The sequence below is a fragment of the Schistocerca americana genome, chromosome X, assembly GCF_021461395.2.
Source record: "Schistocerca americana isolate TAMUIC-IGC-003095 chromosome X, iqSchAmer2.1, whole genome shotgun sequence".
NCBI classification, from domain to species: domain Eukaryota; kingdom Metazoa; phylum Arthropoda; class Insecta; order Orthoptera; family Acrididae; genus Schistocerca; species Schistocerca americana.
This window is the reverse complement of record NC_060130.1, coordinates 890,563,375-890,635,463: the sequence shown is the minus strand read 5'-3', so window position 1 is coordinate 890,635,463 and position 72,089 is coordinate 890,563,375. Positions and strand designations below refer to the sequence as shown.

The window sequence follows — 72,089 nt, the reverse complement described above, 5'->3', positions numbered from 1 at the left end:
GACAGAGATATGTCGAAATTCGAGTACTGAATTCATTTTCTGGAAACTGCTCTACAGAGGAAAATCGTACTACGGTTGCTTTTTCCATCGTCGCGCGAACACCAAAACGACAAACACTGAAGTAAGTTGCCGCTGAACAGAAAATCAATGAAATATCTCAACAGAGGAAACGAGACTGAAACTGATATCTGTACGAGTCTGCATGTGACAGAATTTCCTGCTCCTCTAGCAGCAGTCTGCTGTGGGTCAATGGGGAAACGAGGCAGTCATAGAGATTGGAGAAGTGCGCAGGTCATTCCTGAATTCGGGAAGGGTCGTCGAAAAGGTGCACTCAACTACAGCACTAAATCGCTAAAATCAGTCTGCTGTAGAGTTGTGTAACTAGTTTTACGCTCGCACATTATGACCTATATGGAGGCCGAAAATATTCTCTTCAGTAAAGAACATTGATTCCGCAAACAACAACCGTGGGAAACAAAGCCCGCTCGGTCCACGAGACCCATAAGGCAGTAGTTACCAGCGCCCCGGTTGGTACCGTGTTATTTGAGTTCCGAGATATGTCCGATGCATTTCTATAGTGTCGGATAATGAACAAAATATGGTTGTCCGGAATAGCAACTTTGTAAATGGATCAAATCGTTCGTATAAAATCGAAAGCAGGATTTGTTGTAGGATTATAGCCGTTCACTGTATACGGGGTGATTCACCCAAAACTTGCACCGCAAGTATTGCGGAAATGGAAAGTGCTATTGATGTGTGGTTTCTACCGAGTGGATTGACAGTCAAGAGCTCATACTGTTAGCCAATAAACAGACTGTAATAATACTTAGTAAGAGTACTTTTTGTTCAAAAATACTTTTTTAAATGGAACAAAGCCTGTAGATATTCACAAATTAAAAGTGGGGTAAAGCAGAATGTCAGTGATGTTTGTTGTTGGATTTTAGTGAGAGTCGTTTAGACACGTGTGTGTGCCATTCAAACCTGTGTAGTTTCTAGGTACGATGTTGTTATGTTTGCTTACATGTGCTTGTGTGATCCTTGTGTGCATTGCGAATTGCTCGCCACTTAGTGTGTGACAGTCCGAGCAGTCGGTCGCGGTGATCGATTGAATTTACCTACGCAGAAAAAGCCGACATACAATATGAGCATGTTGTATGGTGAGTGTAGGAAGAATTCAGTTCGTTCTTGTACACTGTATGCGTCAAGATATCCCAGTAGACGTCTACTGTCTCGGCAATTATTTATCAACCTCTTCAACCAGTTACGTGAAAGTGGTAGTGTAACACCTAGGCAACGTATCAGAAGGAAACAAGTACGACATAAGAGGAGGAAATTAATGTTCTTCCTGTTGTTGCAGCTGATGCGCACGTTAGCTCTCGAATAATCGCACGAGGAAGTGACACGAATCAGACAAGTGTCCAATGTGTTCTCCATCGGCATCAGCAAGAGCTGCATCGTAACGATTTTGAGAATCGTGTTAAGTTCTGTACATGGGCATTATGACAGGATACTCCAGATGTATCATGTACCTTACTTAGTGATGGAACCACGTTTACCAAACATGGGCAGCTAAGCCGCCGAAACATGCACTATTGGCCTGTTGACAATCCCCATTGATTTCGTTAGGTGGAACGTCAGCGTCCATGGAGTGTAAACGTGTTGTGTGGGATAGAGAACCGTAAGCTCATGGGCCCGTTTTTCTTAGGCGAAACACTGAACGCGCACAAGTTTCGCAGCATCCTAACAGGCCATCTTCCACGCATGCTAGAAGACTACAGACTTGGAGGAACCTGTGGTATCAACATGATGGCTGTCTAACCCATGGTGTACGAAGTACTACAGCATGTCTTCCCGAATTGTTTCCAAATCGTGGGATTCGACCTTGGCTGGCCCGTTCATCGGATCTGCGAGGGGGGGGGGGGGGGGGCACTGAAAGAGGCTGTCTACAAAGACTTACCACTTACCAACTACACCCGATGATATGCAGCAACGTATTACTGCAGCCTAGTCGGACATCTTTGCTGAAATGCTAGCACGTGTGCAGCAGTCGTTCCATAACAGACTGGAAGAGTGTAATGCAGCTTCAGGTGGTCATGTTGAACACAACCTGTCATATTCATCTGTCTCGTTACTGATTAGAATCCACGTAACTGGTGTATGCGTATGTGTTGCTCTTTAGCATATGCTAATACATATATTGTACAGGTGTCAGTGTGAGAACTTTTCAAAATACGGTATGTCGTAAACGACTCGCACTAGAATCCTGCAACAAACACTACTGACATTCTAATTTAACCTACTTTTAGCTTGTTAAAGTGAATAGGCATTGTTCAATTTTAAAAAGCGTATGTTTGCACGAAAAGTACACTTTATAAGTATTATTACAATCTGTTGATTGGCTAACAATACGATCCCCTGACTACCAATCCAGTCTGTGGAACCCGCACATCAATAGCACTTTCCATTTACACAATATCTGCAGTGCATTGTTAGGTGATTCACGCCGTATATATACCGTTTGTCAAAGAAAGTGAAGCATACAGACGTTCATGGCTCAAATTTGCGGCGAACTTGGCAGTGCGAACCCACTTATCACCTACGAAATTACACCTGATGTGGCCTACAAGCATGCACTGACGTGGTGTCATAAAGCCATTGTATCGTCTCCTGAGGCAAGATGGCTCACAACTGTTGTAACTGTTATTTGATGTCCTGCATACTGCCACTCGGAGGGAGTTGACGTCGGAGCAGGTCCCACACAAGTTCTATCAGGAACAGATATAGGGCCTCGCTGGCCACGGGAGTACCTCACATCGCGAAGACAGTCCATAGAGACACGTATAACGTATATGAGCTTTGTCCTGTTGAAATATAGCATAACGTTACTGTCACGTAAGAGTAAACACACGAGGACGAAGGAGGGCCGGGGCGTGACGTCGTGCCGTCAATCACTACCAGCCACGACCTGAAGTCATACCCAAATGGTTTGGTTTGATGGTTGATTTGATTTGGGGGAGGAGACCAAACTGCGAGGTCATCGGCCTCATCGGATTAGGGAAGGATGGAGAAGGAAGTCGGCCGTGCCCTTTCAAAGTAACCACCCCGGCATTTGCCTGAAGCCAGTTAGGGAAATCACGGAAACCTAAATCAGGATGGCCGGACGCGGGATTGAACCTCGTCCAACCAAATGCGAGTCCAGTGTGCTACATACCCAAATGGCTCTGCAACGTTACACCCAGATATTCAAACAACTTCATTTTGTAAAGCAGGACACTGATTATACTGTATCCCAACATTACAGGTTTGTTCTTCCTACCCATCCGCATTAACTTACATTTTTTTCCACATTTAGAGCTAGCTACCATTCATTACGCCAACTAGTAATTCTGTCTAAGCCGTCTTGTATCTTCCTACAGGCACTCAACTTCGACACCTTACCGTATACCACAGCATCGTCAGCAAGCAACCGCAGATTGCTGCCCACACCGTTCGCCAAATCAGTTATGTATATAGACAACAATAGCTGTCCTATTACATTTCAGTGGGACATTCCTGACGATATACTTGTCTCTGATGAGCGTTCGCCATCGAGGACAATACATGAGTATTACTTGTCAGTCTGAGACCATTACCAGGTAGAACTGATGCATTACATAGAGAACGCCTGCACTACTTACATACTCAGCGAGCTACCGTATCGTGCACGGCGGAAGGTACCTTGAGACACTACTACGCTTCTCCTTTCATGATCCACTATCAAACAGAGCAAGAGAAAAACGACTGTCTGGATGACTCCAAACAAGCCCAGATGTCTTTCATCTTGTCTTCGTGGTCCTTCTGTGAAATAAACGTAGGTGGCAGCGCAATCGTTCTGCAGTCAGCTGCAAAGTCCGATTATACAAAATTTCTCAATAGTGTTTCGCCTCCCCTTCAGGGATAATTCGCATCTGAGTTCATGAAGCACCTCCGTAATACTCGCGAGTTAATGGAACCTGTCGGTAACAAATATACACTACTGGCCATTAAAATTGCTACACCACGAAGATGACGTGCTATGGACGCGAAATTTAACCGAGAGGAATAAGATGCTGTGAGATGCAAATGATTAGCTTTTCAAAGCATTCACATAAGGTTGGCGCCAGTGGCGACACCTACAACGTGCTGACATGAGGAAGGTTTCCAACCGATTTCTCATACACAAACAACAGTTGACCGGCGTTGCCTGGTGAAACGTTGTTGTGATGCCTCGTGTAAGGAGGAGAAATGCGTACCACCACGTTCCCGACTTTGATAAAGGTCGGATTGCAGCCTATCGCGATTGCGGTTTATCGTATCGCGACATTGCTGCTCGCGTTGATCGAGATCCAATGACTGTTAGCAGAATATGGAATCGGTGGGCTCAGGAAGGTAATACGGAACGCCGTGCTGGATCCCAACGGCCTCGTATCACGAAATGACAGGCATCTTATCCGCATGGCTGTAAAGGATCGTGCAGCCACGTCTCGATCGCTGAGTCAACAGACGGGGACGTCTGCAAGGCAACTACCATCTGCACGAACAGTCCGACGACGTTTGCAGCAGCATGGACTATCATCTCGGGGACCATGGCTGCGGTTACCCTTGACGCTGCATCACAGACAGGAGCGCCTGATATGGTGTACTCAACGACGAATCTGGGTGGACGAATGGCAAAACGTCATTTTTTCAGATGAATCCAGGTTCTGTTTACAGCATCATGATGGTCGCACCCGTGTTTGGCGACATCGTGGTAAACGCACATTGGAAGCGTATATTCGTCATCGCCATACTGGCGTATCACCCGGCGTGATGGTATGAGGTGCCACTGGTTACACGTCTCGGTCACCTCTTATTCGCATTGACGGCACTTTGAACAGTGGACGTTACATTTCAGATGTGTTACGACCCAGCCGACCGTGGTGGCCGAGCGGTTCTAGGCGCTCAGTCCGGAATCGCGAGACTGCTACGGTCGCAGGTTCGAATCCTGCCTCGGGCATGGATGTGTGTGATGTCCTTAGGTTAGCTGGGTTTAAGTAGTTCTAAGTTCTAGGGGACTGATGACCACAGATGTTAAGTCCCATAGTGCTCAGAGCCATTTGAACCATTTTTTGTTACGACCCATGGCTCTACCCTTCATTCGATCCCTGCGAAACCCTACATTTCAGCAGGATAATGCACGACCGCATGTTGCAGGTCCTGTAGGGGCCTTTCTGCATACAGAAAATGTTCGACTGCTGCCCTGGCCAGCACATTCTCCAGATCTCTCATCAACTGAAAACGTCTGGTCAATGGCGGCCGAGCAACTGGCTCGTCACAATACGCCAGTCACTACTCTTGATTAACTGTGGTATCGTGTTGAAGCATGGACAGCTGTAACTACACGCCATCCAAGCTCTGTTTGACGCAATGCCCAGGCGTATCAAGGCCGTTATTACGGCCAGAGGTGGTTGTTCTGGGTACTGGTTTCGGAGGATCTATGCACCCAAGCTGCGTGAAAAAGTAATCACATGTTAGTTCTAGTATAATACATTTGTCCAATGAATACCCGTTTATCATCCGCATTTCTTCTTGGTGTAGCAATTTTAGTGGCCAGTAGTGTAGTAGCACATGTCTGAATTACTTTAATGGCTTCCTCCAATCCGCATGGTATGGATCCCAAACGCTCGAGCAGTACTCAACAGTAGGTCGCACTAGGGTCCCATACGCGGTCTCCTTCCTAGATGAGCAACACTTTCCTAAAATTTGCCCAATAAACCGAAATCGACCATTCGTCTACCCTACTACCGTCCTTACGAGGTGGTACCCGAGAAAAACCGGAATAACATTGTCGTGTGGGGAGCTTGTGTAGTTCGCATTTCTGCAGCTAGGTGTGTATAGCGCAACTCATTGCCAATTCAGTGCCGCCTGTGTTGTCGACCTGTCTTGTTCTGTTCATCTGCAGTGATTGTTTTTGCTAGCGCCGTTTTGTTCAAAAAATGTTCAAATGTGTGTGAAATTGTATGGAACTTAACTGCTAACGTTATCAGTCCTAAGGACAAACACACACACCCATTCCCGAGGGAGGTCCCGAACCTCCGCCGGGAGCTGTTTTGTTCTTATTTCGTTTTTTATGATGTCAAGTTTAAGTGAACAACGTGCAGCTGTGAAATTTTGTTTTCTTCTTGGTAAAAATGCTGCTGAAATTGTTTTAACGTTGAAAACAGCTTACCAAGATGACGCTACGGAAAAAAACTCAAGTGTACGACTGGCTTGCTCGATTTAAAAATGGCGACATGTCAATTAATGACAAACTTCGTTCTGGACGTCTATTAACTGCCTGAATTGACGAAAATATTGAAAAAATTCGAGAGCTTATGCTCCAGACTGTTGACCGAAAATTGATCAACTACCAGAGAGTAGTGGGTTATCTTGGAGCTCGGTTCAGACCCTGGCAGACACGAGACTGTTTCTTCCAGCACAACAACGCACCTGCACACACAGCCATCTCTGCTAGATAGTTTCCGGCTAAAATTGGCACAGTTTCGCCGCCCCACGCACCTTATTCGCCTGATCTGGTTCCGTGCGACTTTTTCTTATTTTCACGCTTGAAAAGGGACATGAAAGGGCACCGATCTGACAACACTGAAGTAGCTGTAAGCATCATAATTTAATAGTGGTTGACTACAAATGACAAATGAATCATACAATAATGCCTAAGGTGTACGTTTGACGTTAAACGAACTTTACTATTCAGTGTGCATGAGTGTACAGGTGTGATACGGTTAGTTACGTAAGCCCATCCTCCACGCCAGGGTCATATCACATCGGATGGAAAAAATTGGTTTTCAATTGTCCTGAGGCCAAAAACCACGTACAAGGCATCACTCACATTGGTTTTCATTTGTCCTGAAGCCAAAAGCCGGCCGGAGTGGCCGTGCGGTTCTAGGCGCTGCAGTCTGGAACCGAGTGACCGCTAAGGTCTCAGATTCGAATCCTGCCTCGGGCATGGATGTGTGTGATGTCCTTAGGTTAGTTGGGTTTAATTAGTTCTAAGTTCTAGGCGACTGATGACCTCTGAAGTGAAGTCGCATAGTGCTCAGAGCCATTTGAACCATTTTTTTTGAAGCCAAAAACCGCATAAAAATATCAATCAAAATCAAATCGGATTATTAATTCACATGTGACTGGCGCAAAACATGTTCCATATGCTGTCCACCGTTTTCTGCAACAAGCTGAACTCGAGAAGTAGCGTGTTCCACTACTGATCGAAGTGTTTCCGGACTCACGTTCAGAACGTGTTGCGCAATGCGTGCCTCAGCGCAGCTAAGTTTGCAGTCGGAACACTGAACACAACATCTTTCAGGTATCCCCACAGTTAGAAGTCACACGGATTAAGATGAGGTGATCGGGACGGCCAGGCTGTAGGGAAAAGGATGCTGATAATTCTAGCATTTCCGGAACGGCGCTTCAGCAGCTGCTTAAGTGGATTTGTAATGTGCGGAGGTGCGCGATCTTGCATAAAAATGATCCCATCCACACATCCACGCTGTTGCAGAGTTGGAATGACGTGGTTGCGCAAAAGACTCTCATAGCGCTTACCAGTGACGGTACAGGTAACAGGACCGGAAGCACCTGTCTCTTCGAAAGAATATGACACTATGATAAATGATGCCATAAACCCGCGCCACACAGTGGCCTTATCAGGGTGAAATTGTACTGGTTGATTTGCGTGTGGATTTTCCGTTATCCATATTCGACAATTCTATGTATTGACATATCCTGTCAGCCGGCCGCTGTGGCCGAGCGGTTCTAGGCGCTTCAGTCTGGAACCGCGCTGCTGCTACGGTCACAGGTTCGAATCCTGCCTCGGGCATGGATGTGTGCGATGTCCTTAGGTTAGTTAGGTTTAAGTAGTTCTAAGTCTAGGGGACTGATGACAGATGTTTAAGTCCCATAGTGCTTAGAGACATTTGATCCATTTTTTTGACATATTCTCTCAGATGGACGTGGGCTATGTGTGTCCACAAAATCTTTCACTGCCAATCGTTGTCCACTTCCATGCGAGCAAGATATTCTAAAGCAAAGGTCTCTCTTGCTGGCAGGTCAACAGGAAGCAGCTCGTGCACATGGGTAATTTTGAAAGGATGGCAAAGAAGGATGTTTCGTAGGAAAAAATGGTTCAAATGGCTCTGAGCACTATGCGACTTAACTTCGGAGGTCATCAGTCGCCTAGAACTTAGAACTAATTAAACCTAACTAACCTAAGGACATCACACACATCCATGCCCGAGGCAGGATTCGAACCTGCGACCGTAGCGGTCGCTCGGCTGCAGACTGTAGCGCCTAGAACCGCACGGCCACTCCGGCCGGCGTTTCGCAGGATTTTACGCACCGTGCTCACGAATATGTCTAGTGTTTGGGCATTTCTTCGTACAGTACACGTTTGCACACCACCATTCGTCTCCTCCTGCATTGCTGTTGCCACTGCTTCCACCGAAATCGATTCACTTCGTTTCTTCCCTGTACCAGGTTACACACCAAAATAACCCGTGTTTTGAATTTCCGAATCATTTTCTCCAGACCTACGCCATTCCTCGGACCAATGCCATTTTTCAAACCCTTCAGTGTCCGGAACTTCTGCAGAGCGACGTCTGCACAGTCATCATTCTTGTAGTACAGCTTTACCAGCAGAGCGCGATCCTGCATTGAGACAATCATGGCGAACGTTAAAAACGTGAAAGCAGGAAAAGCCGTGTAGCCGGCGTGTTTATACCAACTTCAATTGGTCGTGCGACTGACAGGTGTTTTCATTTACGTACTCTGACACATACAGCGCCATCTATTGGTCAATTTTCACACTATTTTTTTTTTCTTCTGCCATATGTTTCCCGCCTTCTCCGATAATATTCCATTGCAATTTGACGTCATTCTGACCAGTGGATTTATTATTGTAGCATTTTGAAAGTTTAATGATTATCACCTTGATATAGAGAACAATAGCGGATCTATCACATTTACAGGGTCACTCCTGACGATACGTGTCTCTGATGAACACACGCTGTCGAAAACAAAGTATTGGTTTCTATTATTTAAAAAGTCTTTCAGCTACTAATATATCTCTGAACCTATTCCGTATGCTTCGACCGTCATTGACAGTCTGAAGTGGGGCGCCGTGTCAGACGTTTTTCGGAAATCTAGAAATATGGAGTCTGCCTGTTGACCTTTATCCATGATTTGCAGGATATCTTGTGAGAAAACGGAGAGCTGTGTTTCGCCGGAGTGATGCTGCCTAAATCAGCGCTGATTTATGGGCAGAGGTGTTGGTGCCTCAAAGAAATTTTTTATATTCGAACTTAGAATATGTTTCACAAATTCTGCAGTAAACCGATGTTAAGGATATTCGCCTGTAACTTCTTGGATCCGATCTTTTACACTTATAATACCAGCACATTCCAGTCGCTTGGTACTTTGCGCTGGGCGAGATATTCCTGATTATTGCAAGCTAAGTAAGCGATCAACGTTGTAGATTACCGAATTGGGGTTCCATCCGGACCAGGCAGCGTATTTGTTTTCAACTCTTTCAGGTGCTTCTCTACACTAGGAATGCCTATTACTATTTCCTTCATATGGGAGTCTGTGTGACAATCAAACAAATCTATGTTCGTACAATCGGCTTGCGTGAATGATACCTTAAACTGGAAAATTTAGGACTTCTGGTTTCCTTTTGCTGGCTCCTATTGCGACAACGAATAGTCGACGAGGGACTGGATAGAAGCCTTCGATCCACTTAATTATTTTACGTAGGATCAAATTTTTTTCGCATTCTCAGCAAGACTTTCGTACGACGGTGGATATTATTGTATGCTTCGCGCGTCAGTATTTTTATAGACGCACGAATTTCTACTTACTTTTGCCTGTCGACATTTCCAATCCCTTATTGAACCGACAGTGGATTCATCTCCGCTTCACTGAAATTTTCCTAACTTTGTTATTATACCCCGGTTTATCTTTTCCGTCCTTAATCCACTTACTCATCACAAGAGCCAAGCAATAACAACGCTACAAGAGAAGCGTCCCTGTCTGGTTTATTGCCAAAACTCCGAGAAAGTATTTTCCTCGAAGGGTCAATATAGCTTCTTCTTGCGTCAGTCGTGCGAAAGGACCGTGAAGGTAAAATCAGAGAGGTTTGAGCTCACACGGAGGCTTAGCAACAATCGATCATCCCGCGCATTTTTCCTGACTGGAACAGGAAAGGGGGATGCATAAAATATTCCCCGCCACACCAGGTAGCTTGTGGAGTATGGACGTAGATGCAGATGTATTGTCTCACTTCTAGAAGTCAAATATCGCTCACAGCTCTTCTCTTATAGTGCTTGCCTTAATAAAACGTGAATCACTGAATCTCAGTAGTACTATTGTATAAAGAAGCGGTAGTCATATCTTCTCTACTAGACTAATACCACAGATGCACTTATTAAGTACCAGGAGGTCACAGCACTAAGTTAGTTTTGATTTTAGACAAATTCCAATTTTATGACAATTTCGTGTCTTAAGTGTAGAAGAAACTTGGTTGCAAAAGAGTTTACACATTTTTGGAAATGATTCAGAGAGATTTTTGTAAGAAATATCTTTATTTTGTGCATTACAGAATACATTCGCACCCTGTGGGCCTATCGTCAAGAGTAAAAACAAGATTAGGTTCAAATGGCTCTGAGCACTATGGGACTTAACATCTGTGGTCATCAGTCCCCTAGAACTTAGAACTGCCGGCCGCGGTGGTCTAGCGGTTCTAGGCGCTCAGTCCGGAGCCGCGCGACTGCTACGGTCGCAGGTTAGAATCCTGCCTCGGGCATGGATGTGTGTGATGTCCTTAGGTTAGTTAGGTTTAACTAGTTCTAAGTTCTAGGGGACTAATGACCTCAGCAGTTGAGTCCCGTAGTGCTCAGAGCCATTTGAACCATTTTGAACTTAGAACTACTTAAACCTAACTAACCTAAGGACATCACACACATCCATGCCCGAGGCAGGATTCGAACCTGCGACCGTAGCAGTCGCGCGGTTCCGGACTGAGCGCCTAGAACCGCTAGACCACCGCGGCCGACAAGATTAGGAGGTAACGTGCTGTCAACGAAAAGTTCAGCAGAGAAAGTTCGTAAGCTTAAGTATGACAAGGACTGGTTGCTTTCATAGAAAATTTTCAGTATTTGCCTCATTCCGGTTAGAGGATGAACAGGAAACATAAATCGCGATAGCCAGGTGGGGATTTGAAGTTGGCGTCTCTCGAATGTAAGCCCACTGGTTTACCCACTGCGGCACCTCATTCTATTATTCGGTTTTCGGATGAAACTTCTCGCAATTCCCTTTACCATTGAGCCAGCGCGCTGATGCTACGGTCGCAGGTTCGAATCCTGCCTCGGGCATGGATGTGTGTGATGTTCTTAGGTTAGTTAGGTTTGAGTAGTTCTAAGTCTAGGGGACTTATGACCTCGTATGTTAAGTTCCATAGTGCTTAGAGCCATTTTCCTTGAACCAGTCTTATTTGTGGAAAAGTGTATTCACTTAATGACGATGTTACAAGGGCCTGCTGAAAAGTAATGCCTCTCTAGTTTTTAGTGAAAACTCGTAAAGCCTTTTAAATAAAACAAACGTTGTTAACATTCGACATCTTCATTCTTCATGTCTATGTTTTGCAGCCCTCTGCCACTGGAGGGCTCCGCATTGTAGCGTATCACATGGTGGTGTGTGAAGTAATATGTCGGTGCATTACTAACAGCGTGTTGTAATTGAGTTTCAAATTCTAAGAGTTATTCCACATGTGGTGCATCACTTCCTTCTGCATGAAAATGCCAGACCACATGCGAGCGTTGCGACATCTACAACAATCCGCCGCCTGGGGTTCGCTGTCATCGATCATTCTCCGTACAGTCCCGGCTTGGCCCCATACGATTTTCATCTGTTTCCAGAACTTAAACAACACTTTCGGAGACTGCAATTTCATACTGATGAAGCGGTGCGAACAGAGATGAGGTCGTGGCTCTGTCGACCAAATTTTCTGCAGTGGCAGCACTCACAAATTGGTCTCTCGTTGGGAGAAATGTGCTCGTCCTTAGGATGACTTTGTTGAGGGATAGATATGTAGACACAAAGAGTAAAGATGCAGAATGTTAATAACGCTTGTTTAAATTAAAAATGTTTTAAGAGGTTTCACATAAAAAATTCGCTTTCATTACTTTGAGCATGCGGCCGTATATCTTAAAGGTTTGAAAATCGGTTATTCGTGTTTTGCAACATGTAGCACATGTCCTCGTAATAGGCATATTTTTTCACAAATTCGACTATTTCTAGGGACGATTAAAGTGCATTAAAGAAAAAGTGACACCAAAAAATAGAGACATAAGACTAGAAATGCATTGAGAACTGTGTAATTGCTTTTTACTCGCTGTACCTATATTCGGTTATTATGGATAAAATTAAATTTAGTCATTTTGTAGTGCTTATTTCAGTCAGGCGAAACGACGTGCGATGATTTTCTTTGCCTGAAAATAGCAGTTCCATAGCTAGCCTTTATTATTATTGTTTGTTTACATTTCATTCTATGCCACTAGTTTCGGGGTAGCAGTGCTCATACCTGTAATCGCTCAAGCTGTCAAGACTGAACCTAGCTTCAACATTGGTCATGGACAGACTAACTGTGATCAGTGATGATGTAAGATTCCGTCGTGACAGCTTGGCCGATTACAAGAGTGAGCGCTTGAGAATCGGACTGTGACAAAGAAAAAGTAAATAAATGCATGACATAAAACAATGAAATGTAGCAATGGAACTGCTAGTTCAAGAAAAAAATGCTTTACTAGCTACGGACCCACAAATAACATTATCCTTCTAAAATAATCGTCATGCAGCTGGCACAAGGATCGCTTTGGGCGCAGTACAGTCAATTTTCAGATTGGTCGAATATTCGGGGGCAGCGGGGTTGAATTTCACATCCGCCTGCATCACATTGCTTAATTTCCTTAAGGCTCTTGACGTGACGACTAACTGGGGTAGTGATCCATATCTCACGACCTAGAACTCTAACCTTCCCCCACTTTTGACTACACGTCTGAAACTCTGTGGAAGGAGATGGTGTAACGGCAGCGGTAATTAAGACTCGCAACCGCTGACGGACGGAAAGTTCCTGCACCACTGTTCAAAAAATTCGGAAAAGAACGAGAGGTTTCTGCGTTGTCTCATTGAGGGGCAGCACTCCGCCTTTTATTACGGAGTGGCACACGTTCCAAAAAGAGCAACATTGAGAGAAAATAAACATAGCCGATTTTCACACTACTGTCGTACTGGGGAGCAGCGGTATTCAGACTTTCACCTTGCCAGGCTAATTTTGTTTCCCTGCGTCATTTGAGGTTACGACAGGTTTCCTACCCCAGCCCTATCCTACGAGGGGCATTCAATAAGTATTGCAACACACGTTTTTTCTCGGCCAATTTCGGCTAAAAATGCAAAATCTGCTGTGGGACATGGAGGAATATTCACTCTATAGTTTCAAGAAATTTCGATAGGTGGCAGCACTATACGTAGCCTTCAAAATTGCGTTTGTAACGGAGGTGCTTCCCAAGCGGAGAGCTGTCGTTGAGATTATTTTGGATGAAAACCAAAGCAGGGCAGATATTCGTAGGTGCTTGCAGAATGTCTACGGAGACCTGGCAGTGAACAAAAGCTCTGTGAGTCGTTTGGACGAAGCGTCTGCCATCATCGCAAGAAGGCCGCGCAAACAAGTGCGCTCTCCCGCATATCAGCAGGCGCCACGATACTGTGACTCCTGCAATGTAGGAACGTGCGGATACTCTCATTCGAGGTGATCGAATGAACAACACAAGTCCTCACACAACTCTATACGCCCATGAGGACTTCACAAAGCTTCACTGGACTTCTCCTTCATCCACCCTGCAATTCGGATCTCGAACCTTCCGATTTCCAACTGTTGGTCCCAATGAAGGATGCACTTTGCGGGAAGCAGTGCGTGGATGGTTGGGAGGTTATTAATGCAGCAAGACGTTGACGGCGACGTCGACCAGTAGAGTGGGACGTACAGGCCTTCCAGTTAGGTGACACAAGTCCGTCACATTGAACGAAGGGTTTTATAGCCACGGGTAATAATATGGAAGAGTAATAATTGAATCTGAATGTTGTTGTTGTGGTCTTCAGTCCTGAGACTGGTTTGATGCACCTCTCCATGCTACTATATCCTGTGCAAGCTTCTTCATCTCCCAGTACCTACTGCAGCCTACATCCTTCTGAATCTGCTTAGTGTATTCATCTCTTGGTCTCCCTGTACGATTTTTATCCTCCACGCTGCCCTCTAATGCTAAATTTGTGATCCCTTGATGCCTCAGAACAAGTCCTACCAACAGGGCCCTTCTTCTTGTCAAGTTGTGCCACAAACTCCTCTTCTCCCCAATTCTATTCAATACCTCCTCATTAGTTATGTGATCTACCCATCTAATCTTCAGCATTCTTCTGTAGCACCACATTTCGAAAGCTTCTATTCTCTTCTTGTCCAAACTATTTATCGTCCATGTTTCACGGCAGGATTCGAACCTGTGACCGCATCGGTCGCGCGGTTCCAGACTGAAGAGCCTAGAACCTCTCGGTCACTAAACGCCGGCAACTGGTCTTCCTTTGCTGTCTCTGACAGAATTACAATGTCATCGGCGAACCTCAAAGTTTTTATTTCTTCTCGATGGATTTTAATTCCTACTCCGAATATTTCTTTTGTTTCCTTTACTGCCTGCTCAATATACAGATTGAATAACATCGCCGTGCGGTTCTAGGCGCTGCAGTCTGAAGCCGAGCGACCACTACGGTCGCAGGTTCGAATCCTGCCTCGGGCATGGATGTGTGTGCTGTCCTTAGGTCAGTTAGGTTTAATTGGTTCTAAGTTCTAGGCGACTGATGACCTCAGAAGTTAAGTTGTATAGTGCTCAGAGCCATTTGAACCATTTTGAATAACATCGGGGAGAGGCTACAATCCTGTCTCACTCCCTTCCCAACCACTGGTTCCCTTTCACGCCCCTCGACTCTTATAACTGCCATCTGGTTTCTGTACAAATTGTAAATCGCCTTTCGCTCCCTGTATTTTACCCCTGCCTCCTTTAGAATTTGAAAGAGTGTAGTCCAGTCGACATTGCCAAAAGCTTTCTCTAAGTCTACAAAGGCTAGAAACGTAGGTTTGCCTTCCCTTATCTATCTTTTAAGATAAGTCGTAAGGTCAGTATTGCCTCACGTGTTCCAACATTTCTACAGAATCCAAACTGATCTTCCCCGAGGTCGGCTTCTACCAAAAAAAAAAAGGTTTGCATTACTTATTGAACGCCCCTCGTATACTAATGGTGGTTGTAATGGTACTTGAATTACGTAACCATTACGGTACCTCAACCTCTCGATACCAGCGATATTCTACTGTGTTACTGTTAACTACTTAACATATTTCTGAGACAACATTCAGATTTGATTTCATTTGTGATACATCGATATGTTTATGTTGAAATGATATTATTATTATGTGTATTCTTTCTTTTGTTACTATGATCTTTGACGTACTTGTAACTCTGATTTTTGGCGGCGTAAGCGATTATTAGTTAGTTTGTTGTTAGAGAGTCGGACCTTGAAAAAGTCAAGTCTTGGACCTCATGTTGGAAAGACGCATATTGTAGTCAGCTTATAAAACGTGAACTTTAACAGTGACTGTGAGGAAGATGTTTTCAAGTATGTTTTGTATTGTGAAGTGATGTTGTGTGTGTTACCTGATATCGCAACAAAAGCAATAAAAAAGAAGTGTAACTTAACTTCGGAGTGCTGATTATTTTTTTACATCACCATTGCGCTAACTTTGAAAGGTTTAATCTTCAAGAATGGTTTGTGCAGCGCATCTACAATACTTTTGAATATAGCAGAATAAAACCTAGGCCTCTTTGCATCCGAGCTTGGAATCATCACCACCTAGATTTTCGACGATTGAGCCATGCTTTTACAACGAGACCAGCGTGGGAAACTCGAAAATATGAGTGCCTAGTGTAATGGTACTTGAATTACGTAATCATTACGGCACCTCACCTGAACCTCTCGATACCAGTAATATTCTACTGTGTTTCTGTTAACTACTTAACATACTTCTGAGACAACATTCAGATTTGATTTCATTTGTGATACATCGATATGTTTATATTGCAATGATATTATTCTTATGTGCATTCTTATGTGTAACTCTGATTTTTGGGCGCGTAAGCGATAGTTAGTTAGTTGTTGAGTTGTTGGAGAGTCGTACCTGGAGAAAGTCAAGTCTTGGACGTCATGTTAGAAAGATGCATTTTGTAGTTGGCTTATAAAATGTGAGGAAGATGTTTTCAAGTATGTTTTGTATTGTGAAGTGATGTTTAGTGTGTCGCGTGATATTGCAATAAAAGCAATAAAAAAGAAGTGTAACTTAAATTCGGAGTGCTGATTATTTTTTTACATCACCATTGTCCAGCAGAAGTGCAATCTCCAAGAATGGTTTGAGAAGCGCATCTACAAAACTTTTGAATATAGCAGAATAAAACCTAGGCCTCTTTGCATCCGAGCTTGGAATCATAACCACCTAGATTTTCAACGATTGAGCCATGATACTACGAGACCAGCGTGGGAAACACAAAAAGATGAGTGCCTAGTTTTTTTATTATTACATGAAATGACTTTATTAACTGTGCTCTAATGACACCTGCCACATAATATGACTGTTGTTGCCCGAAAATGCAGTATTTAGCAGCGTGAGCAACACCACAATCATTATTAAATTTGGCCTTTGATGTGGTAGGGTTGTTAGATGGTCCATCTCTGACGGAAAAAAATGGCTCTGAGCACCATGGGACTTAACAGCTATGGTCATCAGTCCCCTAGAACTTAGAACTACTTAAACCTAACTAACCTAAGGACATCACACAACACCCAGCCATCACGAGGCAGAGAAAATCCGTCTCTGACGAACTCGGAACTCTGACTTTCATTGAGTTTTCATTACAGAGTCAGCTCTCAATGGAAGCTGATGAAGGGAGACAGTGTGGCAGTAGCGGTAATTAAGACTGGCACCTGCGGACTAGCGGAGAATAAGAGCGCAGCTACTGTTTTAAACGTACGAAATTATTCAAAAAAATCGAAGCAGGACGGGAAGTTTCTGCGCGAGGGGAAGGCCGCCTTCGACGAAGTAGAGGCGGGCGCTCCGGGTAAGCGAGAATGAAAGAAAAGAAATATAATCCGCGGGCGAGTAGCGACGTGCGGCAGCGTCACTCGTTATTAATTCGCGAATTGGGCGCGTCTCCGTGCATCCGTCTCGGACCCCGCCACGAGGGTCGAGTTAATAGCTGTTTTATTGATTTGTGCCGGCTAAGTTGCGAACACGCAGTATCGGGGCTAACGAAAGGCGAGCCGAGGCGCGCCGGCGGCCGTCCGCGCGCGGCGCGCAGTGCCGCTCTGCCGGCGGCGGCCCTCGCGCAGGCGGCAGCGCGCACGCGCACGCGCCGCCCCCGCTCCGCCCCCACCGCGCCGCCGCCGCGCCCCCGCCCCCACGGCTCGCCCCTCAGTCCGGCGCAGCGCTCCGCAGCTGTCACTCGGCTGCCCGCCTCGGCTCGAGCACACGGCAAGCCGACTGCGGCCTTTCTCCGCCTCTCCGTTTTTCTCTCTCCCCTTTTCTTCCCGTTGCGGCAGTCCCTCGCGCGTGACCAGTGAAGACAAAAAGCATGCCCTGGTTCGTTCTGTTCCTGCTGTTACTCGCTGTGATGGAGGCGTTCCCGAGGGAGGCGACGTGCATGCGGCTGCCAGATATTTACTGGAACTCGACGAACCCAATGTAAGTACGCGCGCGGAAGCGGCGCGCCACGTGAGGACTAGGTCAGCGCGCCGCGGCAACATGGCCCCCTCACACTTGTTTTTTTATTCTTCCCCGTTGCCGTTCCGCCCGCGCCGCGCTCGCTAGTTACGCAACGCCGCTACCTGCCTCTGTCAATATAAACACACCGCTCTTCGGACTCATCTCGGCCGCTTTGTGCGCTGCGTGTGTGTCTGTTGTGCAGCGGGCATTCCTCACAGCTGCGGATTATCGATACCTACGTTCCTGCCCGCCTGCCAAATCTTAGCCCTGTCCTCTATCAAAACCGACCGCGCTGCAACTTCTCTGCCTCGTTTCCACCAAAAGTCTCCTCTCTGTGCATGCGTGTTATGTGTATTTTCCTATGTGACGAAAAATTAGAAGTTGTACGCTGTTTCGTGCGGAAGTAAACAAAGGTATTGCCACTGGCGGAAGGTATAAAGTTTCAGCCGTTCGTTCCACAGTGGATTTCCTTCTGCATTTCAAACTTACTGAACTGTGCTTTTCTCGATAGGTAAAAAGTGGTCATTTACAACGTGTATATACATCCTCCAACGCTTTGTAAAACACCAGCAGTGACAGCACCTGGAAATCCTTTCTATGTCAGAAAATTCTGCAGTGCAGCCAGATTACTGAACTTGAAGCTAGACTCGGTACGCTTCTTACTAGTGATTAAAGATGCTGTGTGGTTTACGCACTACATCACGCGTCCACTTAAGCTACAGTGCGACGCTCATTCCCCTATCAGAAACCAGCTACCTGCGGAATCTGTTGTAAACATTCTAGCCAGCGGAGGAATAACGTCTTTCCATATATTCTCGCCAGGGAGCTACCACTAGCAGTTCATTTTAGAACACCGACCTGAAGCTGGAGTTCGAACCGACTCATTACGACGGCGTGCCAGCAGACAGCTTGAGCTATCTACAACGGTTATGACCTGTTTATGGCTCGTAATATTGCGCGCCGTTTACAGCTGTTGTGTAGCGTGTGTTCCTTGCATGGAGTGTCACGTACAGCAGGCGCAGGGAGGGTCGCAGTTCTGCTGTGCTTCAGTTCCGGACACGCGAAATCATTAGCCCCACTGAGTTCCGATGACGCGGGAACTGCTGTAGCGACGCTTCTACATCAGCTGTGTGGCCACCGTGTTTATGTTCTATTTGATTGTTCTGCGGCATCGACTCACAGATCTTTAGCGCGATATGTTAAACAAAAATCAGCAACAAGCTAAAATCTTATCGTGGTGTCTAGTATTATATCGACTATATTGGTAGAGTTCTAACGATTCAGATTATCACACAATTAGAAACTTCCTTACCATCTTGGAAGATAAGAAATTTAATAAAATTTTCCATTTTTTGTTTTCGTTTTAGGGCAATTAAATGCTAGATAATTGTAAGCGTATATCTAGATATATTCAGAAACTTTGATCTAAATTTTGTGTTTCGTTAAGTAGACAAAAAATACGTTCTCTTGCAAAACGTGATTAATTTAGTTAGTATCTGTTTCCATCTTTCTTTATAAATGTGCATCGTTTCGAGACGCCAATTGTTTCATGTATTTTTACACTAAATTTGTATTCAGTAACATAATAAAAAAGGGTAGAAGAGTGAAAAATTTATATGTAATTACCATATATTGTGTTCGTAACGTATTCTTTACTAATTTTACAATTAGACGGTCAAGTCTTTCTTTCTTGGACTTTTATCTTCCAAAATGTTTTCTTGTTGTTGTAGTCTAGTATGTAATTACTCTAAATGACGGAAAGGAATGCAGCTATTGGAAATACAAGTTTGGACCAGTAGTTGTAGCTCCCCTCCCCGTTGCTGCGTTTTTCGCTGTTTTGGTGCAGCAATGCGAAACGAGAATTTATTTCTTATAGTTTCTTATTACTAAAAAGTAGACTTACTTTTATTATTACTTTAGAATTAATGCAACCGCCGCTAGTTTACTGTCTCTTTTCATGTATAGTCGACGACTTGCAATTTCTATTTATTAGTAAAATATTAATTTCGTTATGTTTCCGAGAAACATCTGATGGCATAGCAACAATTTTCACTGCATTTAAAGAGCATATATGTTGCATGTAACGTCTTTATTATCAAATATACTGTGTTATTTAGTGACCATATTCATTTATGAGATTAGAAAATCACCGATTGTGTTGTTCATCTATTGTTCTATGAACATACTATTTATGTGAGAACTTTCTGAACGTCATGCTATTTTCAGTGTACAAGAAGTAGGAAAAAATTAACTAAAACGAATTATAAACGCAAAATTGCTGTTTAAAGGAGAAGTCTGCTCCGTCTTAGAGTGAGGCTGTATGTCCACTAATGTATATATTTCACGTCATGACTTTTGTGCTAGCAGCTGTGCGGTGAATCAGCTGAGCACTTAAATGCGCTCATTTTATAGGAAGCGGGAGCTAGTAGTGACTCAGCAGTTGGTATGATTATAGCTTTGACTTTCTACGCTGACCTTCGGCAGTACCTCACCTGTCACCTGCATATTCAGAAACACATATTCTTCAGATAACGAGTTACATGTTAATAAAAAACAGCCATTGCTCAATAACAGTCAGACACTGGTGGTGAGCCGTTTCGGCTAAAATTTGTCTTCAGAAAAATGTTTCTGTTGAGAAACAAATGTATCAGCGACTGCAGGTTTCAGGCATTCCCAAGGCACTCTGTTTCAGAAGATGGGCAAAAAATGTTCAGATGTCAAGTTTTGTATCTGTATCTCTCTTTTTCTCTGCATACTTAATTACAGCTGTTTATTCTCTTGTCGCTGTTCTAAAAACTACAAGGAGGAGAGAAATATTTCATGTACGTCTATCAATATACTCTGTTTCCAGTGATTTGCGTAGATACCTTAGCCTCCTGTGTATGTATCAGAAGAACTGTTGAGTGTTCACTAATTTGCTTTTTTTCTCATAAGCTACACCGCAAGCTATGCACTTTTTGCGTGTAGTTCGTAAATTTCACCTCGCATAGTTAAAAGCGATCCTACTGTTTTTGTAAGGACATCAACCCATGCCACTTTGTTGTATCGTTTCTAATTCGTAGCTAAGCTTTATTCTCCTGTTACCCACTGAGACAGAGTCTAGCATTTGTCTTCTGTAACGTAGAATATGGCAGAATTCCGTTTGTCGTCAAAATGCTCTAAAATACCTCTGCAACGTATCTATAAGATTGGCGTTGCATAACAAGCTAGTAATGCTTCGTCTGTTTTCTTGAATTCAGCAGCAATTTTTGCACTCTAACATCTGTATGTTTGAAATGGTTTCATTCACTAAGTTCCCTGGTAGCTGAGTGGTCAGCGAGACGGAATGTCAGACCTAACGGCCCGGGTTCGCTTCCCGGCTGGGTTGGAGATTTTCTGCGCTCAGGGACAGGGTGTTGTGTTGTCCTAATCATTATCATTTCATCCCCATCGACACGCAAGTCGCCGCAGTGGCGTCAACTAGAAAGACTCGCACCAGGTGAACGGTCTACCCGACGGAAGGCCCTAGCCACACGGCATTTCCATTCACTGAGAACTTCTGAAATTGTGTAATGGTCATATATGAGTTATGTGAGCGGACAAATTGCTACACTGTTTTTCTCAGTTTCGTATGATACACAATGTGATTGCTTGTCCAGTCAAGGAAAGTTCCACTCTTGTAATTGTACGTACAAATTTAATTTTTTCTTCCAAACTATACTCTGAGACAAAAGAACGACGCGCCACGAAGGAATTATTCGAATGGGACGGAAATGTGTAGATGTGATTTACGTTTACAGACGAATAAATGATTGCAGTTTCAGAAAAATTTGATAATTCATTCAAGAGAAGGAGCTTCGCAAGTTGAGCAAGTCAGTAACGCGTTGGTCCACCTCTGGCCCTTTTGCCAGCATTATTCGCTTTGACATTTATTGACAGAGTTGTTGGATGACCTTCTGAGGGATATCGTGCCAAATTCTATTCAATTGGTGCCTTGGATCGTCAAAATACGGAGTTGGTTGAAGGGCCCTGTCTATAGTGCTCCAATTGTTCTCAATTGGAGAGGCATCCGGCGACCCTGATGGCCAAGGTAGAGTTTGGAAAACACAAAAACAAGTAGTAGAAACTCTCGCCATGTGCGGGCGGGAGTTACCTTGCTGAAACGTGAGACTTTTCATGAAGGCTAACACAGCGGAATGTCGTAGGCGTACCGCTGTGCTGTGCGGGTGGCACGTATGACACCCAAAGGGCTCCTGCTATGAAACGAAATAGCAACCCAGGCCATTACTCCTTGTTGGGCCGTATGGCGTGCGACAGCCAGGTTGGTATCCCACTGGTGTCTGGGGAGTCTCCAGACACGTCTTCGGCCTGGAATCTCACTGACTGGAGTCTTCAGTGATGAGTTCCACTTCGAAAGGAGACATGATGACCAGCGAAGATGTGTCTGGAGACTCCTCGGACAGCGACGTGATACCAACCCGACTGTCTTCCACCGTACGGCCCGAAAAACATAACTGATGGTCTGGGGTACCATTTTTCTTTTTTTTTTTTTTTGTATCAGGAGCCCCTTGGGTGTCATCTGCGGCACCGTTGCAGCACAGCCGTACGGCGACGACATTCTACGCCCAGTTTTGTTGCCCTTCATGGCAAGCTATCCTGGGCTCACATTCCACCAAAGTAATGCCCCGCCTGCACACGACGAAAATCTCTACCGCTTGCCAAACTCTACCTTAACTGCAAGTCGCCGGATCTCTCCCTAGTTGACAACGTTTTGAGCATTATGGCAGGACCCGCAACTAGCTCGATATTTTGGGGATCTAACGCGCCAATTGGACAGAATTTGGCACCATATCATTCAGGAGGACGTCCAACACCACTGTCAATCAGAGGTGGACCAACGCGTTATAGATTTGTTAGTTTGAGAAACTCTTTCTCTTGAATAAATAATCCAGTTTTTCTGCAATAGTAATAATTTATCAGTCTGTACGTGTAAATCACATCTACCGATTTTCTTCCCAATCGGATAACTCCTTGGTGATTCTTTTATTTATTTACTAATTCTTAAAGCCTAATATTTATCAACTGCCATGCTCTGTTTGACAGCGAATGAAATTCAAATAACTGAATTCAAAATCCATTGTTTCGAGTCCTTCACGTGGTCAAATAGATAAAAACATTTCGGATACAAACTGGAGGAACACGTCTCGAAAGCTAGCTCTAACCTTAGAATTCGTTCTTCTTATATTAATTGTTGGAAGGTGAATCGTGCATTCTGCGACGAATTACTATGTGTGTAAAAGTAAACCACATAAAAAATGGCTCTAAGCACTATAGGGCTTAACATCTGAGGTCATCAGTCCCCTAGACTTAGAATGACTTAAACCTAACTAACCTAAGGACATCAAACACAACGGGCGCTGCTAACCTCGTTGTTGTGCGCCCTAAAACACTAATCATCCTCATCATCAAACACATCCATGCCCAAGGCAGGATTCGAACCTGCGTCTGTAGCAGCAGCGCGGTTCCGGACTGAAGCACCTAGAACCGCTCGGCCACAGCAAAACTAATATCACTTGTACTCGTTAGTACGCTGTTATAATCTTGTAACAATAATGGAATGACGTGTCTTAGTGAATTTACAATCCGGGATGATGTAATTGGTAGTTAAATATGAGATAATACCGTTTATACATATCTGAACATATCGAAGGGGAACTGAAAGACACTGAAACGGTTTTATACTGCATCTCGATACACCTGGCATGGACACTGCATTATCCCGGGTTATCTGGAAGAGACGAATCTTATTTAAATCATAAAAATTCAGTCTGAACCAGAGATGAAATTTATTTGGGTAAACTTCTAGTCTCCACTACAGGACTCAGTCAACTGCTTCAGGGAAACTAATTTGATGCTGTTGTTAACACATACCTCATGCACCGCAGTGGGGTCCCCTAGTTACAAAACACTATAACAGAAAATAGTACGACAGAAATTCATGTAAAGAGTGATTCAACTGCCCCTATCGCCATCGTTTTATGCAAACTTTTAGTCCTACAGAAAAAAAGGAGAAGGACGTTTTTGAAGGTAATTTAATGCAGTTACAGTTTGTACTGCGACCCGTTTTCGCCTTGCGCCAACGGTTTCGAATTGTTCAAGAAAAACGTGCAAAAGTGACTTTAAAACGCACCTCCACCACACACTTATCCCTCAACAGTCAGGATTTCCAGTATGTTTTTCATGGCACCCCCCACTACCAGAGTACAATAATTTCCGACTATGTGAACTATTCCCGATATTTGACTTTTTCATGTCTATTGATTGGGCTATTAAGCCACAGGCGTAGTCGGATATTTCGTTAATGTTATTAATTTAAACGTGCCCGTGAGGTTAATGAACGAAAACCAACCTTTGTAAACGTTACGCTAATACTAATTTCGTCGACAATGCGATTAAAACTTTACCCCTACATGTACAGCAGTTTCGTAGTCAGAAGGCTTTACGAATACAACGATGTAGTTGTTCATTTAACGCTGTTAAAATTCACAAAATTGTTAGGTAAAATTTACACAAATGCCAATTTTACAATTTGCAAGTGCTCGACTAAACCGGTGACGTAATAAGGCCAGCTAATGAAGAGAAATAAAGATCAAATGTGGAAAATAATTCGTGCAGTTGCAAATTTTTATACAGTTGTAGGAGGGAGTGCCATGAACAACACATTAGAAATCCTGATCGGTGATTGTTGAGTGTGGGAGTGGGGATGAGTTTGAAGGTCACTTCTGTACGTTGTTTTTGAATATCTCGAAAACCACGGCCTCTAGCGGAAACATATCCCTGTGCAAAAGTTAACTACATTAAATTTCCTACAGAAAGTTCCTGCTCATTTTTTCTGTAGGGCTAATGGTTTGTACATAGCAAGCAGAAAATGTGAAAATGTCGCTCGTGGTTTATGCAGGCCAGGTATAACATTGCAGGTTGCATAAAACGCAGCGGTAGGGGCAGCTGAAACACCCTGTGTATATAAAAACGAACTCTACTACTAAACGAACTATTTTCTCCAGTCAGTAGCTTATAAGTATTGTTTCATCGATATTTGACTAACGGTAGCTTTTTCCAAAGAAACGGTCCTCACTATTTAAAAAATGTTAATGCTCCGTAGTCGTGTTCCTATGACAACCGAAGATTACTATGCTTTTCGAGTGTGAGTGATATGGCGAAGATCCTATTATATTCATACCAGATGACACCTCCAAGTCTTGGTGTTTTCATTATTCATTCGGATAATTAACATTTCGGCGCACGGAACATGAAGAACTTGTGGTTATAAATATCCCTAAGAAGTTTATATAGTAAACAAAACGCCTATAATACTGTGACAGAGAATATTGGTGCAATAAATGAGGCTACTATTTTTTAAATAGCACTGAAATCGAAGTAGTATCGTTTAGTGTTATTCTTTATAGTTTTTAGTTTCATATTTCGCTAGCAGCTCTAGTCAAATAATTTTCGACTAGAATATAATTCTCACTGTTGACAGAGAGGTTTCTTTTTTATGTTGTTAATTCAATAAGAAATGTTCGGAATGTACACGTTTGAGTAGTCATTGTTGGAAGCTTATTTTGGTACTATATTTTTTCGCTTAGAGCAATTTATCTTGTGCTATCCATTTCACTGTGATAATACGAAAGGAATATTTATATTTTGCGAAGTACCCTTCCAGTATTTATCAGGTGAATAAATATAGTTGCAGTGTATCAAAAACTATGGAAACAGTTTCTATACTCTATGTGCCAAATGATTTTCTCTCACCGAGGTATCTGGTGGGTTTTAGCCGCTTAACAAAATCAGTTTGTAACAGCTAAGCACAGTCGTCAAAGACACGCTACCTGGTTTCAGAATTCTGGTGTCTCTTTGTTTACAAATCTGCTTCACGAATAGACGACTTGTGTGCGAGTTTCGGCTGGATACATTTTATGTTAAGTATAAACTCTCATTCAAATAGAGAGTGCCTTTGTATGAATCATCACTTTGGTAATAGTCAGAAAGAAAATTTCCGACCTATCCGGATAATGCTACGCGTGAGGCAGTGACGTGAACCAGACAGGGATAAAATCCGCGTTCCAGATGGACGACTGTTGCTCTCGTACATCGGCGGAAATAAAGTCACATCGAGTTTATATTTTATCATTTCTTTGTTCACTTGGAGGAACTCAGTAACATGGATAACATGTTCTCTACACCCTCCACGGCGTTTCCCTGCCTCCTCGACAGCAAAAGATTTAAGGAAACAAAAATACGGCGAATAAAATTTAGATATTTTGCGGATGGTTGGGTTCATAGTATTTACCCCAGTCATTTGCCGAATGAAGATCTGACGACGGGAATGAATATCCACGCGAGATGATACTTGCTGGATAAAACGTATAATGGTTTTTTATACAAGCAAGCACAATTCTGCTCTTTACGTCCATTACGTCAAAAGAAATAGTTATTATTTTATTATGCATTTGTAAGCAGGGAACTTATTCCAATACGTCTGCACTTAGGAGTATGTGCTTGGAAATTTTGTGATAGAAATTTGATCACAAGTAATTTCTGTTGCATGGATACCGGAGAAAAATGCACAACGATTAATTTAGATTATTTTGTCGCTAAGGTAATTTTTATTTTCCAGTTCATTTTCTGTCTGTCGGAAACATTGTCGTGCGTAACATTTGCGTTATTATTTCACCATTAATTTTCATTGTATCATGTTTTAGGCAGAAATAAAGTAACGTCGAGTTTATATTTTATCATTTCGTTGTTCATTTGGAGGAACCCAGTAACACGGGTAACTTAAAACTTGGGGTGGAAAGTAATTATTCCAAATTTTAATAAAATTCGGTTCACAAAATATGTTATCAGCTACTTACATAAGTGACAAATTAGTAGCTTGTGGGAGTTTTACTTACGTGCAAAATCAGTAGGCACATCCAAGTAGCTACTAACTTTGTGAAAAGTTCTGCTATTATTGAAGCCTGCCCATGTAGCAGCTGAAATATGTTCCAAAAATAAATGAACTGATAATTTAACTTAAAAATTGAGCACGATAGTAGTAGGTATTCGAAAGCAAAATTATGATGGTAAAGAAATTCGTTGCCGGTTGGTGTTTCTGAAACAAACATGACCCATCACTAGTATATGTAAAATATAAAAGTTGTACTGAGTGTATTCAGAACTGTTTTATTAGCCATGATTCCTCCATTAAGATGTTGTAGAGCTACACATTCCTCTAAATTCGCAATCGGATTTAAAGACATTAAATGTGCATCTGACCGATGAAAAATGCGTGTGAAAGTGTAGAGTCTAACTTGGAATGGTGGTTGTCAAGGCCCTTAGAGAACAGGCGCAGACGAGTGTCGGTCCCTGCTAACGCTGCGGCTGCTGCGACATACGGAAGAAAAGTAATCGACCGCGACTTTAGTCAAAAAAGTCGCCCTCGGGTTTGGTGGAACTAATTACTGACAGCACGGAGGCAGGCGTTGAAAGCAGGACCGACCAGATGGCACTGCACCGGTCCCGTCCCATTCGTCGCTACACCGGACTCTTCTCTGCTCCATCCAGATCATTAACGTAATTTTAATTAACCCCTCATTTGTTTGTAAATAAAACAAAACGCTCACATATGAAGTAATTTGTTTTCACCAGACAGATATTTTATTTTCTAGTTTCGAGTAGTCGTTAACAGATATGCTTCACTAATCTTCCAGTGGTCTGCTTACGATTAATATTCTCGTTTTTCATCCGTCTGAAAAACTACAGTATGAGGAGATGTAAATTGACGGTTCTGCTTGAGTCTGGATTTTGTTTTTATTATTATCTTATTTACGCTGATCACTGAACGCAAACACAGTAGGAGCGATGTATGATGCTGATTCAACTAACAATCAAATGCTGCACATTGCTTTACAGTTTATGGGTGAAGCGTCAAATTCTGGCTGGATATTAAACTCTCATAAAATACACTAAAACACAATACTACTCAAACGCTGAATATTTCTTTATGCTTTATGTCTGAAGGGTCTAATTTTTTCTGAATGTTAAACTCTCATAAAATACACGAAAACACAATACTTCTGGAAATAAGTAAGCTTTTATTTCATGTTTTCATCTAATCTATAAAAAAGTACATAATAATCGTGGTACTATTTGAAAAGTCGCACTCCAATGCACTGAGTGCAGTTCTTTAAAAAACTGGCTTTTCTCCGTCCATCGATAAACTATTTTTCCTCTTTTTCTGAAGCCTCCACCATTTGCACTACTAACTCTTGTCTCCTCCTACATGAGGACAATACCATAACGTCTCGTTGCGTAAACTGCCTATCACTTGGTCAAATCTTTAATATATTACTGACTGACGTTGCTTTTCGTTATTTTGAGCGGAATCTGCAAGAGTCAATCCATCACTTGTTTTCTTACATTCAACATTATTGCAGTGTAGACTGAGGAACCAAAACATACCATCACCTGCTTGATAGGTTGTTTGTCCGTCATTGGAGCGAAATACATCACTGATTCTGCATATGAGGGATCCGACAGTTTGTTGGTAGGTTTTTGGAGGTATGTGGCATTAGATGACTACGCACAGGTCATGTAATTCGCAAAAATAACGGGCTTCTGATTTGTGTACGCAGCGATGGCGCCTGATACCAACCCTGATGGGTTCTATAGAATTTACATCGAGTTTGGTGGCCGAGACATCAACGTGAGTTCACTATAATGCTCTTCAAACCATTGTAGCACGGTCTGGCTCCGAGACACGAAAATTACACTGATGAAAGAAGACACTGCCGTCGGGGAAGACATGAAGCATGAAGGGATGCAGGTGGTTCACAGCTGTCAGCGTGTCTTTGATTACTGCCACAGGACCCATGTCAAACGTAGGAAAATATCTCCCATAGCATAACATTGCTCTCACCAGCCTACATCCGTGGTGCGCTGCACGTTTCGAGCCGCCGTTCACTCCGATGGCGTTGTTTGTGGAGAGGACCATCCATTAGTGTAGCAAAAATGTGATTCACCCATAGAGCTGTCACGTTTCCATTGATCGACGGTCGAATCCTGATGGTCCCGTGCCACTGCAATCATATTATAATTGACGATGTCGTTATGTCAGCATGTGAACACGTAGGGGTGGTCTGCTGCGGAGCTCCATGTACAACAATGTACGATGAACGTAGCGCCTAGTGATAGTTTCACTGTACTTCTACCTCTTTCTGTAGATCTTCACGACAGCAGCACGTGAAAATTCGACTAGATTCGCCGTTTTCGAGATACTCGTTCGCAGGCTGTGCGCAATAATAAAATGGTTCAAATGGCTCTGAGCACTATGGAACTTAACATCTGAGGTCATCAGTCCCCTAGAACTTAGAACTACTTAAACCTAACTAACCTAAGGACATCACTCACATCCATACCCGAGGCAGGATTCGAACCTGCGACCGTAGCAGTCGCGCGGTTCCGGACTGAAGCGCCTAGAACCGCTCGGCCACCACGACCGGCCGCGTAATAATAACCTGCCCTTTGTCAGAGTCGCTTATCTCATTGGATTTCCCCATTTGCAACCCATATCGTCGCTATGGTGATCCGCCATCCATGTCTGTTCCGCTTACATACTTTTGTTACTTGTCACTTTCCGGCAATGCCATCAGGCGGCATCCATCGTCGCAGTGGGCAGTGGTCGTAATGTTTTGGTTTATCAGTGTAGCTACTACACTGAAAATTGAAAAGTGACGAAATTTAAATTTTAATACAATAGTTTTTAAGACACACTTGTGTACCGAACACGAATTTGGCCTTTCGCGGGCTTCGTGTTGCGAGATACGGTGTTCGACTACGACTCTCTGCCCGAAACTAAAGTTCAGCTTGTCAGTTATTTTTTAACATTCATTGTTGTTGTTGTTGTTGTGGTCTTCAGTCCTGAGACTGGTTTGATGCAGCTCTCCATGCTACTCTATCCTGTGCAAGCTTTTTCATCTCCCAGTACCTACTGCAACCTACATCCTTCTGAATCTGCTTAGTGTATTCATCTCTTGGTCTCCCTCTACGATTTTTACCCTCCACGCTGCCCTCCAATACTAAATTGGTGATCCCTTGATGCCTCAGAACATGTCCTACCAACCGATCCCTTCTTCTGGTCAAGTTGTGCCACAAACTTCTCTTCTCCCCAATCCTATTCAATACTTCCTCATTAGTTACGTGATCTACCCATCTAATCTTCAGCATTCTTCTGTAGCACCACATTTCGAAAGCTTCTATTCTCTTCTTGTCCAAACTATTTATCGTCCATGTTTCACTTCCATACATGGCTACACTCCATACGAATACTTTCAGAAATGACTTCCTGACACTTAAATCAATACTGGATGTTAACAAATTTCTCTTCTTCAGAAACGCTTTCCTTGCCATTGCCAGCCTACATTTTATATCCTCTCTACTTCGACCATCATCAGTTATTTTGCTCCCCAAATAGCAAAACTCCTTTACTACTTTAAGTGCCTCATTTCCTAATCTAATTCCCTCAGCATCACCCGACTTAATTAGACTACATTCCATTATCCTTGTTTTGGTTTTGTTGATGTTCATCTTATATCCTCCTTTCAAGACACTGTCCATTCCATTCAACTGCTCTTCCAAGTCCTTTGCTGTCTCTGACAGAATTACAATGTCATCGGCGAACCTCAAAGTTTTTATTTCTTCTCCATGAATTTTAATACCTTCTCCGAATTTTTCTTTTGTTTCCTTTACTGCTTGCTCAATATACAGATTGAACAGCATCGGGGAGAGGCTACAACCCTGTCTTATTCCCTTCCCAACCACTGCTTCCCTTTCATGTCCCTCGACTCTTATAACTGCCATCTGGTTTCTGTACAAATTGTAAATAGCCTTTCGCTCCCTGTATTTTACCCCTGCCACCTTTAGAATTTGAAAGAGAGTAATCCAGTCAACATTGTCAAAAGCTTTCTCTAAGTCTACAAATGCTAGAAACGTAGGTTTGCCTTTCCTTAATCTTTCTTCTAAGATAAGTCGTAAGGTCAGTATTGCCTCACGTTTTCCACGTGTTAACATTCATATGAAGCTAAATTTTGGTTTTCTTTTCAAAATGTTGATTTATCAACTACTTCGTATTTACATTTGTACCTTCCACGTAATGTATTGTAACTGCAGTATAGGATGAGTCTTTTTGGTAAATATAGTGGAAAATCATAATTGGTTTGTTTACCTCTACGGTAGCTTCTGCTGTGCTTTACATTTATTAATAATTGTAAAATGTTGTTACTTATTAGCGTCAGATCGAACTTGTTTCAATGACCCCTTCGAATGCTACACCTCTAGTTACTATCTGAAGTATTATAAAAGTATCTAAAATATTTTACCCTTTGCCTAGTCAGTAGGCGGAGGGATAAGCAGAAAGGGAAGATAATATAACAATATCTCGCCCTGAAGTTTTATCCACTTATTTGCGTATTTACTTCTATGCAGCGGTACATGGGGCTACCTCTGTTTCATATTTTATTTGAAATTCGTTATAATTTACAGGTATCTTATATGATACATAGTAGCAAAAACATGTGGGTTCTGATTTTACTGAATAACATTTTCCTTTAATATAAAGCTGTTTTGTCAGTAAGTTTCATATGTACGGATAGTCAGAATTGATTAGTAAAACAAATAATTTTGAGAACCATTTACCAACCACTGCATGTGTCTATCATTTCATTACATTTCAAAAGCCATGACCGGTTTGAAACAGAAGCAATTCACCGCCACATTGTTAGAGTACATGTAGGAACTCTCATTTACATCGCACATTGGTAGACGTAGCGTTTTTGGCGCTGTGATGTTGGTGACATCGAACCGAGTTTTATAGGAACCCAAGTAATCATATCACGTGTCTGGTGCGAATATTTTAACGCTGATTTCACTTCGCGGTGTACTATGCACTAACAGTTGAATACATGCACAAGAGTGGAAAAATGGTATTCTGAAATAATACATTTTAGGGCAAATTTTTAAATGGGATACCGCGTATGCAGTGTGGTCAGAAGCAGTTTGAAAAACTTGTAAGGGTGTTGCAGGGTAGGCTGTGCTGAGAACCAATTGTTAAGAAAAAAATTCGATATATTGCGCCGTTTCCGATTTAATTAGCACTCACGTTAGCCAATCAGGCCATTTCCCGCGCAAATTCAAGCACCTGCACTCGCTAAAATATGGTAATGCACAGATATCCGTGAATTATCACTTGTTCAAATGCTCATTACTAGTTAAAATGGGTCTTTTTCAGAGCTGATAAATTTAAGTTAGCAAACCAAACGCAGAACACGTTTTGCGATATTGTCTCTGGCAGGCTGCTTGAATTTGCGCGCGCAACGACCTGATTGGCTAACTTCAATGCCAATTAAATGGGAAAACGAAACAGTGTATCGAATTTTTTCCGTAACAGTCGTTTCTGAGCATAACCTCCCTTGCAACACCCTTACAATCTTTTCAGACTGTTTTTGGCGACCCTGTGTTATGACAAAAACAAAATAGGTCCAATGATAGTCTCAAACGCAGTGAAATTAGCACACACTAATTGAAATGTAATGCACTCACAGTGCTGGTACGAAGTGTTTCGCGACGGATTCCTTGCAGAAAATGTTCTCGGTAAACTTATCACGTTAAATTCCCTGTTTTGACACGGCTGGTTTACCGGAAACTTTTCATACACTCCCATTGTTCATCAACATTTACTTGTAATAATATGAGAGGTATGTTACAGTGCGTATCAAACTCAGATGAAACAGAGCACTTAGCCATCTTCGTTGTGTTTAATATTCCTTTTAGTTTCATCTTTTTTGAAGGCAACACTAACTGAGTTTGCAAAAGATTTTCGCGTTAAAAATGGTAACAGCTGGTGTCCATCTGAGATTGTTTAGGGCAGTTCAGAAAACCTAAGTCGATATTCCTGACAACGATTTAATCGTGAACTTTTCAAAATCGATTACTATTTACTGATTTTGCACTAATTTGCCGAGATATATGTCGTGTACTGTACAAACGTACGAGGTTTGTTCCATTCAAATCATTTCACATTGCCGTCCATATCTATAAATCTGAGTAGTATGAGAGTTAATTCTGAACTTGTCTTATTTCTTTGTGGATGAGGACTGGATCATTCATTGGTCTTTTCTTTTCAATACAAAAACGGCATGTAATTGGCTATTCCGATTTTCATTGTTCTTCTTGGACCGCCTGTGATAAAATTTGGTCAGTTTCTTTTGTCCAAATCTTGTTTAATGGAATTATTCCCTTGGAATATGTCAGCGGCGATAATACAACTTCGTTGTCGTCAACACTGCTAAACCCTTCTCTGTTCTGGTCGCACCGCATCCGGTCTTTATTGCAGTATTGCAGTCTCACATTGACAGGTGGCGATCATTCACGAGGGAATAATACCTCTTATCGGTAGTGTGCTACTCGCGGATGCCATTCGGGCTTTCGAGGCTACCTCCAGCGATGGTATTTACGGTTGTGCTTCCTATGAACTGCTATTGTCGACATACGGCCTGGGTCCATGCTGATAACCTCAACAGACTTGTATTCGCTGTCCATAGCCCCAATTATTATTCACTACGTGCACTGAAATCATTGCATTTCTGAATATACTGCGAGTAATGGCCATTTAAATTTCCGCTTGATGGATTCGACAAAAGAACGTTAAAAGGGGCTAGAGTACGAGAAAAAATTTCAACACTAATATTACGTTGGCACCATAGGACCAAGAACGACTTCCTTTCCAGAATGCATGTGAAAGATGGACATGAAAACAGAACATAAGGCAACTGAACACAATGAACATTGGAGCTACAGATGTCTGTTACAAACTGGAACAGTAACAAAATTAAAAGTTTCTATTACAAAAAATTATTCTTCCTAACTGAGGAAGGTAATGGTACTTGACGGTCATGAGAAGTATCTGGACGTAATATACCATGTGAGATCATTTGTTCATCAGAAGAATAAAACGTAACAAACATCGTTTCGGTACTTCGTAGAGCTTATATAAAACTCTTGCCTTTGATCATGATGAAAAATGTTCTGTTCAGTACAAAAATAGTAGTATAGATTTTTCGTCGTGTACACATTAAGCGATGCGAAGCCCTTTCACAGAACGTAGCAAAACAGGCACAATTTCGCAACAACTTGAGCAAACAAGCATGCTATGATAGAAGTAAATGTTTTGATAATATTAGTTCGTCAGAAATATTGTTATTCTTTTCCTTTTATTTATGTGGGCGACAGTCGCAGTTTTTAGTCATACAGTCAATTTTGGATCTATAAAAAGAAAAATTAAGCTAAATAAAACCAACTACCACAAATAAGTAATAAAAACGAATGTTTAGCAAAAATAATTTCATCATACCTGAGACGTATGCGTTGTCATACTACCTAACGTAAAGTATACAGGAGCTTACATACAGTCGTACGAAGAAACAGTTCACGCTCTCTAGAGTGAAAACTATAAGATCATTGCACATAACACACTGAATAAGTAATAACCTAAAAGTTTCATATAGCACCATGAATATGCAAATGTCTAATTGTCATCTGCCACCCATTATTCTCTTGTATATAAGCTCTTTTACTTGTTAACTTAGTTAGCTTGACAGCACATGTGCCTCGGTTGCTCTAGTATTCGATGTGATGCTTTTAACTTCTTCCTTTTATTATTCGTTTTTTTTTCTGTCTCGTACTCTTTGTTTACAGACCCTCAGATGACGGTAGTTTACAGTCGAAAACGTCCAGTATGTGACTGATAACTACGATTGTCGTCTTCATAAATGAAAGAAAAAATTATTATTATGTCAGTCATGGCAGTTTTCGAAACGACGATAATGTCAAATTATGAAAAAGTAAAGTTGTAGATGATAAACTGAATTGCACAAAGCAGGTAGCATAATGATCATTCAAATGCGTCCTCCATTAAACGGAAATAAATTCTTTATAACTGATGACGAACTACAGTTCCAAATATTGAAACTTACTCCTGAAATTCAACTTAACTGCGATGGCTAAAAACGTACTACTATAGTTGTGCTCTACCAAAACTACGGTTCGGTCGTATTGGTACAACACATAAATAATGCGGTAGGTGGTAGGTTTACTGATAGTATTGGTAGCATTGGCAGGAAACGTAAATGAATGTGTGAGAGAGAAACTGGTAGCCGAGGACTTCTGTCTGTTTCTTTGTTCTGCACATGATTAGAACTGAATATCGTCCAGTAAGGATATTCTATATCCTTACAAAATATGAATTTCATTTTATAAGTAATAAAAATCACTTGACCGCGTACCTTCCACGCTTTTATGTAACAAAAGAAATTACTTTTGATGCAAGTGCAGTTTACATACACGAACAAAACAAGTCTATTTTGTTATTTATTTATTTCTTCATCATGAACAAAGGCAAGAGTTTCCTCTTATTATAGATAAGTGCGAAAGTGTTTAGGATTAACAGAGACATGTGTTATATTAGCTTCACAAAGTATTGAAACGATGTTCGATACATTTGTGTTTTGTGTGTCTTCTTTTTAAATTTTACATTTTTTTGAGAATTCTTTTATTTTTGATACAGCATGCGTCTGTTTCATGTTACAAATGAACAATTTTCGAATAAAACCTGTGTTAAATATTGACAGTTCTGAATTTGTTATAAATATTGTTTATTTTTAAGTAACAGACAGGAGGATAACTATGTAGAACAAAAATGTTTTGTGGAATATGTGGCCTTTTACATATCTTCACTCAGTTTCTAGACGGTTCACCGCTGCCGGTTTCTAGGGGACTCTAGTAAGACACTAATCGCATGTGCAAACAAAGCGATAGAAATTGTGTAACGCCCGGTAGGTATGCAACACACCTATCATATGGGTAACGCAGTTAAGATTGTAACTGACCAAAGGTTCAAGGAAAACTTCTTTACAACTCTATGTACAGCCTTAAGTTATGTATGTGACATACAGAAGTTTGAGTCGTTCCAGAGAGCATGTCCAGATAGCCTATGTGGTAAGGCGACCACTCACAATAAGGGGGAAAGCCGGGTTCGAGTTGTCGGTAGAAACCGTTCTGTAGTCAGCTTTAAATGTCGGTTCTCAAAATTTTATCAATAGCGTTCCTCGAAAAGAACGTCACCTTCCCTCTTGAGTTCTCGAAGCACTTGCGCGTTGTTCGAACCTACCTGTAACCAAACCTAGCAGCCCCCGTCTGAATTGCTTCTATGTCTTTCTTTAATGCGACCTGATGCCGATCCCGAACACTCGAGCGTTACTCATGAATTGAACTTACTTGTGTCCTTTATACTGTCTCCTTTACTCCTACTTTCCTAAAATCCTCCCAATAAAGCGAAGTCGACCATTCGCTTTCCCTACTACAGTTTTCATATGCGCGTTTCATTTCATACCGCTTTGTAACGTTACGCCCAGATATTTAATAATTGTGAGTACCCCAAGCAGCACGCTACTAATGCTGTTTTCGTACTTTGTGAGTTTGTTTTTCCTACTGATATGCTTTAACTTACATTTTTTTTCACAATTAGAGCTAGCTGCCATTTATCGCACCAAATAGAAATTTTGTCTGAGCTATCTTATACCCTCCTACTGTCACTCAACGACGACAGCTTTCATTTACACACATTTACACATACAGAAGACAAACAGCGGTCCCATAACACTTCCCTGGGGCACACCTGACGATATCCTTGCCTCTGATGAACATTCGCCGTCGAGGACAACGTACTGGGTTCTTTTGCTTAACTCTTTGGAGCACGGTGGTATACATAGTATACCACCTTTTGAAAATTTTCTTGGCTCTTTGCACAGTGGTTTAACTGCACGACCACCACTCTAATATGCTCACCTAGTTCTCTACTTATCAGACAGATGGCACTCACTGCCTATAAGGAATCAGTTCCCGCCAAGAATTGCATAGATTACAACTGTGAAAGCTGCGTGCTGAGTTGTGCATGGTTTTTGCGTGTGAATAGTGGTTTATAACGAATTTCTTGTTGCGCCTGTGTTTTTTCCATATCTTGGACGTCACAGCTACGGTATGAACCCATGTATACATTCATATGCACAATCTTCCGTTATTTATATACAATTTATTTTGGTGGTATATTATTTGTACCACCGTGCATGTAGCAGTATTCTATTGCATTTCGTTTCCTAGTATAAAATTCGAAATCCTCCGCTACAAAGTTTAGTTTTTAATTGTGTTGTGACTTATTTTAGCTCTTTCTCCATTTTGTTTTGCTTACGTATTCTTTACTTGGATTCAGGCTGTTGTTTGAAAATGAAAATGTCAAGAAGAGGCTTACGAGATGAAGAAATCGAACGATTATTGTGTGAAATTCCATCAGACGAGGATTCCACTGTTGACACCACAGATGACGAATCTGATTATGAAGCAAGCATTGTTGCGGAGGCTATTGTGTCGTCTGAAGGCGAAGTTTCAGAGAGCGAGGAAGAAAGTGAGTCCACTCCGCCAAAACGCGCTGCTGACACAGCGCCAACTTGGGGACAACAATTCAATGCTACCTCAGGAATGCAGTTCGACAGTGAATCAGGACCAAGTGCTTTTATTAGGGACATTGATGATCCAGAACCTATCGATATATTCGAAAAAATATTTCCAAAAGAGCTAGTTGAGCTAATCGTTTTCCAAACAAATTTATATGCGACGCAATCTGGCAAGTCTTTCACTCCAACAACTGACAATGAAATACGAACTTTCCTGGGAATCAACATTTTGATGGGTATAAAGCGTATGCCAGCATACAGAGACTACTGGTCTAGTGCCCCAGAACTTCATGATCGTTATATTGCATCTCTGATGGCAGTAAATCGGTTTGGATGGTTACTGAGGAACATTCATCTGAATGATAACACATTGCATCCAGAAAAAGGACACCCAGGTTATGACAAACTGTACAAGCTGCGACCAGTGATCAAGATACTATCTGAATCTTTTTCCAAGTGTTACCAACCCAGCAAACACCTAGCAATTGATGAGTCAATGATCAAATTCAAAGGCCGCAACAGTATGAAACAATACATGAGAGATAAACCCATAAAGCGTGGTTACAAAGTGTGGATGCTGTGTGACAAGACCTCTTACAACTTGAAATTTGATATTTACACCGGAAAAGTAGGTGACACAGTGCAAACAGGCCTTGGGGAGCATGTAGTGCTGAGTTTGTCCTCTGAACTCGTAAATAAAGGCCATTATCTTTATTTCGACAACTATTTCAATAGCTATAACTTGTTGGCTGGTTTACAGCAGAGAAACATATATGCCTGTGGGACAGTTCAACCAACAAGGAAACATTTACCCAAATTAAAAACAGACAAAGAATTAAGCAGAGGTGAATTTGACTGGAGGGTCAGCAACTGTGGCATCCTCTACTTGAAGTGGAAAGATAAGAGAGCTGTTCATCTCCTTTCAAATTTTCACAGTCCTGAAGTTACTACAGTGACTCGCCGTGAAAGAGATGGTTCACGCATAGAGCTACCTTGTCCTCAAGCAGTGATGGATTACAATGCACACATGAACAATGTCGACAAGTTCGACCAACTGAAAAAATCATATGAAATAAGCCGGAGAAGTAAAAAGTGGTGGCACCGAATATTCTTTCACCTGCTTGATGTCAGTATCGTCAACAGCTATATAATTTGGAAGGAACTAGGCGATAGAGAAAAAATGACTGCCAAAGTCTTCAGGATGAGTATCCTGCAAAGCTTAGTAACCCAGAAAACACCATTGAGGCCATCTAGACTTCATGAGAGTCAAGTCCACGTAAAGAAAAACAAGCCATATGTTTCCTCACGCCAGCGTCTCGACAATTCATCCCACCAGCCAGAGCGTACTACCGCCAGACGTTGTGCGAAATGCAGTACAAAAAAGAAGCAAGTGCGCACTTTCTGGATGTGCGCTGAATGCAAAGTGCCTTTGTGCCTTAGCAAAACAAAAAGGTGCTTTCAAGATTTTCACAAAAAGGAATAAGAAACATATTTTATTTGTAAGGTTTGTAATTTGATTTTGTATTGTAAATGACCAATTGCCAGAAATAAAATTATTTTACATTAATTATACTAATTATTACTGCTTAGAGTAGAATTTAAAGGTGAGTTACAAGCACAAACCAAGATATCTCAAAAACTTTAGGTACGGCCCTAAGTGGCATGGTGGTATATTATATATACCACCATCTAAAACCAAAATCAATACAATAAAAAATTTTAATTCATGTTTTCCTTTATTAGCAACCCCACCAGACATAGAAAATGCATGTTTTATTAAAAAATTAATTAAACATAAAATCTGTGCATCAAAGAGTTAAAACGTCTTCGAGTCACTCACATATTTGCGAACCTATTCCGTACACTCGTACCCCCGTTAAAAATCTGCGGTAAGGCATAGTATAAAATGTTTTACAGAAATCTAGGAATATGGAATCTGTCTGTTTCCTCCTTCCATAGTTTGCTGGATACCATGTGATAAAATGGCAAGCTGAGTTTCGGAAGTGTGCTGCTTTCTAATACCGTGCTGATTCGTGTCCAAAAGTTTTCCGTCTTAAGAAAATTTATTGTATTCGAACTGAGAATATGTTAAACAATTCTGCAATAAAGCGATGTTAAGGATATTGGTCTGTAATTTCTTGGGTCAGTTCTTTTACCCTTGTTATATACAGCAGTCACCTGCATTTTTTTCTTCAGTCGATTGAGATTTTGCACTGGGTGAGAGATTCGCAATAAATGCAAGCAAAGTAAGGGGCCAGCTTCGTAGAGTACTCTCTGTAATACCTCATTGGGATTCCACCCGGACCTGCAGAGAGTCGACGATTGATAGAGAGATAGTCAGTTAACCTTCAACATAAACAAATGTAACGTATTGTACATACATTCACAGAGATACACGTCACTATAATTGCGCGATTGCCCAAAAATTACCAGAAACAGTCGCATTCATGAAATATCAGACAATACCCTACCGAGTAATGTAGAGAGGAAGGACCACATAAGGCTAATCTTAGGAAAGGCAGATTCCAGACTGAGATTGACTGAAGGAATTGTCAAGTAGTTAGTCCACCCACGAAGGAAGTAGCTTCTAAAAGCATCGTTCCTGTCTGGGACTCTTAATAGGTATGACTTGTAGGGGAAAAGGAGAAGGCCGAAAAACGAGCAACACGTTTCATCGCTGGTTCGTTTAGTAAGCCTGGAAGTGTCACAAGGATGCACATTCATCTCCATTGCCAATCGCTGAGAGAGAGGCTCGTGCATCACAGTATGGATTACTGTTAAAATCCCGAGAGTGCACCTTTATAGAAGAGAAAGCCATCATATTGCTTCCTCCTACGTATGCCTCGTGGAGAGACCGTGGAGACATTCGATCTCATGCTGAGGCTTCCGATCAGTTGTTCTTAGTGCACATCATTCGCTACTAGACCAGAAAAGGGAGCAAAGTGTTAGTGGTACCCTCCGCAGTTGCGCAGTATATATGCAGACATTGGGCTATTCTATTATAGCATGTCACCACAACCAAGATTTTGAGGTGGAGAGGGGGTGGGGGTCGTCATGAATATTAGAGAGCAGAGCCCAGTATTCGATATCTTGAGATCAGAATCGTGCTGCAGTCATTTAAGAATCAGTATGGAATTAGCTAAATGTTGTAGCGTTTTATCAATTCTTCAGTCCCATTTTGGATCAATCGAATGCTATTTCAAGATCTGGAAAGGAATTTCACGTAGCCTACAGGAATTACACAATCCTCGAATGTATATCTGATACTAGTGTTTCCATTCGTGTACGAAGGACTTGTAGAATCTATGCCGCGTTTAGATGCGCGTGTCTGGACCAATTGTCCATTACATCCGTCGTCACAACGGTCTAAATGGTCACTGTGCATCTGCTCTCTCTTCTCGTTCGGGTGGTAGCCAACCGTTATTAACAACAATGGCGAAACGATATTCCCTTTCAGAACCTACCATCTGCTGCCTGGATGGGATGGCAAAGTTACCTATCCCCTCCAGCATTTACGTCAAAACTAACTGGCGCACATAGAGGCCGTAGAACCACACTAATTTGTATCTGCTCACTAAGTCCTTAGCCCATGAGGCTGGGGTCTAAAAAATACTAAATTACATTTAGTAATCTTTTTAATGACGAATTAGCGTGTAATTGTAACCTTTTTTCAAGTTTTCTTTATCTCCGTTGCGGTTGCATCAAAAATATTTACTGATAGCAAACTCAGTGATATTCGTTAAGGAGTCTTACCTCGATATCTGATCGAAGAAATTGCTGCGATCATACAAAATACTTGCACGACTTGAATCGGTGTACAGCCTCTTCTAAAAAAACGGACGCCATTCTTCGGCATAATTACTGCAGTTTCTATCATAAACAGTGATGAAGCATTAGGATGCGAAGGTAGTACACAAAAAATGGTTCAAATGGCTCTGAGCACTATGGGACTTAATTGCTGTGGTCATCAGTCCCCTAGAACTTAGAACTACCTAAACCTAACTAACCTAAGGACATCACACACATCCATGCCCGAGGCAGGATTCGAACCTGCGACCGTAGCGGTCGCGTGGTTCCAGACTGTAGCGCCTAGAACCGCTCGGCCACTGCGGCCGGCAGTAGTACACATTGCTATTTTAGTCAGACTGCTAAACGTTAGAGAAAAAACTTTAAGTGCAAGGTGTTTGATAAAAACAAAGGAACTTACATTCAGACCTGAGAGTACATAAATGCCTTGTCTTCTCCTTTTGGCAGCACGTAGCGGCCACTATTACATTGCCGCTGCTGTACGAAAGAGACCCAAAGTTAGACTGTTCCTTGGCTTTTCGACGTTCACTTATATTAGTATCTCATATCTGTAGCATTACAGACTGACAGAACATCAGTCGTCAGAACAGATTTCTATGAACACGCATAGAACGTAGAGCTAACTGCGCACTTTAGTGCTCGCTGGAAGTTCTGCGCTGCATGCACATTAATTTTACGACCTCGTCTGCTTGTTGTTACGAAACCGACGTGCGTGTCAGTTTTCGCGTTGATTATATATGTAGGTATTCAGGAGACGGACTGGGTTCCATAAGAGACTGTCTGTCTATTCTATTCCATCTTCGGGAAGAGGAGTAATTGTTTTCTTTAACGCAACTTCCGTCTACTCGCCAAGTGACCCCACACGGAGAGCTGTGCTAATGAGTACTACCAGATTAACTCTTCCAGGGAGTGCTGATGCCGCACAAGAATCTACCACAATGACCAGACTCGTGTCGGAAGCCGGATGAGATAGAGGTCCATTTCCATCCACCCAGGCACCTCTCAGGCATGACTTGGTGGATCTTCACTTTTACGATCCAATACGCGAAATGGTTCTACACTTTAAGTATGGGTTGTGGGATTAGTTTGGAGAAACAGCAAAACACTATAATCACGAGCCACTAAAATTTTCAATTACACCAGTCGCTATGTAGTAAAAATTTATAATCGGCTATTCGACGTTATTCTTGGTATGGCTGTGGTTGAGCAGTTGTCTGTACCTCTACAGTCAGATCATACCACTTCCCTGCATAAGACGAAATATTAGAACTTTCACATGTTATACTCCTTTCTGTCTCTTAGACCTACTACTCAGTTATAGTAAATGATTTACTTCATTTCGTGACTACATACATGTCCCGAACCCGAGGATATGCATTGAAGTAGCTTTTAAAGTGGCCAGTTTTATTATCCTTCTCGCGATAGGGTGTCCTTGTCTTTCTAGATGTCAGACAGCTTTAATGGATTACAATTGAGTACTTTGCAAATGAGCTGTTTCCATAATATGCATTCGGGAATTTTTAACTTTGCAGAGTACTAGATTTGCCTGAGAACTAACAGAAATCTTCATTCGTAAAAATTGCGTTCCAGACACCATAACGTCAATGTTTTCAGTCTTTACCAGATAAATGTCATTGACTTACTGTATTTCAGTGCGCCATATCAGCAATAACTTTCTATTTCCTTAAAAGATGACTATTATATGTTAACTGTAATAGAAATAGAACAGCAGGAAACTGAAATACAAAATAGTTAAACACGAGAAAATATAGAATAGTTTCAATTCACACATATTAAAGTCACTTAATGTATTTTATGAAAATAGAAGGACACTAAAGTATGTGATGTCAATACGAGGATGTACTCTTAACTACGTTGCTTTCCCCACTGATCACACATCGTCGCGACTGTTACTCAAATGACTCTTAATGGTTGTAAGAATCCAATACACTCGTTTATTCCACAGATATTTCGTTCGAAAAAGTAATCTACAATGACTCTTAAAGCCATACCGATACATAAAGTACATCTTGACGGTCAAAACTCTAATACCACATTGCGATATTCTAGAGATAGCGTTAATAAATAGCACTCTTTGCTTCGCGGTGACACCAAATCTGTGTCGGCAAGCGGCAGAAGCAGCCATAGTCTTGTGCGACACTTCTTCCATGATTGATGCACGAACTTTGTGTGAACGAAATTCTGCTAAAGTTCGAGAGGGCTATTTTCTTGCCTCGAATTTCTTGTATGGCCGCGACATTTTTCTCATCCTTTGTCTTCAGAATCTGTTGCACACAGTATCGTTTGCAATCCAGTTAGCTGTTCAACTCATATTTAGCTTTCACAATGCTCGGATGAAACATTGTGGCGGACTGGACTGTGTGTCTGCTGGGAATATTTATTCGAAGTTTTAAGTAAGTTGCTGCTTTTTCAACAATTTTCAGGAATTATTCAGTGATACGCTTCTTGGAGACTTAACTGAACTAAATTTGTTAATAACGAGCAATTATTTTAGACACACACATGTTTGGTAGGCTGTGTCCACGAATGTTCAGACACAAAAACACAAACTTTACCAGTTTGTAAACAGTGATTCCGTAAAGCTGAAATTCAATGTTCTCGAGAGAATACATTACAAAGATGCACAATGATGGAGGTATTTCGACATCGTTTGTTTCCTAGGAGCAAAACATCTGAGATAGACACCGGAACTGCCACCTACGATGAAGCAAAACCTGCGTCCGAAACGCATCGTATATATATATATATATATACTAGCTATTGTGTCTCTATTTATATTTAAACGAGCAGTTGCTTGATTAAGTTATACATTCTATTCAGAAGTCAACATTGGACACTACATCCGTCCACGAATTTGCTTAGCGCATCTCGTAGAGTAAGTCATGCTAACATCATTAGTTACCTTTCTTGTTTTATTCACAAAAGGACGCAGGTATTTTATCTAAGTTTCGTTCATTATCAAAGGAATTAGTTTGTCAGTAGGCTGTGACTAGAAAAACGTCGCCTAGCTTCTAAAGTTTCCGTACGAACCTCTAAAGAAGCTTGTCATCCACTAAATTACCTGGCTATAAAGTGAACAGTGAGAGCTTGACTACCTTCAGTATCGTGTTTTAATTAGACGTGGTCGGATAACAGTCACCTCGACCATATTCAAGAGTAAATCGTAAGACGTTTCATTTGGTGTCTCTTTCGCGTACACCGAGTTTCGTCACACATTTTTTACAATGAATCAACTAGAGGGATGGTGTAGAATATTACTGGCAGGATAACGTTTCACATTTCCGTCGCCGCATCTAGATTTTTGTTTTCAATACTATTGCTAAATACCTTGAGAGGCACCCACGTGCCTTGCTCATACTGTGGCATCAAGCAGTCAGGCCTGCAAGATGAGTGGTCTGCCAAGCGAGTGGATTCATTCTTATTTATCGAGTAACATGAACTCTCGTACTCACAATTAGATCACTAATCAACCTCCTGTATGAATAATACGCAACGGAAACGCACATCTGACTATCAGTAATTTACAGAACTCTGACTGTTCACTACGCACTGGCAATACCACATTTTCTTTTTTCTTTTATTTAACGGCTTTTATTAACACGTGGCCACCGCACTGAATATGAATGGCGCACACATTATAAATTCAGGACATCATGAAAACATACAATTCGAAGGAAAAGTCCATCAACCTTTTTCTTTTCACTATCTTATTTATTCCGATAAATTCTATAACCTAAACACACAAATTCTATAACCTACAACAATAACACATGAGAAATTCCGCCCAGTGGGCATGGCTTTACATTGGTGATTCTCTACCTTATGGTCTCGTAATTATTTAACGCTACAGTGCACTTTCTGGATAGGATGGTGGATCTTTTATTGTATCTCACACTTCGACTCTCACAATCATCATCACGAAACATTCCTCCAGACCGAGCGGTACAAAAGGAACATGCATAACCCACTACCTCTGAAACTACCTTGCTACTCTCCCATGCAAACCACACATACTTAAATTACATGACATACACCACACTGCAACATGAAATACAAGACAGGGAATAGTCACAACATTATCACTTTCAGCTTTCCCACTTCAATTAATATTTATCCCAGTTTCACACGACACTGCCCCACTTCGTAATTCTACTTTCCTACTATGAACTCTGGAGATATATGCACGTCTTCCTGTGCAATGCAAGCCAAGTGGCGTTGCTGGATAGACGGCTGACTCACCTTGTTTCTCTCTCAGAGTGTTATAGTTTGAATCAAGTGTCACACGGAAACATAACATGCAAAGTAATATTAAGAGCATATTCATCACACACGCGAGTCCTCAACTGATACCATGGACGAGTACTTCTCTTTATCCTTTGTCTCATGCACAGATTGAGACTCACACAGTACTCACCACGTGGAAGTACTCGCCTCTAATTTCAAGTCCTGCACACGCTATTTCTTAAATATTTCAACTTATAGTACACACGCTAGTAATTCAGCTTAACTTAAGCACACGGAAGTATTTCAACTTATTGCTACACGTGGTTTCATTGTGACCGTTGGTCACTTCCGAAGATTACTACGATCCCATTAATATTACCTGCCTGACATTTAATTCTCCCCACAAAAGTTCCTGAAATAGAGAAATTATTATTTCAAACTACTCTTAAATATTTCACATGCATACCATGTCTCCACTCTTTTGTCTTTATGGAGCACACCCAAGACAGGTCTTAACAGCACAAGATCCAGCGGCAGAGTGCTGAAACATGGCCGTTCTTCAGGTCATCTCACACCTCTGTCGAAGTGGGGGAGCACCTTGCTACCGTATTGGTCAGCCACATTTCAGGCATTCAAAGCTCAGGTAAATTGCATCTCTTTGGTCCCACCAAAGGTGGCCAAAGGATCGTCTCAAAGATGATCATATATTCACATTCACTATCTGCGGTTAGCAGACGACCATACATTCATTCATTTCACAGATCTCACCAAACTGGATGTAGGGATTTATTTTGTGGGAGTGCACATGTGATCAATTAAATAAATAAATTGTCATTCTTTCCCACACTGGTATCAGGCTTCGCTGTAATAATTGAAATTGAGTTATTTTACAAAAAAATGTGTTGTTCTGACAAAAATAATGAAATTGTTGTAGCTATTTTCAATGCCGGGTGGTACTGTACCCTTTCAACCTTCTAGCAAATACCGTTCCGGTTCATTAAAGAGGCTATGGCCAAGTCCTTTCAAGATTCTATCCGACATTACAAGTCTTTAAATGGTTTTCTGTTGACTATACACCGTTGTGACAAAAAAAAAAAAACAACAAAAAAAAAACAGTTGCGGTTCTGAACAGAATCTTAGGATTTTTGTCTGGTAGGAGTCTGATGTAAGTGCAATAACAAATGGCTTTACAGAACATTGTCTGGTCATTCATAGACTACATTATATCTGTTACGACCAAGCAATCTAGGTTCATTGCGGATCAGTAGATGATTGGTATAGTTATTCAGTTTCTTACAAGTATTTCAGCAGAATTTTCAGTATCATAAATTACTAGTACAGTTCTAAAATTACTTACAACAGCTTTTTTCTGTATTAGTTACAAGCTTTTGCACTTCGACATTTAAAACCAAGATTTTTAGAGATGTGACTTGATTTTGGATATGATGCATGGTGTTGAAATGGCCACTCATCCTCTGTATTACCTTCCTCACGTTCTCGGCATTCATCGTTAAATTCTTCCAGTCAGCCGCCTCCTCACAAATTTGTTTTGGCAGTCTCTGACGCCTGCTTTCTGTGATACGACGTGATATCACAACTACCGGAAACGACGTCCTAAAAGCTGCCAGGACTGCTGAGGTAAACATGTCAGAAGCAGATTCTGTTAGTTCCAAAATGTGCTCACGAAAATTGACCACAATGTGTGCTTAAGATATTAGATAACAGTGTTGTCGAGGAAAAGAGAATACTGCATTTGAAGAAACAACACGATAATGTGATACAGAAACACCAAAGTTTTTTGGTGCTTTCGTTGAGGCTGTAGTTTTTGTATTAAGATTGTAGGACGTACAAGTGAGACAAAAGGTAAATTACGTCTGACAATAAGGAAGCCAGATTTCTTGAATTACTTGGAAACTATTCATTGTAACCTGTTAATGCACCAGTGTCGTTTATCTACCTTAGATGTCGAATATGCCTGGAAAAGATGTTCGTAATCCATTTTTTGCCTAAGTACAACTTGGTGCTCTAGAAGTGAACGAGAAGGAAAATGTTTTCCGATTCTGTGCACACGTTGATATATAATATCGGATGTTCTAGATTCCTGTAGAATAGCAAAATAATCTGTTTCAAAACTTGTGCAAAATACGGTGCCAATTCTACTGTTTAATTTCAAAACTCGGTTGTGATCCTGACGTTGAAAGGCTGATTATAAAATTGACTCTTCTCTTGTTTCATGTATGGTTTACTCATTCATCCCAGTGTCGTGCAAAACAATGACATGAAATGCAGTATAACTAGGCAAATTAGATATTATGTTAGGCAAACCTTGGAGTTCATATAATTCATAAAATGAAGTGCCCTTGTGACCCTTGACACAGGTCGACATCGTCTGCTCAGATACGCTACTGCCAATTACAAATGTATTTTTAAGGCTGAAACTCTTACTAACATTTGAAAAAGTACTTACTTCTCGTTTTAAAGTGAAGTCTATCTTTAAATTTACTTACAGTGTTTTAAGTCCGTCTTTTCAACTCCTAAAAATACGAATTAATTTTACGATTTGCTGTTATTTTTATTCACTTAAAACTTTGTCAGTGGTTTGGAATCAAACATATTTACAATTCTGGTTTTAGTTCTGGATCTGCAACTAGTCCCTCAAACCGAGGTGAGGTGGCGCAGTGGTTAGCACACTGGACTCGCATTCGGGAGGACGACATCCCGCATCCGGCTATCCTGATTTCCCTAAAGCGCATGAGGCAAATGCCGGGATGGTTCTTTTGAAAGGGCACGGCCAAATTCCTTCCCCATCCTTCCCTAATCCGATGAGACCGATGACCTCGCAGTTTGGTATGCTCCCCAAATCAAATCAAACTAGCCGCTCAATAAGATATTTGATTTTCACCTACTGCATTTTCGTTTGAGTTGGCTTACATCCGAAGTGTCGTCTTTGTGCACATATTCTACGTAGTCTCGGCACCTACCAAATCGTCCTAGCAACGGACCGCAGCATAATGTAATCAGGGCCTTTCTAAGGAAATAGTGCTTCTGGAATGCCGCATCAACTCAGAGTAGTTCCATACTGAGGGAATGAGCCTAAGGGAGTAGATACAGGAATCCTGCACCTGTGTTCTAGGCAAGGTCCTAGTAGAGGTGGTTTGCCATCCTCAAAGCCGGCCGGGGTGGCCGAGCGGTTCTAGGCGCTACAGTCTGGAACCACGCGACCGCTACGGTCGCAGGTTCGAATCCTGCCTCGGGCATGGATGTGTGTGATGTCCTTAGGTTAGTTAGGTTTAAGTAGTTCTAAGTTCTAGGGGACTGACGACCTCAGCAGTTAAATCCCATAGTGCTCAGAGCCATTTGAACCATTTTTAACCATCCTCCAACCTGTTATGTAGTGTCAACTACGTATCAGCGTCGTGTGGAGGGCTGGGATGAGTGCTTCTAGAACGTAGTGTTGGGTTTGTGGTGTTAAGGATGAAGAGAAAGGATAGAAAGAAAGCCGGTGTCGACACATAGCTGCTCCTTTCGAATAGCACCAAGGGGATCGCAGAGCTTACCGTCCCTGCCCGACGGACGAATCACCGTCAACAGTGTCTCATGTCATGAGACACTGCAGGAAGTTCTGCAGTTTATACCAGTACACTGGCACAAAGACCGATGATCAGGAACTTAACGCCACCACCTCTCATGCCCTTGCCGGCCAAATAATGGCCCTGGAAACTTTACACCAGCGAAATTCGAACAAGATTACCATCGAGTCGAGCGCCACCATACAGGCGTGTGGTATCGGCCTAAGCTACGGCGGCGGCTGCGTTACGCAACGTAAGTGAAAAACTCTCCATTTTACAAATTTGAAAATATATTTATACATTGAAACTTCCTGGCAGATTAAAACTGTGTGCCGGACCGAGACTCGAACTCGGGACCTTTGCCTTTCGCGGGCATGTGCTCTACCAACTGAGCTACCCAAGCACGACTCACGCCCCGTCCTCACATCTTTACTTCTGCCAGTACCTCGTCTCCTACCTTCCAAACTTGCCCGCGAAAGGCAAAGGTCCCGAGTTAAAGTCTCGGTCCACCACACAGTTTTAATCTGCCAGGAAGTTTCATATCAGCGCACACTCCGCTGTAGAGTGAAAATTTCATTCTATTTATACATTAATTTACGTCCTGATATAAAGCGCCTTGTCTGCATTTCAAGACGAAAACTTCTTTAAACTGACGTAAACAAAATGCTGAATTTGGAAATATGTGCTCAGGCATTATACAGAATCTCTTGAATATTGAGAGGTAGTTTCTCGATTCCAAGTGTGACAGAATCGTGCATGAAGGAGTCATTGAGCCACATGTGAAGAGCAGTTCCGATACAGAAGGAAACTGCTTTAGGGTTACTGCACAGAGAACGATAATGATTGGAGTATAAAGGGAGCATTGGGGGAGTTCGGAAGAATAAACGTGCTCCCCAATAACTACTCTGTATCATGTTAACAGGTTGCAGGACGGTACAGTAATTATGTAACATCTGCAACGCTAACATCGAAGATTTTATTGAATTGTAGTCTCGTAGTGTACAAGTTATAGATACTAAATTTGTTGGCTGTATTTCTAGAATTAGTATTCGCCATTTGGTCGATGTCGAAGCCATTGAAAGAATCCGAATTCAGTTAGATCAGGTTGCAAAATGAAATAGGCTCTGACCTTTCGTGAATGCATCGTCGCGGCGACATTCAGTGGGACTGATTTGGAAGAAGTATTTATGCAAAGAAAACCGAATTAGTTTGAATTCTAAAACCTCCATCTTGCATACAATGTACCTTACAATCAGTAGTTCTATCAAGAAACTCCAACGTAGCAGAAAAATTCATCATCTCAGTCGTCAGATGACAGTCAACAATGACACCATGTTACCAAAAACCAGTTAAGTGAGGAGATGTTCTGCATCTTATCTGAGAGCATGACGAAGAGGTACACTTCCATCCTTCCATGTTTCTGGTCAAATGCCTTTGACCAGAGTTCTGCCCACCACGATCCCCCAAAGTTTACGAAATATTTACTACTAATGCAACGTGTAAACTCCGAAAAGGTTTCCTACTGTGTTATCACAATATCTGCCTGAAGAAATGTCCGAACTGCTATCATTAGCCACACGAACTGATTGTTTTTCTTCCATTGACTGACAATGATAGTAACGGTTTCTTGATTTAAAACCCTGATACCTGCATGTACGTGCCCAGAACAGCCATGTTATTTTCTTTCAGATACCGTATAATTCACAGCAATATACAATAGTATGTGTTCTTGCAGTCTTAGCCGTACGACCCAGACAAGAGAAAAACATCTTTGCATTACCGGAAAACAGACGACATTATCATACTTTATCGTTCCCAAGTACTACATGTGGTCACTGCGAATGGCCAACGCATTTCCGACCTTAAGTGCACCAATTATATCAAACCATCAAGACAATTTAAATCTGTAAATTAATACGAACGAAACACGTATTGTGAATACTCTGCCATTTTTATACGTGTGGCACGTTTTTGTAGCTAATCACTAGATAACGGCTTAAAAGGATGAAAGTAGGTGTGGAACGAAGATGATGTTTCAATAAATGCAGCTTAAGTATAAAAATGCAACGTTCATTTAATAAATTTATGGCCGTGGTGCCCACTATGGAGAAGAAGTAAAACTGCAAGATTTTAGATCGATCTACGTCAACCAGGTTTACATTCTGCATTACCTTTTAAGAGGTTCTCGGAACTGTTAATGTTTCATTAATCATTGGAAAGAACGTATTAAAGATACTGCTGGACAACAACTTAAGGGGTATCTGTAATGACTGGTCCAGTCAGCTGCAAATTTTCGCTTCGTGTGCAGTGCCTAAACAGCATAAATGTTGTAAAATCTGCTGTTGTCAAGAGCAATGAGTCCGGTCACATTGTTCGGCGCGAGGAGCGTGCTGAACGATGGCGCTCATCAGTGCATGCGCAGGGCTAGAGATCTCGTCTGTTGACAACGGGAGAGACAAGGCAGCGCATAAAGCTTGGACATCAAAGCGGCGCCTGAGTACACAAAGCTCGCCCGTCAAACATGTCATTACACGGCACGTGCTACTGCTGTGCTGTTGCTGTTGCTGTTGCTACTGCCGACGGTGGCTGGCGTCCGTTCGCGAATCTATAGCCCCACCCCCCTCAGCGTCCACGTTCTCAAATAGCTGCCCGTATTTTGCATTTAATCGCTTTTAAAACAATCGCTGTTATTATTACAATGTTTTTGCCTGAAAATTACGGCACAAGGATTTTTTTTTGCTCAGTGTCTGTGGTCGCATCGATACTGAAGCCACTCAATATGTAGCAATATTAATTCAAGCAATAGCAGGGAATGTGGTAATATTTATTAGTATTTTCTTTATAAAATATGGAGAAAATTCCCCATATTTGTTAACGAAGCGTACGAAACAGGTTTTTGAGTCTACCCACTTAGAAGCTTTGTTCGCCAAATGCAGCATGCAAAGAATAAAATCTGAAAATGGCCAGTGTGTCACAGAAATCGATTGTGATAGTTAACATGTGATAGAGCTGTGTCTAAAATAAAAATAAGTGTACAATCTTTCAACTAGTCTTCATCGTAGAGAGAAATTCGTAGTTTTCCAAAGTTAAAGAAGTAGCATGATGGAATTTCTTTTCCTTATACACTGATGTGCAAAACTTAAGGACGAAAGTAGCTTTCGCACGATGCCTCACTACCAAGTAACATAGTCCTGTGGAAATTGGGCCATAAATAGGAAAAATTTGCCGCACTATAGTACCGAAGGTTACTGAAAAAAATTTGCAGTGAGACGAACAGAAACGACCCTTTTCTTATAAAACAATGGAAATGCCGTGCGGCTAGGGCCTCACGTCGGGTAGACTGTTCGCCTGGTGCAAGTCTTTCGAGTTGACGTCACTTCGGCGACTTGTGTGTCGATGAGGACGAAATGATGATGATTAAGACAACACAACACCCAGTCCCTCAGCGGAGAAAATCTCCGACCCAGCCGGGAATCGAACCCGGGCCGTTAGGTATGACATTCTGTCGCGCTGATCACTCAGCTACCAGGGGCGGTCTTCTACGGCAATAATGACACAGAAGTCACCGCGGTTTATGATGGACCCCAGGGAATTGGGACACAGTTCTTGTATGTTATGACCGTGGACGGCCAATGCAGACTATGGAACGTGCCCCCATGCTGTTGGTAAGTTCTTGTGGTAAGGTATTACATTCCTCCACCAGCGTGGTTGACAACCAATTGGATGGTCGTTCGTGCCTGTGGAAGTGCTGCAGTACATCTCCCCAACGCATTCCACATGTGCTCGATGGGATTTAATTTGGAGGAACGTTTAGTCCAGCCCACTCGCCGAATATCCTCTCGTTCTAGTCACTCCTCCACCTGCGCTGTTCGATCTGGTCTCTGATTGCCACACATAAAAATGAAACTCAAGACCGAATGCGCACCAAAGAAGATGCACATGGTAAAGGAGCACAGTATCGCAATGACTTCTATTGGTACATGTACCGCGTTCAAAGCTCTGGAGGTCAGAACACTCACGCAACATTATTTCTCCCCACACAAAAATACGAGGTTTATTCGGAAAAGTAAGGAACGATCGTTCGCTAAAATGGAAACTACAGTGAAAATCTGATGGAGCTTCGCTCAGATGCGTTGGGCACTGTGTCTAGTACGCCTGTCGATCGCGTCATGTCGCTCTTTTCTGTTCTGAGCTCACAATGAGAACATAAAGGTGGGTAGAAATTAGCATCTCCCGCCGAGTATAAGGGCCTGGCGAAAGATTTCGCCTGAAGCTATGCAATTCACATAACATAACTGCCATGCAGTTCGTTCTACACCACAATTCTCGGCCGCACTCTGCAGGGCAATGAATATGCTCCTGCAGCGTTTTCGATGGGAAGTGTTTGATCACCCACAGCCCGTAATTGGCCTACCCCTGAGGTTCATCTTTGCTCAAATGAATCGCTGGCTATGAAGACAATATTTTGACACAGACAACGAGCTGCAGTCCAGAGTAGAAAATTGTCGAAAAGCACTGGCGGCTGTCTTCTATAACGAAGGATCTGAAAAGTTGGTACAACGCTACGACAGATGTGTAAGTCTCAGCGGCTACTGTGTCGAGAAGAAGCTGGAACGTGTAGCTAACCGTTGCAAATAAAACGGTTTTGATTTTCACTGCGGTTTCCGTTTCATGACCTATCGTTCCTTACTTTCCGAATAGCCCTCGTACATGTGTCGGCAGAACAAATCGTGTTCGTCAATACTTGACATAAATTCCTAAGGCGGGAGGTGAGACCACGTAATGCAACGACCAGCCAGCAGGTGCTAACCACGTATGTGAAGGAATGGAACGCCCTATCGCAAGAGCTTAGCAACTTCGTGGAAGCGCGTTGCAGAGCATGCACCACCGTCCGTGGTAATCACACGCCCAGTTGAGAACCTTGTCCCGTCTTTTGTAATGTCCAGGGAACCTGAATTACATATCCATATCAATAAAGACGTTCTGGAGTAGCAATTTCGAACATATACTCCGTTCGAACGAAACGAATTGCTTCAACGAAAACGATGTATTGACAAACAGTCAGCACGAATTCAGAAAATATCGTTCTTGTAAAACACAAGAAGCTCTTCATTCACACGAAGTAATACGTGCTGTCGACGGAGACCTCAAATTGATTCCATATTTCTAGATTTACGAAAGACGTTTGACGCAAGTGATTTCTAATCATACTGCATGCGTATGGAGTATCGTCTTAGTTATGCGACTGGATTTGTGATTTCTTGTGAGAAATGTCACAGTTCGTAGTAACTGACTGTCAGCGAGTAAAACAGAAGTGATATCCGACGTTCCCCAAGGAAGTGCTATAGCATCTCTGCTGTTCACAATCTATATAAATGATTTAGAGAATATCTGAGCAACTCTCTTAGACTGTTTGTAGCTGATGCCATTACTTACTGTCTGATAAAGTCATCGGATGATCAAAAATAATTGCAAAATGATCTAGACAAGATTTACTATGTGACCAAAAGTATCCGGACACCTGGTTGAAAATGACTTTAACAAGTTCGTGGCGCCCTCCATCGGTAATGCTAGAATTCAATATGGTGTTGGGCCACCCTTAGCCTCGACGACAGCTTCCACTCTCGCAGGCATACGTTCAATCAGGTGCTGGAAGGTTTCTTGGGGAATGCCAGCCCATTCTTCACTGAGTGCTGTACTGAGGAGAGGTATCGATGTCTCGATGTCGGTCGGTGATGCCTGGCACCAAGTCAGCGTTCCAAAGCATCGCAAAGGTGTTCTATAGGATTCAGGTCAGGACTCTGTGCAGGACAGTCCATTACAGGGATGTTATTGTTGTGTAATCACTCCGCCACAGGTCGTGCATTACGAACAGGTGCTTGATCGTGTTGAAAGAGGCACACGCCATTCCCGAATTGCTCTTCAACAGTGGGAAGCAAGAAGGTGCTTAAAACGTCAATGTAGGCCTGTACTGTGATAGTGCCACGCAAAACAACAAGGGGTGCAACCCCCCTCTATGAAAAACACAACCACACCATAACACCACCGCCTCCGAATTTTACTGCTGGCACTACACATGCTGGCGGATGAGTTCACCAGGCATTCGCTGTACCCACACCCTGCCATCGGATCGCCACATTTTGTACCGTGATTCGTCACTCCACACAACGTTTTTCCACTGTTCAGTCGTCCAATGTTTACGCTCCCTACACCAAGCGAGCCGTCGTTTGGCACTTACCGGAGTGATGTGTGACTTATGAGCATCCGCTCGACCACGAAATCCAAGTCTTCTGTCATAGTAATATATTGTATGGAACTGGGGACCTAGAAACTACGAAGAGGATTCGCCCCCGCCTTAGCCCTCAGTGGTTCACAACCCTACAACACGCTACAGCAGTCCACTCTCCCCACCGCCGTCCCACACTGAACCCAGGGTTATTTTGCGGTTAGGCCCCTAGTGGACACTCCCCGGAACGTTCATTCCAGACGAGAGTAACCCCAATGCTTGCGTGGTAGAGTAATTATGGTGTACTCGTGGGTGGAGAGATTGTTTGCGCAGCAATCACCGGCATAGGGTGAGGCGGAATAAGGAGAACCAGCCTGCATTCGCCGAGGCAGATGGAAAACCACCTTAAAAACCATCTACAGATTGGCCGGCACGCCGAACCTCGACACTAATCCGCCGGGCGGATTCGTGCCGGGGACCGGCATGCCTTCCCGCCCAGAAAGCAGTGCGTAGGACCGCACGGCTAACTGGGCGGGTTAACTGTCATAGTACTTGGAGTGGATCCTGATGCAATGTGGAATTCCTGTGTGATGGTTTGGATAGATGTCTGCCTGTTAGACATTACGACCCTTTTCAACTGTTGGCGGTCTCTAACAGTCAACAGATGAGGTCGGCCTGTACGCTTTTGTGCTGTACGTGACCCTTCATGTTTCCACTTTACTATCACATCGGAAACAGTGGAACTAGGGATGTTTGGGAGTGCAGAAATCTCGCGTACGGATGTATGACACAAGTGACACCCAATCACCTGACCACGTTCGAAGTCCGTGAGTTCCGCTGAGCGCCCCATTCTGCTCTCTCATGATGTCGAATGACTTCTGATGTTGATGATATGGAGTATCTGGCATTAGGTGGCAGCACAATGCACGTAATATGAAAAATTTTGTTTTGGGGGGAATACGGATACTTCTGATCACTTAGTGTATGTGTATGGTGCGAAAATTAGGAACTGACTCGAAGTAATGAAAAGTGTGAAGTCATCGACGTGAAAACTTCGAAAGCTCAAATGGGTATTCCTAGAGTGATGGCGGCGTTTTTTCCGAGGAACGCTGTTTGAGAAAATTTAGAGAAACGACAGCTGAAGCTGACTGCAGAATGATTCTATTGCCGCCAACGTACATTTCTCTTAGGGTCACAAAGATAAGAGAAATTAGGATTCGTACAAAGGCATATAGACAGTCGTCTTTCCATTGCTCTATTTGCGAGTTGAAAGGGAAAGCAAATGACTAATTGTGTACAAGGTACCCACCACCGAGCACACCATACGATGGCTTGTGGAGTATGCATGTAAATAGAGATGTAGAAAGGAATTCGCTAAATTTCGGCTACAAAGTAAGTGATAAAAACCTAAGGGCTGTCAATTCAAGTATACAGGGTGTTACAAAAGGTACGGCCAAACTTTCAGGAAACATTCCTCACACACAAAGAAAGAAAATATGCTATGTGGACACGTGTCCAGAAACGCTTGCTTTCCATGTTAGAGCTCATTTTATTACTTCTCTTCAAATCACATTAATCATGGAATGGAAACACACACCAACAGAACGTACCAGCGTGACTTCAGACACTTTGTTACAGGAAATGTTCAAAATGTCCTCCGTTAGCGAGGATACAGGCATCCAGCCTCCGTCGCATGGAATCCCTGATGCGCTGATGCAGCCCTGGAGAATGGCGTATTGTATCACAGCCGTCCACAATACGAGCACGAAGAGTCTCTACATTTGGTACCGGGGTTGCGTAGACAAGAGCTTTCAAATGCCTCCATAAATGAAAGTCAAGAGGGTTGAGGTCAGGAGAGCGTGGAGGCCATGGAATTGGTCCGCCTCTACCAATCCATCGGTCACCGAATCTGTTGTTGAGAAGCGTACGAACACTTCGACTGAAATGTGCAGGAGCTCCATCGTGCATGAACCACATGTTGTGTCGTACTTGTAAAGGCACATGTTCTAGCAGCACAGGTAGAGTATCCCGTATGAAATCATGGCGGTGAATCGAGGACGTACAGTACATACTGACGAAACTAAAATGAGCTCTAACATGGAAATTAAGCGTTTCCGAACACATGTCCACATAACATCTTTTCTTTATTTGTGTGTGAGGAACGTTTCCTGAAAGTTTGGCCGTACCTTTTTGTAACACCCTGTATATTTATGGATTACAATTAGGAATAACAAAAATTGAAAAGATCACACAGATAATTTTGTGGGGAAAGCGAACCAAAGACCGCGTTTTATCTACAGAACACATCGTTGATGCAACAGGTCTACTAAACTATGTGCCTACACTGTGCTTGTCCGTCCTTTTGCGGAGTACTGCTGCACGGTATGCGCATCAGATAGGATTGACGGAGGACATCGAAAAAATTCAAAGAAGGGCAGCTCATTTTGCATTATCGCTAAATAGGGGAGAGAGAGTAGCGTATGTGGCACGCAACTTTGTGTGTCAATAATAAAAAGAAAGGCGTATCTCGTTGCGGCATGACGTTTTCACCAATTTTAAATCACCAGGTTTCTACTTGGAGTAGGAAAATATTTTATTACGCCCACCTGCTTAGGGAGAAATGATCATCATAACGAAATAAAAAAAAAGTATGAGATCGCACGGAAAAATTTAAGTCTTCGTTTTACCCGTGCGCTGTTCGAGTGTAGAACTGTAGAGAAATAGATTGAAGGTGGTTCAGTGAACCCTCTGCCAGGCACTTAATTGTTAATTGCAGAATACTAATGTAGATTTAGTTGTATGTGAAGACCATCAGGAATCGCGATGACTCCAGTGTAGTTTTTGTCTTTGAATAAAAGTGTCATCTCTCTTCTTTTCATTTCTTATTTCTTTCAGCTATCTTCAGTGCTGTACTGTACTGTAGTACACTGTACTATACTATAGCAGTTTCCTCTATTTGTGGCCCATATTTCATCGTGCTGTGTTACATGGTAGTGACATATCATGCGAAAGATACTTTCGTCTTCAATTTTGCACACCAGTGCAAATGTAATGTGAAAATAACAGACATGCGTCGTAAGCTTTCCCAAAATGCCATCTTTGTATCCCCGGAGGCAATAAATTGGTAATTATTGAAGAGACGACTTAGTACGGGGCTTTATCCACAAGTATACAAATACTGATGTGGCGTGGAATCACCAGAATGTGGTGTAGAAGGCGGCTGGCGGTGTTTGGGTAGCTTTTCTGAGCATCAGACTACTTGCGTCCGTCCTGTACTAAGTAGCAGTCCTCTCACCAGAATCTCACAGCGAGGCGGCGTGCATCCTAGTATTTGGTTATCCCTCCGTCCCATCCCACACACCTTTGTACTCTTCCACGAAGTGGGATGTGTGGCACTATTGATGGTGATCTATGGGTTGAAATTCAAATCACTTGACAGTGTTAAGTACTTCAAGCGATCACCACCGAAGTTCGTGATCCGTCCGTCGAGGGTGTCACATGGACAATGGCGTCTCTGTTGCTATTGTACAGGAGTAGGATACGTACGATGCTTTCCTCTTCCGTCCTTCCATTCCATACTCTTTCATAAAACAACTAAGTTGCATAAAAACTCATCAGTCACTATCATAAACACCACTCACCGGTTAGACCGTAGGCCTGGTGTGATTGTATAGGAAATGTATTCGCAGTTACGAATATGAACCACCGTCGGCTGTTTATTGGTATGACGGCAGCAAGAAAATTGTGCCAGACTGGGACTCGAACCCAGATATCCCGCTTTACGCGATCGGTCGCGTTAATCGCTTCCGTTATCGGTGCACGGATCACGGCCAGAACCAAACTTCCGTATATCATCGTCAGTGTGTCACAACTTGCTCTCATATGTTACGTATATTCCCGTCCAGCAAGGACATATTTATTGAAAGTCGAGGATCTGGTATTGATGAATAAATACGAAATAGCAGCGCCAGTGTTATTATGAAGTACGAAGCCATGTTCCTTCGGACTGCATGTTGATCGAACCTACCGATAACAAATCTAGGAGCCCGCCTCTGAATTTCTTTGATGTCCTCCTTCAATTCGATCTGGAACGGATCCCAAGCACTTGAGCAGTGCTCAAGAATAGGTCGAACCAGCGTCCTATATGCAGGCTCCTTTACAGGTTAACCACTCTTTCCAAAATTCTCCCAATAAATCAAAACCGACCATTCGCCTTCCTTACCACAGTTCTCACATGCTCCCATTTTATATCGCTTTGCAACGTTATGCCCAGATATTTAAATGACTTGACTGTGTCAAGCAGCGCAGTAGTAATAGTGTATTCGAACATACCATGTTTGTTCTTCCTACTCATCCGCATTCACTTTCATTTTTCTACACTTAGAGCTTCATCACGCCTACTGGAAATTTTGTCTAAATCGTATTGTATCTTCTTACAGTCACTCAGCTTCGACACCTCACCGTACACCACAGCAACATCAGCAAACAATTGCGGATTGCTGCCCAAACTGTCTGCCAAATCATTTATGTATATAGAGAACAACGGCGGTCTTATCACACTTCCCTGGGGCACTCCTGACAATATCCTTGTCTCTGATTAACACTCGCACGTCGAAGACAACGTGCTGGGTTCTATTACTGAAGAAGCCTTCGAGCCACTCACATATCTGTCAACTTATCCCATATGCTAGTATCTTCAGCCTGCAGTGGAGCACCGTGCCAAATGGTTTCCGGAAATCTAGAAATATGTAATGTGCCTGTTGCACTTCATCCATAGTTCTCAGTGTATCATGTAAGAAAAGGGCACATTGAGTTTTGCACCAGCGATGCTTTCTAAAACCATGCCGATTCGTGGACGTAAGCTTCACTCTCAAGGAAAGTTTATTTATTCTAACCGAGAATATGTTCACAGATTCTGCAGCAAACCGAAGATAGGGATATTGGTCTGTAGTTTTGAGGGTCCGTTCTTTTACCCTTCTTATATACAGGAGTCACCTGCTCCTTTTTCCAGTCGTCTGAGACTTGGTGCTGGGCGAGAGATTCACGATAAATGCAAGCCAGGTAAGGTGCCAATATCGTAGACTACACTCTGTAAAATCGAATTGGGATTCCATCCGGACCTGGTGATTTATTTGCTTTCAAATCTATCAGTTGTTTCTCTACACCAGGAATGCTTATTACTATATCGTCCATAAGAAAGTCTGTCCTCCGAATTTCTTTATTAAACCATAGTGGATCTTTTACACTCTTTATGGACTTGCTAGGCTCACATAAGTCTCCAGACCATGACTTGCAATCTGCATAAACTAAGTGAGCTAAGTGATTCCAGTTCACTGTCAACGTGAGATGCTAACAACTACTTATCTGCCTGTCCGCAGCTCGTGGTCGTGCGGTAGCGTTCTCGCTTCCCACGCCCGGGTTCCCGGGTTCGATTCCCGGCGGGGTCAGGGATTTTCTCTGCCTCGTGATGACTGGGTGTTGTGTGCTGTCCTTAGGTTAGTTAGGTTTAAGTAGTTCTAAGTTCTAGGGGACTGATGACCATAGCTGTTAAGTCCCATAGTGCTCAGAGCCATTTGATCTTATCTGGTCTGTCTAGCAGAAGCACTCTCCTCACCTTCTTGACTGATTTATTAATTGCCTTAACACAGTTGCTATAATGACACCATTATCGCTAACGCCCGTTTCTATACTGACATTGCCGATAAGGTCCGGCCTGTTTGTAGCTATAAGTATAAAGATATTTGCGTTACATGTGGGCTGCCGACTAAACTGCCCACTGTTGCTCGGTTAAGTAGCTCCTTAACTGGACTCAGGAAGACGACTGCTCCTCGTATCTGTTCTCCCACCAAGGAAAAATCTCTTGTAGTACCGGAAATCGAATCTGCGTCTTCCGCATAGCTTCAATACACGCTGACTACTGAGCAACGGAGGTGGACACTGAGTCATGTTGGTGGATGAAATTTCCTCGGCTAATATCTGGCAGGCAAGGGACGAGATATGGTGGCGTCAGTCTTGGCGCCAACGTCCAGGATTAAAGTGCACAACTCTCCGTTAAGTTCAGCAGCCACCTTGGTGCAATATACCGGCATCAGGTTTCACTCTCTACCTTCTCTCATTATCATCGTATCACATGGCATTACGCTACACACGCATACACTACGCTCACCAACATTCCACAAATACACATACGATACAACTTTTACAGATCCGCAAGGAAAGAGTCCAGTGTGCGCTGGGGAAGAATACCCTTTCCACTAGGTGGCTGAACCAACTTCATTGAACTTCCCAGCCAACAATGCCACACGCTTACATTTCTACAACAGGAAAAGGCTGACACTTCACAAGAGGTAGGAAGAATTCTGTGGAAAGATATCGTAAGTAGGACCTTATCCAGGGCAGCAGTACTGAGTTCCACATGGTGTTCGACGCCCACTGATGAGTATGGGACTGTCTTCACTCTACACGTACACTACTGGCCATTAAAATTTCTACACCACGAAGATGACGTGCTACAGACGCAAAATTTAACAGACAGGAAGATGATGCTGTGTATGCAAATGATTAGCTTTTCACAGCATTCACATAAGGTTGGCGCCGCTGGCGACACCTACAACGTGCTGACATGAGGAATGTTTCCAACCGATTTCTCATACACAAACAGCAGTTGACCGGCGTTACCTGGTGAAACGTTGTTGTGATGCCTCGTGTAAGGAGGAGAAATGCGTACCATCAAGTTTCCGACTTTGATAAAGGTCGGATTGTAGCCTATCGCGATTGCGGTTTATCGTATCACGACATTGCTACTCGCGTTGGTCGAGATCCAATGACTGCTCGCAGAATACGGAATCCGTGGGTTCAGGAGGGTAATATGGAACGCCATGCTGGTCCCGACGGCCTCGTATCACTAGCAGTCGAGATGACAGGTGTCTTATCCGCATGGCTGTAACGGATCGTGCAGCCACGTCTCGATCCCTGAGTCAACAGATGGGGACGTTTGCAAGACAACAACCATCTGCACGAACAGTTCGACGACGTTTGCAGCAACATGGACTATCAGTTCGGAGACCATGGCTGCGGTTACCCTTGACGCTGCATCACAGACAGGAGCGCCTGCGATGGTGTACTCAACGACGAAACTGGGTGCACCAATGGTAAAACGTCATTCTTTCAGATGAATCCAGGTTCTGTTTACAGCATCATCATGGTCGCATCCGTGTTTGGCGACATCGCGGTGAACGCACATTGGAAGCGTGTATTCGTTATCGCCATACTGGCGTATCACCCGGCGTGATGGTATGGGGTGCCATTGGTTACACGTCTCGGTCACCTCTTGTCCGCATTGACGGCACTTTGAACAGTGGTCATTACATTTCAGATGTGTTAGGGTCTGTGGCTCTACCCTTCATTCGATTCCTGCGAATCCCTACATTTCAGCAGGAAAATGCACGACCGCATGTTGCAGGTCCTTTACGGGCCTCTCTGGATACAGAAAATGATCGACAGCTGCCCTGGCCAGCACATTCTCCAGATCTCTCACCAATTGAAAACGTCTGGTCACTGGTGGCCGAGCAACTGGCTCGTTACAATACGCCAGTCACTACTCTTGATGAACTGCGGTATCGTGTAGAAGCTGCATGGGCAGCTGTACCTGTACACGCCATCCAAGCTCTGTTTTACTCAATGCCTGGGCGTATCAAGGCCGCTATTACGGCCAGAGGTGGTGGTTCTGGGTACTGATTTCTCAGGATCTATGCACCCAGATTGCGCGAAAATGTAATCACCTGTCAGTTGTAGTATAATATATTTGTCCAATGAATACCTGTTTATCATCTGCATTTCTTCTTGGTGTAGCAATTTTTATGGCCGGTAGTGTATTTTATTTGATTATGCCTGGAGTTCGAATCTGAAGCAGCTGTGCGTTCCGTGGACCCATGTGAGAGCTGGGTGCAGGCCTCAGGCGCCGGCGTTTGTCGATGCCGACCATGTCGAGGCTGTCACAAACCCGCTGACGTCATCCTTGCTTTACAGCTGAAGGCAGCCGCGTTGCCACGACAGCGGGCGACACGAATTCTTGAGCGACGTGCCGTGTTTATACCGCGAAGTCTTAAGGACGTCGTGCATTTCTTGAAAGTTAGGCTGCTCGTCGAGAGTGCAAAGTTGTGAGCAGCCGAGCTGAGGCGTACTCCTGGCTTGTTTGCACTGCACCTCAAGAGGCACTGCCACCACGCGTGAATGCAGCTCACGTTGCACTGCCGTAAGACACGAGCCCTCCACTTACCCTGCACACCTCTCTCGCGTCACACATCTCCACCACGCGCCTCAAGTGACAGTACGTGACCCATATTTTAGGGTATTCTCTCTTTACGTTATGAATCTCTGCTGAATTGTTATGCAGAAGGTGATTGTCTGTAGTTAATATTCTTACTATTCCGATGTCCAGACGTGACTAACGGAAAATGGTATAATCTATAACTTCGAAACTTAGTGGTTCCAGACCTAGTGTCATCACATTATTTAATCCTGTAATTTTGTATCATTCTCTAATACCTAAGAAAGAGTGCTAGTTCTGCAAGGTTCGCAGGAGAGCTTCTGTAAAGTTTGGAAGGTAGGAGACGAGATACTGGCAGAAGTAAAGCTGTGAGACCGGGCGTGAGTCGTGCTTCGGTAGCTCAGATGGTAGAGCACTTGCCCGCGAAAAAAAAAAAAAAAAAAAAGTGGCAAGCGTCGTGCGTTCTAAACTTATAGTCGTCTGTTCGCAACCAACTGTATTTTTTTTTTTTTTTACTACAGTCGGTATTAAGTTATGAGTCTCACTCAACATGGAAGATCAAAAAAAAAAAAAAAATAAAGTAATTAAAAAAAAAAATCTGACAGGAAGTTTCATATCAGCGCACACTCCGCTGCAGAGTGAAAATCTCATTCTGGACTTAAGAAAGAGTGTTATTTCATTTAGTATCGTAATTTATTTATTTAAATATTCCATCCTTTCCTAGTGGGAGCTTGTTCCATCCCCTAGAGTCCGTACTTTTGGGTGCCGAATAAGCTTTGACTCTGTTCATTCATACGAGGGGCGTTCAGTGAGTAACGGAACATATTTTGTTGGAAGCAGGTTGGTTTTATTCTGGATTACAATACAACATATTATTTCCCACTCTCTTGGCTACAAAACCCTACTTTTCAACTTAGTGGGATTCCAATTCAGTTTTACAGAGAGTACTCTACTGCATTGGCTCCTTACTTAGCTTGCATTTATCGCGAATCTCTTATCCAAAGTAAAGTCCCGAGCGACTGGAAAAAAGCGCAGGTGACGCCTGTATGTAAGAAGGGTAGAAGGACGGATCCTCAAAATTACAGACCAATATCCTTGAATTTCCTTGAGACAGAGAAGTTGCTGTCCATGCATCAGCACGGCTTTAGAAAGCATCGCTCCTGCGAAACGCAACTCGCCCTTTTTTATCATGATATTTTGCGAACCGTGGATGAAGGGTATCAGACGGATGCCATATTCCTTGACTTCCGGAAAGTGTTTGACTCGGTGCCTCACTGCAGACTCCTAACTAAGGTACGAGAATATGGGATTGATTCCCAAATATGTGGCTCGAAGACTTCTTAAGTGATAGAACCCAGTACGTTGTCCTCGATGGCGAGTGTTCATCGGAAGTGAGGGTATCATCTGGAGTGCCCCAGGGAAGTGTGGTAGGTCCGCTGTTGTTTTCTATCCACATAAATGATCTTTTGGATAGGGTGGATAGCAATGTGCAGCTGTTTGCTGATGATGCTGTGGTGTACGGGAACGTGTCGTCGTTGAGTAGCTGTAGGAGGATACAAGATGACTTGGACAGGATCTGTGATTGGTGTAAAGAATGGCAGCTAACTCTAAATATAGATAAATGTAAATTAATGCACATGAATAGGAAAAAGAATCCAGTAATGTTTGAATACTCCATTGACACAGTCACGCCGATTAAATATTTGGGCGTAACATTGCAGAGCGATATGAAATGGGACAAGCATGTAATGGCGGGTGTGGGGAAGGCGGATAGTCGTCTTCGGTTCATTGGTAGAATTTTGGGAAGATGTGGTTCATCTGTAAAGGAGATAGCTTATAAAACATTAATACGACCTGTTCTTGAGTACTGCTCGAGCGTTTGGGATCCCTATCAGGTCGGATTGAGGGAGGACATAGAAGCAATACAGAGGCGGGCTGCTAGATTTGTTACTGGTAGGTTTGATCATCACGCGAGTGTTACGGAAATGCTTCAGGAACTCGGGTGGGAGTCTCTGGAGGAAAGGAGGCATTCTTTTCGTGAATCGCTACTGAGGAAATTTAGAGAATCAGCATTTGAAGCTGACTGCAGATCAATTTTACTGCTGCCAACTTACATTTCGCGGAAAGACCACAAAGATAAAATAAGAGAGATTAGGACTCGTACAGAGACATATAGGCAGTCATTTTTCTCTCGTTCTGTTTCGGAGTGGAACAGGGAGAGAAGATGCTAGTTGTGATACGAGGTATCATCCGCCACGCACCGTATGGTGCATTGCGGAGTATGTATGTAGATGTAGATGTAGAATTTCCGCTCAGTGAGACGGCCTTGCGCCACCTTAATGGTAGGACCTGCATGGTCCCACTCTACTGGTCGACGTCAAAGCCAGCGTCTTACTGCATCCATAGCCTCCATGTCCTGCTTCCTGACGGAGTGCATCCTTCGTTAGGGGAGACAGATGGAAGTCGGAAGATGCTAGATCCAGGCTGTTGGATGGTTGTGGAAGATCGGTTCAGTGAAGTATTGTGTGAGCTCCTGTAAGATGCGCAGACTTGTGCGAGGCCTCGTGTTGTTATTCAGAAGAAGTTCGTTTGTATTTTTGTGGCGAAGAACACGCTGAAATCGTTTCTTCAATTTACTGAGTGTAGCACAATACACCTCCGAGTTGATCCTTGCAGCATGAGGGAGGAAATCGAACAGAATAAGCCCTTCGGAGCCTCAGAAGACGGTCACCATGACTTTTGGTGCGGTTTTGTTCTTCGGAGGAGAGCTGGCGTGGCGCCACTGACAAGGGGAGGCCACGACGCTTGGAACGCGGATTTACTGCAAACTTCGTACACTAATAGTACTCCATGAGGACAACAAAATGTGTAAGTAGAAGCGCGTACTTCTCAAGCGTTATTGAGAAAATCGCAAGATAATTTCGGTCGTCAAATATATACGTGTGCGTGGCCATTTTTACCATAAAGGGTAAGCAGCCGAGTGGTTAGCGTTCAAGCCCCGTAATCGCTAGATCGAGTCCCGCTCGTCAGTTTTTCTTTATTTTCAACACAGTCATTTTCTTTACTATTTATATTACAATTGATATAATGGGAAAATACGTGTAATCGGATGAACTTTTATGAAATTTACAATGTTATTTGGCAGTCTACAAATTTTTATTATCACAAGTAATATAATATTCATAACTATCGACTAGTAAACGACCAAACGCATAAAGTGATACTGAAAATGTATGCTTGTCTGTGTCTTCAAAATTGTTCGTATTTAATCGAAAGAGAACGAGAAACTGCTTCTCGTGAACACCCTATTAAAATACACTCGATACTGCGTGACCAATTATCAGCGCCGATATTTAAGGAAATATTGCTTCCAAATTATCGGCTGAAAGAGAGGTTTTTGAAAATGTTATACGAGGTTTGTTTTCCACGGAAAATCTCAAAAGACCTTACGTATGCGGAAACATAGCATTTATTTAATGCAGTTGGTGCCGTTTAACTTTATGTTTTCCATATTTTTACGAAAAATACAATCCTGCAACATATACTCGTAATGTCGAAAGCGACGATTAATTGTACATCTTTCGAAAGCCGTCTGAGCCGGTCAAAACTTGCAGGTAACAAGTAGTTTCGGGCTCCTTCCAGGTATAAGGGATTTCTCAAATCACGGAGAAGCATACATTTTCAGTATCACTTTATGCGTTTGGTCGTTTACTAGTCGATAGTTATGAATATTATACACTCCTGGAAATTGAAATAAGAACACCGTGAATTCATTGTCCCAGGAAGGGGAAACTTTATTGACACATTCCTGGGGTCAGATACATCACATGATCACACTGACAGAACCACAGTCACATAGACACAGGCAACAGAGCATGCACAGTGTCGGCACTAGTACAGTGTATATCCACCTTTCGCAGCAATGCAGGCTGCTATTCTCCCATGGAGACGATCGTAGAGATGCTGGATGTAGTCCCGTGCAACGGCTTGTCATGCCATTTCCACCTGGCGCCTCAGTTGGACCAGCGTTCGTGCTGGACGTGCAGACCGCGTGAGACGACGCTTCATCCAGTCCCAAACATGCTCAATGGGGGACAGATCCGGAGATCTTGCTGGCCAGGGTAGTTGACTTACACCTTCTAGAGCACGTTGGGTGGCACGGGATACATGCGGACGTGCATTGTCCTGTTGGAACAGCAAGTTCCCTTGCCGGTCTAGGAATGGTAGAACGATGGGTTCGATGACGGTTTGGATGTACCATGCACTATTCAGTGTCCCCTCGACGATCACCAGTGGTGAACGGCCAGTGTAGGAGATCGCTCCCCACACCATGATGCCGGGTGTTGGCCCTGTGTGCCTCGGTCGTACGCAGTCCTGATTGTGGCGCTCACCTGCACGGCGCCAAACACGCATACGACCATCATTGGCACCAAGGCAGAAGCGACTCTCATCGCTGAAGACGACACGTCTCCATTCGTCCCTCCATTCACGCCTGTCGCGACACCACTGGAGGTGGGCTGCACGATGTTGGGGCGTGAGCGGAAGACGGCCTAACGGTGTGCGGGACCGTAGCCCAGCTTCATGGAGACGGTTGCGAATGGTCCTCGCCGATACCCCAGGAGCAACAGTGTCCCTAATTTGCTGGGAAGTGGCGGTGCGGTCCCCTACGGCACTGTGTAGGATCCTACGGTCTTGGCGTGCATCCGTGCGTCGCTGCGGTCCGGTCCCAGGTCGACGGGCACGTGCACCTTCCGCCGACCACTGGCGACAACATCGGTGTACTGTGGAGACCTCACGCCCCACGTGTTGAGCAATTCGGCGGTACGTCCACCCGGCCTCCCGCATGCCCACTATACGCCCTCGCTCAAAGTCCGTCAACTGCACATACGGTTCACGTCCACGCTGTCGCGGCATGCTACCAGTGTTAAAGACTGCGATGGAGCTCCGTATGCCATGGCAAACTGGCTGACACTGACGGCGGCGGTGCACAAATGCTGCGCAGCTAGCGCCATTCGACGGCCAACACCGCGGTTCCTGGTGTGTCCGCTGTGCCGTGCGTGTGATCATTGCTTGTACAGCCCTCTCGCAGTGTCCGGAGCAAGTATGGTGGGTCTGACACACCGGTGTCAATGTGTTCTTTTTTCCATTTCCAGGAGTGTATTATTTGTGATAAGAAAAATTTGTAGACTGCCAAATAACATTGTAAATTTAATGAAAGTTCATCCAATTACACGTATTTTTCCCATTACAGCAATTGCAATATAAATAGTAAAGAAAATGACTGTGTTGAAAATTAAAAAGAAACTGACGAACAAGACTCGATCCAGCGATTACGGGGCTTGAACGCTAACCACTCGGCTGCCGCCGCTTGATGGTAAAAATGGCCACGCACAGGTATATATTTGACGACCAAAATTATCTTGCGATTTTCTCAATAACGCTTGAGAAGTAAGCGCTACTGCTTACACATTTTGTTGTCCTCGTGGAGTACTACGAGTGTACGAAGTTTGCAGTAAATCCGCGTTCCAAACGTCGTGGCCTCCCCTTGTCAGTGGATTGCGGTTTTGTTTCGAACCTATATTTCACCGCTTGTGACGATGTTCGACAAAAAATTGTTACGATCAGCCTCGTAACTTGGAAGTAATTCCGCACAGATGGCCTTTCGTTGCTCTTTATGGTCTTCGGTTATGCGGCTAGGAAATCAGAGGGCACACACTTTTGAGTACCCCAACTCGTGGACAAGTATATCAACAGAGATGTCCAGTTGTGCAGCGAGGTGTTTGATTGTGATTCGTTGATCACCTCGAATGAGTGTGCTGACACGTTCCAACATAGCACGAGTCACAGCTGCGTGCAGCAGGTTAGCGCACATTCTGCAAGAGCCTATGGATATCGGCAATGCTGTGGTTTTCCGCAAAGGAAACTCAATAGCAGCTCTCTGCTTCAAACGCTCTTCCGTTACAGACACCATTTGGAAAGCTACGTGTAGCGCCGCCACCTATACAACTTCAGGAGACTGTAGGGGCTTCATAGGTAATATTCCACGATGTCCCATAGCAAATTCAGCATTTTCTCAACCGAAATTGGCCGAAAAATAGATATGCTGCATTACTTTTTGATCAGCATCGTATGATTCTCAACGCTGCTCTGAAATTCGGATTACTTGGAGCAGGTTACTGCTACAGGACAATACTTCAAAATAAATTCCAGTATTACGAAAAAGTACATGTAGTTTCCAACTGCACGGCATTATGGCATAGAACGAGATGCCGTTCCTCTGACGTACAAACATCGAGTCTTGTGTTTCTACATCTGTATTTCCACACATATTCAGCAAGCCACTTTATGGTGTGTAGCGGAGGATACCGTGTACCACTGCTTTTCATTAAAGTTCGCGTTCCACTAGCAATGTTTCCGTATTAGCCTTAATTTCTTGTATCTTGCGTCCGCGGTCTTTGCAAGTGATGTATGGCAGAAGTAGACTCGTTCTGCAGTCCGTAGCAAATGCTTGATCTCTAAACTTGCTCAATAGTGTTCCGAAAATAAAACGTCTTCCTTCCTCCAAGGATTCCCATTTGAGTCTACTGAGAACTTGCGTAATACTCGCATATTGGCTGGCTCTGAGCACTATGGGACTTAACTGCAGTGGTCATCAGCCTACTCGCTTATTACCTTCAGGTAACAAACCTGTAAGCACGCCTTCGAACTGCTGAGTGTTTTCCTTTAAACCGACCTGAATTGACCGAGCGAGGTGGCGCAGTGGCTAGCACACTGGACTCGCATTCGGAAGGACGACGGTTCAATCCCGCGTCCAGCCATCCTGATTTAGGTTTTCCGTGATTTCCCTAAATCACTCCAGGCAAATGCCGGGATGGTTCCTTTGAAAGGGCACGGCCGACTTCCTTCTCCGTCCTTCCCTAATCCGATGAGACCGATGACCTCGCTGTTTGGTCTCTTCCTCCAAACCAACCAACCAACCAACCGACCTGAATGGGACCTGAAACACTTGTGCAGTACTCAAGAATGGAAAATGCAACTGTTCTGTCAGTGGTCTCCTTTCTAAACGAGCTACACCTGCTTAGAAACCTCCCAGTAAAAATAAGACGGTGACTCTCCTTCACTGTAGCCGACCTTACGGGCTCGTTCCACTTCATGTCACTGTGCAGCTTTACATACAGACATTTAATCGTGGAGACTGTGTCTAGAATCACACAACTTGTACTCCATTTGAATATTACAGGATTGTTTCCCCTGCTCATCTGAATTAAGTTATATTTTGCCGTATTTAGCGCAAGCTGCCATTCATCACACCAAATATAAATTGTATGCAGTTCGTCCTGTGCCAACGGCCTTGGCGTAGTTGTCACACCGGTTACCGTCAGATCACCGAAGTTAAGCAAAGTCGGGCTGGGCTAGCACTTGGATGGGTGACCATCCGGTCTGCCGAGCGCTGCTGGCAAGCGGGGAGCACTCAGCCCGTGTGAGGCAAACTGAGGCTCCGGTCTCGTGAACTGACACTACGAGCAGTGTGCTGACCATATGCCCCTCCACATACCCATCCCGTGACGCCTGTGGGCTGAGGATGACACGGCGGTCGGTCGGTACCGTTAGGCCTTCATGGCCTGTTCGGGCGGAGTTTTTTTACTAATTCGTCCTTTACCCTCCTACAGTCACTCATCGATAACGACACTTTCCCGGAAAATACGGCGTCATCAGAAAACTGTTGCAGAGTGCTTCGTTCCTATTGTATGGCACTTCCGTTTCTTATACTTTTATTTCCAGATCGTTTGGGTTCAAATCAAATGGGTCTAAGCACTATGGGACTCAACATCTGAGGCCATCACTCCCTTACACTTAGAACTGCTTAAACCTAATCAACCTAAGGACATCACACACATCCATGCCCGAGGCAGGATTCGAACCTGCGACCGTAGCAGCACCGCGGTTCCGGACTGAAGGATCGTTTGGGTTCCATATAATCTGTCAAACTTCTGTAGCTAGATTTGGTCGTTAGAAGCAGGGCACTTAGTCAACTGACCAAGGAATGAGAAGGGCACGGGCCGTGGTCTGTTCAAAATGAACTATTTCGGCGTTCATCTAACGCGATACACCCAAATCATAGTAACGTCGATCTATATGAGCGCACAGAGGTTTGAGACTACACGATGATGGTTGAAATGATCGCTGTATTAAGCAGTAATCTATAGACACCAGTATTTGAATGCTGGCCCCTATTTTGACCGGAATCGAGGATGGAATTTTCCCACAGGTCGGTCAGGGGGCATGAAGATTGCGTAGTAAATCGCCGAAAGAGATAGCCAAATAAAATAACAGTTTGGAAATTAGACGGCTGAAAGCTGTTTGATTTGACATCCTGAACCGAACAGTCGAATCCCGCAACCACCTCTGAAAAGATGGACGTACACAGACTGTCGCTTATCAATTTTTTCACCTCAGCAGTTATATGTACAAATGATTTACCAAGCTGAATGGTGGT

At 43.1% G+C, this 72,089-nt stretch overlaps 1 protein-coding gene across 1 annotated transcript; it reads left to right on the top strand.

Moving 5' to 3' along the window:
- Positions 1–37,255: 37,255 nt before the first annotated feature.
- On the top strand, positions 37,256–51,525 carry LOC124556375 (piggyBac transposable element-derived protein 4-like). Its single transcript, XM_047130338.1, has 2 exons — positions 37,256–38,104; positions 51,406–51,525. The coding sequence occupies exons 1-2, from the start codon at positions 37,256–37,258 to the stop codon at positions 51,523–51,525; spliced, it is 969 nt and encodes a 322-aa protein (XP_046986294.1).
- The last annotated feature ends 20,564 nt before the right edge of the window (positions 51,526–72,089 follow it).

Excerpts from the sequence above, each read along its gene's own strand:
- LOC124556375 (XM_047130338.1), top strand. The coding sequence starts at position 37,256 with ATGTCAAGAAGAGGCTTACGAGATGAAGAAATCGAACGATTATTGTGT. Across the intron at positions 38,105-51,405 it reads TTGATATTTACACCGGAAAA|TGCCTAAACAGCATAAATGT; the intron begins GTAGGTGACACA and ends CTTCGTGTGCAG.